General features: G+C 39.7%; 4 protein-coding genes and 1 pseudogene across 4 annotated transcripts; 4 read left to right on the forward strand and 1 right to left on the reverse strand.

Annotated features, from left to right (window-relative positions):
* Positions 1-38607: 38607 nt before the first annotated feature.
* Positions 38608-38994, forward strand: LOC147492847 (uncharacterized). Its single transcript, XM_086567660.1, has one exon. It carries the CDS (start codon positions 38608-38610, stop codon positions 38992-38994), a length of 387 nt encoding a protein of 128 aa, XP_086423786.1.
* Positions 38995-43079: 4085 nt separating this feature from the next.
* On the forward strand, positions 43080-43451 carry LOC147492848 (uncharacterized). The gene has a single exon (XM_086567661.1). It carries the CDS (start codon positions 43080-43082, stop codon positions 43449-43451), a length of 372 nt encoding a protein of 123 aa, XP_086423787.1.
* Positions 43452-54345: 10894 nt separating this feature from the next.
* LOC147492849 (heat shock 70 kDa protein, mitochondrial pseudogene) lies at positions 54346-54693 on the reverse strand (annotated as a pseudogene).
* Positions 54694-56567: 1874 nt separating this feature from the next.
* On the forward strand, positions 56568-57362 carry LOC147492850 (uncharacterized). Its single transcript, XM_086567662.1, has one exon. The coding sequence runs from the start codon at positions 56568-56570 to the stop codon at positions 57360-57362; it is 795 nt and encodes a 264-aa protein (XP_086423788.1).
* Positions 57363-59971: 2609 nt separating this feature from the next.
* LOC147492851 (uncharacterized) lies at positions 59972-60658 on the forward strand. The gene has a single exon (XM_086567663.1). The coding sequence runs from the start codon at positions 59972-59974 to the stop codon at positions 60656-60658; it is 687 nt and encodes a 228-aa protein (XP_086423789.1).
* Positions 60659-66240: the final 5582 nt, after the last annotated feature.

The raw sequence follows: 66240 nt of genomic DNA on the forward strand, positions 1-66240 counted from the left end.
ATAATATGACTTGTACCGATGTAAGTATTTTTGTATGTAAATAGTTTTATTTATTAATTAATATTATTAGTATGTGATTAATGATTAATTTCCTCGATCATATGCTATTTGTGAGTTGAATGGTATCCACATGTTGAAGTCCGAGCTACTACGGCGGTGGATGAAATAGCATTTTTCGAGGGTTTATATGCTTTCTTGATAATGTCGAAAGCGATCTGAATTTGCGAGGGTTGTCGCGTCGGTTAGGTCATATGCGGTTTGTACCCTCGGATCCCCAAAACCAAAGAGCTCGGCGAACTACTTCGGACCTTGGGGTATGATGTAAAATTTAATATTAAGTCTTCCTACTTTGGAGTAATTGGCGGGAATCACTTGATTCAACTTGAACAACGCGGACCCATTCCGTCTTATCCATGGGAGTGTGTTAGTAGATACATGAGTTGAATACGAAAACAATAGTCATATGAGAATGATAAACCACGATCATCTTAGTCACTACTCCCTCTGAGTCTTCCATATCATAATCGGTGAGTTAATATCTTACAACGTTAATTTTTTGTTTTGTTTTGTTTTGTTTTGGTATTTTATAAATGTAAATGTATATACTAATGTAGTTTTGTGTTTTAATTTTGACAACACCCGTCGTCGATGAAATTTCTAAACTTGCTCAATCAAGGCTGCAATTGGGTGGGACTTTGATTCCAGGAGGATGCACAAGCGAGTTCATGGAGGCATACAATTTGACCAGTGCAAGTTCATTGGGGACGATATCGTGAAGGAGCATAGGATTTAGGTATGTTGAGTTTGGTTAGTTTAGGGTTTAGGGTTTAGTGGCCATATATCTTGTTTTTGGTGTGTTGAGCATAGGATTGCGACTTGTGGCCATATATCTTGTTTTTGGTGTGTCCATTGAGGCAATGAGTGGAATGGGAGAGTCTCATTGTCCTATATGTAGGTGTCCATATAGTCCCTTCCCCAGTATCATCCAATTGCTTCATTTTTTGCTCTTGAAAATGTTGAGCATAGGATTGCAGCTTGTGGCCCCAAGAAAGCATATACATAGATAAAACTCATACCTGATACACATATGAAGAGGGAAAATTGGAGAAAAGATAGAGATTATTAACTTCATATGATTTAGTTATCTCTAGCACCACCACTTTTGAGTTTGAAATAGACACCGGTACATTCAATGGCATCAACAATAGTGTTTTATGCTTAAAAGGAGGAACTTAGCACCTTTAAGCACATTAGTTGGATCTTTTCTTAGTAGACATATAACGACAAAGTTTGAGGACTTGCTAGGGTCTTAGAAAACATAGCTAGTTTGGCAAATTGTCATTCTGAATCCTTAAATATGATAGTGTTAAGTCTTGATTAGGTCATGTAACAGTGGTGTTTCTCATGATCGCGGCAATTACTTAATGTATTTAGGGGTCTAGAGTGTAGTTAGTCTACTCGATGTGAAACCGCCACTTCTCATGAGCGATAATTTCCCAAACTATGAGTTTGATATTTTTGGACAATGGCATATATATGAAAATCTTAGAAATCATGATTTTGCATTTGAAATTTGAATTTTATGTTATCTTTGTTTGTAGCTCGAAATGGAGGACGGTGATGAAATTGATCTGCGATCTTTTACCAGACTGGGGTGCTCTCGACGGTATAATAATAATAGCATGATGAAAGCTTGTAAGTGGTAGGAAAAGGTTGTGTGATAGAGGTCTTTGTCGAAAGTTAAATTATTTTCGGTTTTTTGTCAAAGATTATCTTTCGTGTAAATTACCAAAGAAAAGGGTTAAGACATTTGTAACCGATACCTCCATATGGTTTTATGTTCTTGATCAATATGTAAAAATATGATAATCCAGCCTTTTACTTCAGTTTTGTGGACTCATATGTTTTACTTTGAAATAATGGAAGTACAATTCTTCCTTCGTTTTGTAATCTCAATGGATTCGATGGTCTTATAACTGAATTATTTCTCGTGGATGTATGTTTCCATATATGCTTTCGCCCACAATCTACGGGTGATTAAACCGGTTGCCGAGTGACAGGTGATGTATAGGGATTAAGGGGCATTATCAACCTTGTTCATGTGATGAATTCATTAATAAGATTGGCAAGGAATAAGAGTAAGACCTTGATAGCATAACGATCACCATCTTGAAATTATGATCCGAAAAGCTTGGCATTCTCACTCGTGCTTATTTAGTATATTGAAGAGGTAATTTTCAAAGAGAAAATGTGTCCTATACATTTATACGGCTATACCGAAAGTAAATTAGTACAATTATATTAAATGGAACATTTAATATTACAACCATCGATTGGTTGTATACAAGCATTATAACAAAGTAATGCTTGTATACAAATTGGTTGTCTAATTTAGTGATCTTAGCGAAAAGCATGAGCCATACATTGCTTGATCGGGTTGAAATGCTTACAAAGAATGTAGTAATCTAGCAATTGAACTTGCGTCATGGTAATAGGTAATACATTTGGACTTGAACTTGCATTAGAAAACGCATGCGTGTCCGCTTTGGACTTGAACTTAGGTCAAAAATGGCGGTAATCCGCTTGGACTTTGTCCCAACGGCATAGCCCGAATCGTTGGACTTTGTCCAAAGCGCACGGGTTTAGATCTAGATTTAATTGTTTTAATTAAGTTTAGTTCCATTTAAATTATTGTATTAGATTAAACCTTTGAATCTTGTTCTTCATTTGATTAGATCAATAAAGTAGTATTTTTTTATCAATTTCGATTTTGTCATTTCCATTTCTAGATCTAATTTCAATTTTGTTCTTATTTCATTTTAGTCATTAATTTAGATTTCATTATTGTTTAATTAAGTAAATTTCAATGTTTTATATTATGTTTAGATTTAATTTAAATGGAAATGATTATGAATGATTCAAGGCTAAACCTCCATTAGAGGGGTTGAGAAACCTTGATGAAAGCTTGATTCCAATTATCTGAGATTGTCGTAATTTCCTTTCCACTCTAAAACGTTTAGTTCACCATGAGAATGGGTTTAATCGCTCACATGCTAATTATTAATTGGTAGAAATGCCATGTGTAATTAGGGGATTAGGAAGAACGATTGTTCACGTGAGCATTCAATCGGATTACGACCACTCGCCGCTAGTGGATTAAGTTGAGTTAAGGTGGAATCAACCCCCTCTAACTCCTTATCATCTAATCAACGTAGCATTCCCCTTAGTTGTCCGATAATCGACTAGTTGCATTTCGCGGGTAGTTGCATCTTAGTCTAGTTGCCTTTTCGAAAAATCTCTCATAGACTTTAAGAAGATACTCATACTTAGAAAACACAAAGATGGAAGGACTAAGAGTGGAACTAATCACTCTTACTCCACTATATCTCATAGGATTGAGAGTAGAAAAACTTTTGATAAACTTATAGAAACAAAATAGTTGTTAGTTTACTTACGTTGTGAATTCATCGCTCATTTCGTAAAAGGTAAACTACATCATTTCACGTTTTATCAAATGGCCTTATCCGCCATCTTAGTTTCACTTTCGATTGTTTTCGTGTAGTGTTAGTCTCGCTTTTAAAGTCCCATTTCACCCACCCACCTTGTTTGATTCATACCGCGGGTTGTCCATTTGAAAAATTTCGGAGTTGAAAAATTCGGCAAAATTACATTGAAGCAGCGACCACTCCTTTAACTTATCGACTTAACGAGCCGACTTCCCCCGTGGGAGCGACCGCCTCTAAAAAACACCGTAATTTGAAAATTACTCGAAGTAGCGACCACTCGCTTTTAAATTTTTCGATTTCACGGCTTTGATTGAACTTTGCTCTTTCATATTTTTCAGTGTTCTAAACGCTATATACACCGAACAAGCGTGAAACAAGACGCTTATTCATAAGTTTAAGCAAGGACGAATCGTATTCCTTTCTTCCACACCTCGTGATCTCCTCGCTAGAGGTTTATACTAGTATATCGAATTGTTTGGAGTGTTGCATGTTTAGTTAAGCTCGACTTAGTCTTGCATGAGATTAAGGTCCGGGTCGAACAAAAACACCTAACGTAAATACACAACAACAAAGAACAAACAAGTCTATCTAGTATACCACACACTACACCTCTAGCTACTATTTCACACACACCACCTCGATATAATGGGGAAGAAAGAGAGACTCCTCTCTCGGACTTCTACAAAGCCTTGAGCGATATAGCCCCAAATCTTGCATCGCTCTAGCAGACCCGGGGATTTCTTAATCCCTCCAAATATTTTAATTTGTTACCCGCTTTTCATGGTTTAGACCATGAAAACCTTTATCGACATTACGCGTAGGGATTGAACAAGTCTTAACAACATTCCACCATCCTACGGTGGTAATGCGGAACAAATTAAATTAAGGGTATTCCCTTTCACCTTAGCCGATAAGGCGGCTTGGTTAACTGCCCAAGGCACTTAATCTCAGGGACTCGTGGGCTAAACTTGTTCAATTTGTTTATGGAACATTTTACCCACCCCTAAAGACGGATGAGATGCTTTCCAAGATTCATTTCTTCAACAAAATCCTCATGAATCATTTTCAGAGGCTTGGAATCGTTTTCACCGACCGCTTTATAGAGTGTCCACACCATAACCTAGCAAAAGACACGTTAGTTCGTGCCTTTTCAAAGGACTTCAACATCACCATAAAGAAGTCCTTGACATAATGAATGGGGTAGTTTCTTAAGTAAAAGGAGCCTCTGGAGGCTTATAAATTTTAGAGGACCAAACTAAGCTTAAATAATAATTGGGGGGTAGTGATGATATCCCCGGCCCGCTAGTTCTACTAATACAGTTAAAGTGCACGGTATGTTTGAAATTAAACACGATTCGAAGCTTAAAACTCTAATCGAATCACTCACTAAAAAGGTCGAGGCCATTTGTACAACAAAAGCCTATCCCCGGCCATGAATGTAAATTCAAACCCATGTAGTTTTTTGGTTGAGTCCCGAAAGCATCCCGAATTCCCATCGGCCCTATAGCCTATGAAGAAAGTGCTTGTTCCATTAATAGTGAACCTAACGCCTTGGAGACAAAATCCCAACTCCGGTTGGAGAAATAACCAACAAGTCACACCTCAAGGGTACAATAATCAATATGTTAGGCTAACGACGCCTTTAACCAAGCTCCACTACGACAAGGATGTGGTCAGGGGTAATTTTAATAATTATAACAACCAAGTGCAACCCTCGACAAGGTCAAGCACAAGGTCAAGGTAATTATAATAATTATAATGCTAATAGAGGTATCGTTCCGTAAATAATAATTATCAGAATCCACCTATAAATAATTCACGGAAATAGTTCCAAATACACCACCCGTGACTACTACACCCACAATAACCGATCGCCTTTGACACCTTCATACAAGTGAGCCAAAAACTTTTCCAAACCATGGCTCAATCTAACCAACGCCTTCTACAATCCGTTAATAATTTAACCCAACGGCTTGGCTCAAGATAAAGCCCAAACCAAAGGTGTGTTGCCACAGTCACGCAATACCTAATCCTAAAACAACAAACACAAACCTTTTGAGGTAACCGATAATACTAGTAATGAATATGAAAAATGTAGGTGAGATAAATGCCATCACCACTCCGCTCGGGCAGAGTGGTTGATAACAAGGTAACTATGCCTATAGTTACCCCACCAAGAGTCTCCCTACACCTACTATTTTACTAGATACCGCGAATAGAAACCCAAGAGCCTACCACCGTAGAGGTACCAGGTTACAACACAACCTAAGAAACAGAAAGCCACGGTTAAACATCCAGTGATACCATTGCTAAATATAGACAGTAAACCACCGTTTCCACAAAAATTAGCCATGTTAACTAGGGATACAAATTACGAGGAGATTAGTGGACGTTTTCAAGAATCTAACTATAAACCTTCCCTTCCTCGGCTATTAAAAAGCTACCACATCATGCTAAGTTTCTAAGGAATTGTGGTACTACTAGCGCAAGACAAATATACCAAAAGACGCTTTTAACGTAACAATTCCCAACCTTATCCGCAACATAATGGAATTGTTAAGTACAAAGACCCTCGGTCGTCCCTATCGCATAATGCACCTTAGGGAGATTCCTATACGACGCATCGCAAGTTATTAGACACGGGGCTAGTGTTAACTCCATCCCATTTTATTTGTATAGACAAATAGGTCTAGACAAGATGCAACCCACTAAAATGACGCTGCAATTAGCTGATCGGTCTATTAAGTATCCTAAGGGTGTAGTCGAAAAATGTGCCGTAAAAGTTCAGATTTCTACTATCCGGCTGATTTTGTAGTCCTCGATACGTAAGTCGCTAACCACTCATTCCGATCATTTTAGGGCATCCTTTCCCGCAACCGCCACGCGCGCCATTAATTGCCGCGGATGGTTCAATGTCCATGTCTTTTGGCCATCTCTTGTTGAAGTCAATGTTTTAAAACAAGGACACAGCCATCCGATTCGTCTATGGATGGAGAGGTTAGCATGATCGAAAAGCGTTGTTCGAGATTATTTCAACAACACGTTCCTCGATAGTCATATGCCCAAAATTCTTTCCTTTGGAAAGTCGACTCCAACATTTTCATTCCTACACTAGTCGATACACATATTATTGATGAGGAAGGGATAGATGATTTTCTCAAAGATGTAGAGGACTACCATAGTAATGTGGATACGACCAATCTAGATGAGGAATTCGATGAAGTTTTTTCGAGTAGGTGACAATTCACCCTATCAAGAACTAACTTGCACAACATCCACCTCGATTCCCCTCCTTCCACCCTTTCAAAGGAATCTCGAAGTTTGCACTCGATCCTTTGTTTCTCCCGTGCTTCATAATTTTTAAATCCTCCTAAGAAACAGATTTCCGGAAGGACAAACTATTTGACACCTTCATTTTCAGAATTGAGACCTCTACACACACAATGAATGAGTTCGGTGCTAAAACCACATCCTCATTGTGTATGTGCTGTCTTTCTACAACTTATACATATCCACCATATTCTCCACAACCATTCACTTTTCCACACTTATTTACTAGAACACCCACTCATTCAAAAATTAAAAAGAAGGTGCATGATAGGTTACATAATAGGGTAATCCGACTTCGCTTTTTCCATTCCACTAGGTCAGAGAAAATCTTGGTGCTTGATTGTGTTTGGATATGTTTTCCGTGTGATATTTATTTATGGAATGATCCACAACTATTTTGGTTGTTGATATATGATCAACTGCATGTTCATACATATGTTTTAGATAAAATCTCGAGTATCCGACTATAAACGACTAAATTCTGTGTTTGGTGCACTTCCTTTCACTTTAATATATTGGTGAGTGCACCATTAAGGTAACCGGCCCTCCCTATGGAGTGTCCGTGGTCAGAAGTACCGGATCCTAAGTCCACGGTTCACATAGTTCACGTTTTCCACTCTTGCATGTTTTTCTCGGTTTTTTGAGTCATGTTTTCTATGGTGTGAATTATGTCTTTATTGCTTATTGTTTTTCCTTCTAAAAATAAAAAAAATAAAAAAAAAAAAAAAATAAAAATACACATAGTAATCTAGGAAGTCTCGAATCGACTTTAAAAGACCCATCGCTAAAAACAAATTTTCTAAGCTTCTTGTAAAAAATTTGTTTGGGGTGGGGTGTTCGTGGTTTTCGCATTACTAAAATGTTTTATGTCCCATTAGAGTTGCTTTAGGCCGCTTTTATTGTATTAATTTATTCGGATTGACATAATCTATTAATTTAGAGTTCATTCGCTCGCGATAACTTACGCCATGCACGCACTTCGAGGTGTTTTCCACTATCTCGTATGTCATCTGAAGTCGGAATAGAGTGTTTAATGGATCATTGATAGGAAATTCTCTCCTTATCATTTCCATATCTCATTCGCAAAAAAATCGGACCGTAACGGCTGCAATTTTGAATTGAAATTCGCGAAAAAATCGAAAAAATCAAAATTTCGATTTTGGCTTCAGCCCAACCCAACTAACCGCTTCACGCCACTGGCAAGGCTACTTTTACCTTTCACCACCATTCATCGTTTTTCATCTTCCATTCCGCCATTAACAAAGCTCCAAAACCTAAAACAAAATAAAAATTAAAAGAAAATACAATAAACCCACCCCAAAATCAAATCCTAACCCCAAATCTTCTAAAACCAAACCACCACAACCCCCACCGATTTAAATCACTAAAACCACCAAATTTACAATTTTTTGTGCCGCAGGCCACCACTCCACCACCACCACTGCTTCTTTCAGTCGGTCAATTTAAACCACCACCACCACATCATATTTAAACCCCTCACTCCATTCCAAACACTAGATGGCTCAACAACGCCAATTATACCGAGAAAGTTTTCGCCGACCACTTCGCTACCGCTTTACGGTGACGAAATGGCTAGTAGAGAGGGGTAGTTTGTGGTAATTTCGACCGAAGCCTTCTACCATGAAGACTTGGTCCGACGGTTCTACAACACCGTGGAGTTGGAGGGGAGTAGGATTTTTGTGATGGTAAAGGAAGAAGAGGAGAGGAGTTGATCATCGATCGTTGGTCGAGATTCTAGGCATTCCGCCTAGAATCCATCCGATGCCAATTCTACAGAGCCCCAGCTTTGACGGGTAGAGCCTCGATGGGCGTGGATCGCCATCAATGGGAGCTACAATACAAACTCCTATCAGGTTCGCCAGCATCCTCAGGACCAACCACCGGCTATGCCCAGTGGATCGGTCGGAATGTCCTAGGGAAGGACAAGGTCACGACATCGGCCCGACCTGCCTCCACGCCTCTTATGGGTACTCCAGAGCGTAAGTACGATTTCAGTATCTTGGAGTTTTTGCCGAAAGCATGATTAGGGGGTCGGAAAGTCTTTGGCACCTCTTCTGTGTTAATCACCAAGATCATGCCGAAGATGAAAGCACTCCGCCCGATAGGATTTACATTACCCCGCACCGCAACACGCTGCGATCTATAGGAGTGTGTCCAACAAGTTTGGAGGAGGGTGAAGATAGAGAAGAAGAAGAAGAGGATGGTGGAGCTGAGAATGAAGAGGAGGCCGGGGACATGAGGATGATTCGGAGGAGGATGAGGGAGGACGTGACTTGCTTTGATACTGGATGCCTTCCGTGAGGTGTTGGTCGATGCGTAACGCATGGCTATGCTTCATAGGGGCATGCTCACTAAACACTATCTGGACCTCCGATCTCCTCGACAGCTACTATTCATCACAACTTCGAGATCCGCACCCGGAGAGAGGATGAGACGGGAACAGCGAGGGTGAGATGGAGATGCGCCCGGCCTTTAGAGTGGATATGCTTGCACGCTTCCCACCTCATACGACTGGGCTCGAGGACACAAATTTACGAGGCATGAGCGCCGCCGACCGAAGGACGATCACGCCACGGACCTTCGGGAGCCCGGGGAGCCACCACTAGAGAGAGTGTGCCCTCGCCACCCCGATGGCGCAGGTATTTAGAGTGTGAGGATTGATAGTGGTTGTTGTTTTATTTATTTTGTTGTTTTTATTGTAATGTAACTTTTATTTTTCAGAATTTGAATTTTGTAGTGAAAGGTACTCGAATGAAAATTTTAATATAAGGGGTTATTTTCAGTATGTGTGGTTGTTTCATATTGATCCCACCTTCCCAACTTGTTTGGGGGTGGTTTTATCAATTCAAGCTTTATTTTTATATAACCCTACTGTTAGAATTTATTGCGGAGTCAAGGTGAAAATATGGTTGTTTAGGCAGAAATATGATTAAGTATCATTGTAGGATGAAATCTAGATTAAATAGGTACATTCAATCATATAATCAACCTAAAAGATAATCGGGTTTGAATTAGAATCAAGAAAATGAGTTGTTTTCGTTCCGGGTTTGGAAATTTTAGGATTTCCGAAACTGCCGAATTAGTTTTGGCAACTTTCCGACCCATTTTAGCAACTTAAAACCTATATAAACTTGATACAATCTATCCTCACAACTCACACTACACCTAAACTCCATCACGCACCTTTCACACCCGCGATTCCCACGTTTCGTCTCCATTTTTGCAAATCAGAACTTCGAAGCGCCATACCTTTTGCAGGGAGGGCCACTCTACACTTCTGACAGTAAAATTTTACTCGAAGCGCTACGCTTCAAGGTAAAAAGCAACTCGCGCTAAAACACGGAATTCCAAAATACAAAGCGCGACTCGCGCCTCTAGTTGAGCGCTTCATACCGACTTCGTGGACCAGAAATTTTCCAGTTTTCGCGCAGTAGTACCCCGGGTTGTTTTGGTACTGTTCCAGAGCGTAGTTTTGAGATGACATCTCCTATAATAATACCGAACAGTCTTTTCAAGATTTGTTCCAAAGCACTACTTACGGTGCTTGGTTTGGAGGTGATCACATATTGGGCGGGAACCTCTTATGGTAAGACCGGGTGAACTTTATTCTCCAAAGACTTGCATCTTATTTTTATAATAACCGCATTTTCTTTGAGAGACCGGATGGAGAACAAGTGTTCTCCATCAACATTGACGATGAACCAATGGAAATTACCGTGTTCTTGCTAGCATTTGTTCTTGGACTTGCTATGCCCGGCCGAGATACAAGACCCATGGTGCTATTGGGTCGATAATATGCATGTCTACACTTATGAAGTTTTGCACGAGGCTTATGGGGCAGGCATTTTCCGTGATTGAGGACCAAGGGGACTATAACGCGTTGCTTGGTAGCCTCGGCCCATGAACATAGGAACTGTTATGTTTTGGATTATGCTAAACATTTTAGGGGAATGGCGTTTTTCTTCCGGAATGACGCCACTTGCAGCCGCTTTTCCTTGCTTTAGCCACGGGACGGGTTCTATGACCTTCCCGTAACTTTGATGTCTAGTTTAGCACGAGCCCCCATACCATGAGGCATAAGTACCTTCTTATGCCCCTGTTCTAATTTCATTATTATGCTATGTTTCTTTCCCTGTTTTTTGTACACGCTTCACGGATTGGATTTAAGGTAGACACGGTCGCGACCCACCAATAGTCTTATTCGATCTTTCCTTGCAATGACTTGGCAAGGGTGGCGGATACAACCTCACCAGTTGCACCCTACACCCCATCGCACTCAAGTGGCACTTAATAGGTTAGCAACCATAGATGATAAATGGCGTGAAGCCCCCGCAAATTATCATAGCATGGCGAGGACGCTGAAGGAGCCCACTTTTTATAGAAGTAGAGGATGACGAATATGACCTAATAAAATGCGGGAGTGGAGGTAAGTTTTTAGTTTCGTTAGTGTCCGCTTATGTCCCAAGCAATTTCATTCTTTTAACCCCATAATGGGTAGAACTCGTGATAGAGTTCGAAGTCAGTTTGTATTTCCTATATTAGTACGCTCTAAGTTTGTTTTGGTAGATGTTCCCTGAATTTCACGCGCTTCAATGGTATTTTTACTACCCTCTTTTATTTAAATGCTTTTGAGGACAAAGCATGCTTCTTGTTTGGGGGGCATAAACACGCGGTAATTAAGACATCCGCTAGGATATAAATATATATAATATGCATTTGTTTTCTAGTTAAAATTTCAAAAATTTAAAAATATAAATAAATAAGTTATGCTATACACTTAGGAATATTGGTATTGTTTCTTTCTCCATGCTCTTAACAATCTAGAAGTCTCAATGAAATTGCCATACGTAATAATTGTTAGAAACTTAGGTTAATATATAGGTAATAATCTTTACATCTATCTATAAATATATTACATGAGTATCTATGATTGTTAGCTTGAAGAAGTTTCAAATCTAGGCTAGAGTACTTATTCTACAAATCCTCGCGGAGAATATAGCCTAAAGCCTTATATGAGCTAAACATTTGAGAAATGACACAAGGGAGAAGTAAAATCCGGATAGAGAAATCACACGCCCACTTGCTTGATCACTAAACCATATCCTAAGCGAGAGAATTTAGGCCTTTTTGGATCGATATAGCCGTAAATTCAAACCTATGAATTATTTTTCGCTAGTCAGCCTAATCGAGCCTTTCATTAGCCCTTCCATAAACCACAATTCCTTTACCCTATTACAAAAAAACAAAACAAAAAAAAAAAAAAAAAAAATAAATCAACCTACCCAATTTAGAATAAGTCCGAGAATAGAATGAATGAAGAAAGAAGAAGAGAAAAACCTATGTAAACAAAAATTAGTTAGTGGCTTCAAAAAATAAAGAAAAGAAGTTTCCATCCAAAGAAAAAAAAAAATAGAAATAAAATAAAACTCCAAAAATAGAATAAAAAGGAGTCAAAAGCCAAAGAAAAGAAAAAAAAAAATATGGCTAAGGATGGAAACAAAGTGTAGAAGCAAAAGTAAATAACAAGGTTTTCTAGTTACATAATATGAAGACTCTATTATCTCAGACTTGTCCTTTAGAATATCAATTTCCTTCCTTCTTAAACCATCTCCTAATCCCCCAAACACCTAATAAAGACCTTTAGCTCAATTAGGAATAGGTTAGTGTGATAGTAAGTGGCAGATGTGTTTGATCGACTCCGCTTTCCCGTGGTGTCATTGAGATTGTAAGGTAAAGTGTGCCCACTGCATTAATCGGAGTAGCTTAAACTTGAGTGGAAAAATCGAGTGTTGTTTCTTGACTATTATTTGGAGAACCTACTTAAGGACGCTTATTCGAAGTTCTCATAAACAAACCTCGCTAAACATTTTATAGTACTACTCATTCAGGTATATGTTTATTGTAGATGATAGATTATTATGCATATATTAACTTTTAGGTTTCTCGACTTGGTTATTCTTATTCAATTGCTAGAGAGATGTATAGATAGTTGAGCATGAATAAGGAAACAATAGTTTTATTTTCTTAGTCGCCAGAAGATAGATGAAGTTTGTGAGTACCTTCATCGAAAAACTCTCACGAGGTTATAACTCGGCCCACTAGGGAATTCCTAGTGGTTTAAGGCCTTGTTGCATATGGTCAATGCAATCGCGACTCAAATAAAACGAGAGTAGTTAGAACTCCATTTTGGTCACTTATTCTAATTTCTCATCTTTGCTTCGGTGACAAGCAAAATGCTTTGTTTGGGTGGTTTGATAAGAGCCCAAAACTGTAGTTTTAACCCCTTAATAATCATAATGTTAGACCAATTATGTGAATAATAAGTAAGAGTTAATACCGACACGTGTTTTTATGCATTTCAAAGCTTCAAAGTCCATTATGCGTAAATGTGCCACTTTAGCTTAGATAAAGGAGCAAAAGTCGCAGAACTTCCGAATGTCATATCTTTGGACTCAGACCTCGGATTGAGGCCTACCTTATGTCAAAACGACCGCTCGGAAAGAGCTTTGCAATGGTCCAAGTCTTGACCCAATCAGAGGAGCAGAAGTGGACGAAAAGTCTGTGGAAGCCAACTGCAGCTGAAGAGGCCTTTTGGATCGAAGAATTGGTTTTGGGCCCGATTCTTCCGCCCAAAACATGGCTCCAAGCCCATGCACGATTTTTGGATCTGAATGTATAAAAAACAAAAGCTTAGCTCTTTGTTAATGGCAGTTAGGTTAGGTAGCTAGTTAGACCAAAAATAAGATAGATAATTCTAGATCTAGATTTAATTGTTTTAATTAAGTTTAGTTCCATTTAAATTATTGTATTAGATTAAACCTTTGAATCTTGTTCTTCATTTGATTAGATCAATAAAGTAGTATTTTTTATCAATTTCGATTTTGTCATTTCCATTTCTAGATCTAATTTCAATTCTTGTTCTTATTTCATTTTAGTCATTAATTTAGATTTCATTATTGTTTAATTAAGTAAATTTCAATGCTTTATATTATGTTTAGATTTAATTTAAATGGAAATGATCAGGAATGATTCAAGGCTAAACCTCCATTAGAGGGGTTGAGAAACCTTGATGAAAGCTTGATTCCATTATCGGAGATTGTCGTAATTTCCTTTCCACTCTAAAAACGTTTAGTTCACCATGAGAATGGGTTTAATCGCTCACATGCTAATTATTAATTGGTAGAAATGCCATGTGTAATTAGGGATTAGGAAGAACCGATTGTTCTCACAGCGTGGCAGTTCAATTCGGATTACTTAATTTACTTGCCGCTAGTGGATTAAGTTGAGTTAAGGTGGAATCAACCCCTCTAACTCCTTATCATCGAATCAACGTAGCATTCCTTTAGTCATTCCGATAATCGACTAGTTGCATTTCTCGTGGGTAGTTGCATCTTAGTCTAGTTGCCTTTTCGTAAAATCTCTCATAGACTTTAAGAAGATACTCATACTTAGAAAACACAAAGATGCGGAAGGACTAAGAGTGGAACTAATCACTTACTCCACTATATCTCATAGGATTGAGAGTAGAAAACTTTTGATAAACTTATAGAAACAAAATAGTTGTTAGTTTACTTACGTTGTGTATTCATCGTTCATTTCGTAGGTAAACTACATCATTTCACGTTTATCAACTTATATGCTCATGATGCCTATTTTGGTTCTATTCATGCCGACTGTTTAGTACATCATGGTGTATCTGGTGAATTTTTTCTCCATGATGGTTTCATATTTCGGGGTTTACAGCTTTGTATTCCTATTTCTTCCCTCCGTGATCAGATTATGATTGAAATGCATGCTGGGGGGGTTGAGTGGTCACTTTGGGATCATAAAGACCATTGCCTCTATCAGGGAGAAGTACTTTTGGCCTACTATGCGTAGAGATATTAACCGGTTTATTGAGTGATGTTATGTGTGCCAGACAGCGAAAGGTAAGCACACTAATGTTGGTTTGTATACTCCACTTCCTATTCCCGACAAACTTTGGGTTGATGTCTCCATGGATTTTGTGTTGGGTTTACCACGTTCCACACATGGAAGGGATTTTATTTTTGTGGTTGTGGATCGTTTCTCCAAGATGGCTCATTTCATTCCTTGCACTCGTACTACAGATGCTGCACAAGTTGCTCATTTATACTTTCGTGAGATAATTCGTTTGCATAGTTTACCTCGCACTATCACTTCTAACAGAGATGTCAAGTTTACTAGCTATTTTTGGAAAACATTATGGAAGCTTTTTAAGAGTAAGCTCCAATTTTCTACAGCTTTCCACCCACAGACTGATGGGCAGACTGAGGTTGTAAATCGATGCGTATATCTCGCACTCATAATGTAGCGGATCTCACTCCTTTTGTTGGCGATAGTATTCCACCTATTCCCCTACCTGTAGATCATAGTGTTGTTCCTGCTACTGCTACAGATCGGATTGAAACTATGATTGATGTTTCTACTACTACGACTCGCCAGGGTACTTATGATCATTATTTGGTGAAGTGGTGTGACCGTCCATTCTCAGAAAATTCATGGATTTCTGATGTTGCATTTCAACTCATGGATCCTACTTTCTACCATAAGTACAAGGACTTAATCTCAAGGACGAGCTCTTCTCAAGCTGGGGGGATTGATGCGAGGACGCAATAGATTATCATGTGCACAGCACATGCATAACGCTACAACTAGAGTTTATCTTTTATTCTATTTCTATTTTAAATCCTTAGTTAATTAAAATTAGACTAGCTTCTATTTTAGTTTCCCAAGTTCTATTATGATTAGGATTTGTTAACTAGTTCTCTATATAAGCAGATGTAAACCTTAAGATTTTCAGACTTGATTATTATTATTGAATTAAGAGAATTCGTTTTTATTTATTAAACCCTAGTTTTGGGTATTTTTATATATTGTGTATCTATTGTTCTTGCTTCCGCGACAAAGATACATCACTATTTCTGGTTGTTAAATTTTTATGTCCAAAAAAGGAAAGAGGGTAGAAAAAAAAAACAGTAAATTGATACAAGAAGTCAAGAATTGTGTTATGATTAATTTGATCCCATAAATCTGTATCTTTATGATGTTCCAACCTGCAGCCACTCTTATATGCTACAGTTTGCAGCACTATTTATCATTGGCTGGGTCGCTTATCTTCATTACCCTGATCATTTTCCGGCTATGGGTGGAACTGATGTGCGCATCATATCTCTTAGCTTATTGTACTCCTAGAAAAACTAATAAATGACAATGGTTTACTCTTCGTGTTTGTGGTGGCAGAAGGATACTGCAACTGTAATTTCCACCATGTTATTGGTGTCTGACATTTCAACAATAATGCACTCTTACTTTGGTACACGGATTCCTTTAGTTCAGGGTAGCTCATTTTTATACTTGGCCCCAGCCCTAGTTGTACTGAACTCTCAAGAACACAGAAACCACACAGAAAATGTAAGTTCGTTTCATCAAGTAGAGATATATAACTTCCACGTACATATCTAATTTACAAATAAGACTTTTCAGGTATTTAAATATGTTGTAGTATTTTTACTTTATTGGTAATCCTGTATTCCTGCTGATGTTTGTACATTACATTCTGCTGAAAAACTTGCTGCATTCTCCAGTATAAAAAACCAAAAATTTGGCTAATAAATAATAGAAAAACTTGAAAAAGAGAACTCATGTTTCCAATCCCATCAATATTAGGAAAAAAGCAATGACGATGATGACGATGACGATGACGATGTTTTATAATGTACTGATGACTAAGATAGACATTCCTTTAGTCAACTATTCACGGAATCCCATTACTGATACTTGAAAATGATAATTGCCATTTTAAAATATTAGTTAATTTAACTAATATTGTCTTAGTTAAGGATTGTTTGTTCTCTCCATACCCAAGGATTTTTGCTCAGACATTTTCATAGAGAAGGAAAGTTAAAATATCTCTAAATTATGCTCTAGGTACAAATGGACAATGACGGGATACTTTTCTAATTAAGTTTATCTTCCCGGCTTGCTTCCTTCTTTTTAATCTTCTTTCCTTTTGTTTTTATGCTTGTCTGAATTGCTGAACCTTTTTGTTATTTGCTCCTCTTTATTCTTTTATAGAAACATCCAATTGCTTACCGGTTAGTGCATATTTTACATGAATGCCACTACTAAAAAAAAGACTTGTAATGACGGCTAAAAACTGTCATGAAACAAGTTTCATGACGTTTGTTTGTTAAAAACACAACTGTCATTATAGAGCCGATCATAAAAGTTTACAAAACCGTCATTAAACCTATGGACGGTTTTGCCAAAACCGTTATGTATTTTAATATATTTTATGTTAAAAAATAGAGCTAAAACCGTCATAATAGGAGAAAAAAATCTTGATGCTACATGGAAACCGTCATTAAGTTTGGTACAACCGTCATAATTTTTGTAAAACTGTCAAGAAACATGTTTAGTTTGTGTTGGTTTTGGCTAAGCCGTCATAAAAGATACATTTTTCGAAAAAAAAAAAAATATTTTATAATATTTATTTTATACCATGAAAATTGCATAAATAATTTACCATTTATACAATCCAACTCCACTACGAAAGCAACTTAACATTATCAATGTAACAAACTAGCCAATTCATGATCCATTCACAAAACATAATCCATTACATTCAATCATCTCCAAAATTTACATACATTTAATAAAAAATATCCACATAATATGTATTAACAAGATCGTTTGCATGGTTGGACTTTCATTCATGTCAAACTTATTAACCCGCAAAAAATCAAAGTCGAAAAAAGAAAAACAATAATAAGAATAGTATCATGAAATATTAACATGAAAAAATGAAGGGATAAGATTATCTATGGATGGGGATAAAAGACAAAAACAAGGGTGGGGATAAAAGCAAAGGAGGTTCAGGGATTAGTAGAGTTTGTATAAGTTTCCGTGACTTGGTTTCAAACTTTCAATCATATGGAGGATGCTCTAGTTTACACAAGCCTCCAACGGTCCAAATCTGAAATTCAAGCTACAAGAAGCAAATTAAGAAAGTTTGTTTGCATTTTTTATGTTTGAATGTTTCTCTACTCAAGTTTATATCGAGGATGGTATAATTTAATGAATCTTGCACACAAGCCTCCAACTTTTCAGTGGTGCGGCTACTAGTAAGTGAAAAGATTCTCTCTAAAAGTTTTGGTCCTGCATGCATAACTAACGAGGCATTTATCGTAATGTAACAGATGCCTCTTTCTTAATCCCCAAATCCAAAGGTTTAGCAGATTTATTATAATGACAAAGAAATCTCTTGAACATAACAAACTTTAAACCGCTAGGCATGAAGCAAAAGGTCTAGTAGACATACCGATTTCCAACCATGGGGATCCAAGCAAGTGAGTAATCTTTGTGTTGATGCGGGGCAAGGGGACGAGGTTCCGCGATGATCTTCCCACCATAAAGCTTAATAAATATGCGATCTTATAAACATCGTCCGTGCCTATTGCAATCGGGTAAAAGAAGCAAAGAAAATCACCTTAGAGATACCCATTGACCAATTAAATAAGTTTAGACAACACCCAGCCCGGGGAGATATAGAAGCGTGGAAAACTTATTAGGTAGAACGAAATCGGGAGGCAACTAACACTGTGTATTGAGGCTGATAGATTTAAGTTCACATCGCTTTCAATATTTCAATTTTCTTTACACTTCTTTTTGTAGGAGAGGAAAGAAGTATGCACCTCAAGCATAAGCATTTCCTTTGTCGTACTCTGACACCATAGTTGTATGTCAATTCCAAAACCACATTTTTATCTTGAGGACCATACCCCATCATAGCGATTGTATCTTGAAAGAAATGAGCCAAAGCGTCATCTGAGAAAAAGTGCGAATATAATATACTAAACAAAGTTAACACTATAAAAATAATGACAGAAAAGTGAGAAAACCAACACCATTAAACAAACACCTAAACAAATGGAGCGTAATCGTTTTTTTTACCAAACTTCGAATCAAGTAGTTAGCTAATGAAGGACTCTCTCGCTACCCAATGATTCAGTCAGATTGTTCTTACCGAAGAAGCAATTTAACTTATCAAGCGACAAAATAATATTCCCACAGGCCACTACTCCGCGACCTATCACCACCCAAACACAAAACCCACTTTCAAAAGCAATTACGTGGATAGCTTGTTCATAATTTAACTGTCGGTTAAATGCATAGGAAACCAAAGAGCTATCGCCCTCTACCAAGTGCATGGATATGACATACACAAGGAGGAAGAACTTCCAAGATGAAAGAAAGCCGGATGATCAAGATAATACCACCACGACCAAAAGCAAAGCATCCATTCATTAGGTTGATATGCCATGTTCAAGGATCCCATTCGTCGGTCTTTCTATCGCCAATGAAAGTAACGGCAATTCCAATTGAGTCATTTTTTCCTCTAGTTCTTTGTGGTGTGGATGATCCAAAGTCTAGTCTAATTATTTTCATCCAGGGTGTCCGTAGGAACTGTATTTAATATTAAGTAAACTTGAGAAATCGAGGCTGTGGGTTAAGAAGCGAGAGAAAATACATCATGTGTTTAGATTACGCCCAAGTCTCGGCCTCTTTCATTTGGAACGTAATCTGAGATCCTCTCAATAGTCTCCCCGACGATCAGTCCGGCATCAATGTTTTTCATTAGACAAGGGAAGAAAGGAGTTAATTGGCAAACTATCCCCTTATCTTTGTGGCCGACCGATGTTACTAGTGTAGCTAGTAAGGCTCTTTCGGAGCGGGTTCATACTAATGTTTTCGGTTGGAATTATGTGTTGCTTTGCTCGAGTCCTCATGAATGTACTATTATGTGTGCCGACTAATGTATGCTATTGCATGAATGTTTACAAATAGAAAGCAGAACTAGGTGGAGTCTGTTTATAGGCAAGAGTCTAATTACCTTGTACTTTCGGGTTATCACGTTTATGGAGAAGTTCCATGCCAAAAGCACATTATTTCAAACAACGAAAAACAAAATTTCAGACATTGGGTATACATAATGCGGCAGCAAAGATTTGCAAATACATATGCAAATTACATCGAAAGGAATGACTTTATGTACGTGCGCACGCACTTTACCTTCTCATAGAACTTATTGTAACGATCGAGATCCCCACACGAAGCATCAATCGGCACAAAGGCTCGGGTGTTGGCCCTCTTTCCAAAAGCTCAAACTTATAACCATCGGGATCTTCCACAAAAGCAATAAGCTGTATTTCCACCTTTGATGGACCGGGCTCTCGGTTACCTTCCCCCTTTGGCCTTTACGAGATCCACCGCCTTGGCAACCTATTCCAACAAACAAGTAAATATAGATCACTACAAAGTCTTTGGAACATTATTTGAACCTTCAATATCTATATGATCATTATCGGAACCTTCCAGATGTATCCATCACTCTAATCGGGTCTCTCTTAGCATAACAAGATGAGTCTCGATCGAGATGTATTGAAACATGGGGAAAGAAAATAATCATCAATATTATGAGGATACAAACTCAACTATTCAAGTTCACCTTATATTTTTACTCAACTGGTTCTATTTATACCCTTTTCTTCTCAAGCTTTGCAGCCAAACATAATAACAATATCATCAAATTTAAGGCCAATTAATGCTAATATAAATGGGGAAATTAGAAAATCTAAATTGTTTAATGAAGAAGACATCAAAAATATATAGAACTGTTGAAGTCAAAAGCAAGAATTTAAGAAAACAGAAATCAATATAACAACCTCAAGGTAGATAATAAGAGTATTAAAAAATCCGAACCTTTGTCTTATATAGCGCCCAACAAACTCAATTGAACCCCCATTTTAAGAAAGTGAATACAAAATACCTTGTTATTTCTTTCGAGAGATTAGAACAAATTTTGTAGTTTTTCTCAACCGTTAATGGAAACGAAACTGCACAAAAGCATCCACTTTTCAAACTTTTCGATCAATTTCAGAATTCGACATTTCTCCACCAAACGCTTTTTCGTCCGCCCATTCTCGAATTAAAAAGCTTGATTCACTTAATTGAAGAAAAATGGTTATGGTTTAGTCGTTCATAGAAAATTAATTAAGGAATCGTTCCTTGACAAACTTTGCTAGGTCTTGAGTAATCAATGGGAGTTTGAGTGAGGAATATGGTCGGGTGTAAGAAGATGAAGATGGACTGAAAAGGAGATGATTGAAACAATTAAGCCGATAAGTCGAGAGAGGTGTTTTTGAAATTTCACCTCAAGATTTATTTGATATTTAGAATAAGATCGATAAAAAGCGATCTACTCTTTTGCCCTTTATCCAAGTGCTAGGTCCGATTAATGTTGATCGGTTCACTTTTGTACTCACGATAGTTTTCTTTTCGTTCTTGACGGTTGAATATGGTCGAAAACTTGCACCAAAAAAAAAAATTGGAACGGTTTAATATAATCGCTAATTTGACCATAAAATCATAATATTTTCTTGACACATGTCACACACGACATAATGTTACAACAGCCGTCATAAAATCATAATATTTTCTTGGCCTTTTGTGTCATCTACGACATAAGGTTGCAACAACCGTCATAAAATTATTATATTTTCGACGCTTGTCTCATACCGACATAATGTTGCAACGGCCGTCATAAAATTATTATATTTTCTTGACGCTTGTCTCATACTACGCGACATAATGTTGCAGCGGCCCGTCATAAATTTATTATATTTTCTTGGCAATTTGTGTCATACCGCGACATAATGTTGCAAACAGCCGTCATAAATTTATTATATTTTTCTTGGCGCTTGTGTCGCCTGCGACATAATGTTACAATAGCCGTCATAAAAATGTTACTAAAACACCTATCTTGACAGTTTGTAACAAAGCCGTCAAGATAGATAAAAAACAAGCGTCATAATATGTCATTTTTTTAGTAGTGTGCAGAAATTTAAGAACATAATGAAGGAGTTGCTAGGGGCTATCATTGTTGGGTCAGTTTTGCAGTGCATTTTAGGATACAGAGGTTTAACATCTCTTCTTCTAAGGTACATTCAGGGGCTGCTGCCTATGTTTTTTCATATGAATGATGTTGCGTTCTTAATTTGTCACTCAGTTTCCTTTAATTGAGGAGAGTAGCTCTAGAGAACCATTTTGCTAAAATATTTCGTCATTGCAGGTTCCTCGTTCTGTTACAATTGTTTGGGTGTATGCTTTCTTTTTGACCGTTGCTGGAGCATACAACTACAAAGTCTGCAGCCCCCCATACCCAGTTCAGACGTCTTATCTGATGCAGCAGAGGACATGCATATACCATGAAGCATTTCCGAACTTATGCTTCTAGTGCATGGAAAACTGCTGATTGGGTTAGAGTTCCCTATCTCTGTCTGTGGGGCATCCCTACTTTCCATATCAAGGCTTCACTTATCATGATTATTGTGTCACTGGTTGCATTGGTTGATTCGGTGAGTAGCTTAGAAGATGAATGTAAAATGAATTACGTTTACGAAAAAAACAATTGTTTATGATCAACTATCAAGGAAAACAACTGAAGTTAGAAAGTGACATTCTAAAGCTAATCCCAATGCAGTTTCTGTAACTCATACAGGTTGGAATGTATCACTATTCATCTTTACTAGTGAATGGGAAGCCACCAACTCCCGGTATAGGTGTGTGATTTGTTGAAGCTCATATGTTAGGTCATAACTGTTGTTTATACGGTCACAATTTGTTTCAGTTCACCGTATTGTTTGGAATTCTTTAAGTTAACTGAGAAACTGAATTTCAACTTGTACAACTTGTAGGCCATTGGCAAAGTGCTTCCTGCATTGAATGGGAAATTGACTAGAATGTCTTTCCGTCCCTGCGGTGGATGTCTCAGTAGTGGATCTTACCGTGAGGCTTGAGAAAGCTGCGAGTTACGAACAAATCAAAGCTGCTGTCAAGTAAGGATTGCAGCGTGTTACTTTTTTGGTTATAAAGATAAGATCTTATTTGGAACAACTTTCTGATAAGAATAAGATTTATTTTCTTTTTTAACTAAATACTATGTCTGGATGATCGGGAGGAGTCTGAGGGTAAGTTGAAGGGAATTATAAGGCCAAAGATGATCTGGTCTCTACCGACTTTATTGGCGACAACAGGTAAGGACATTTTTAATTTAATTTCTTTTGTCAATTCAGTGATCGACATGTTTTATGCATGTGTCTAGTGAGTACACTATCTAAGATTGAAGGCGTAGGGGCATTAAAATATGCGAGGTATAAGGGATGAGCCTAGAGTCTAGATGATGGGAATATGGTAGCCTTTGACCGTTTAGTGTGCATGCCCATTGACACTGTACAGTTTGCCCTTTCTATATTCCACATTGATCAACTTTTTACTGTAAAAGAATCTAATTCGCCAAAAAGTGAGCTTATATACACACCCCTGTTTTGTGGAAGGGTGGCTAAATATTGAAAGATGTTGGAAGTTTTGACGTTACAGCTCGGCTCACAATATTAGTTAGTAATCACAACTTACCTGTGCAACTTTTTTGCATTTGTTTGGTTGTCTTTATATATATATATATATATATATATATATATAGGTATCTATATATATAGGTATTTGTTATTGACAGACTCTATATTGTGTTGGGCAGACTCTAACAAAAAAAACAATTATTACAAGTGTGTCATTGGTCCTAAAAAAATCTAAAAAAAAAACAAATATTGTAAGTGTGTTATTGGTCCAAAAAAATTGAATTCGAAAACCCTACGCTTAAACGACCCGGCTAAGCCGTTCATTGTGCAAACCCAACGATGTGGCCACACCGTTTGGACTGAGTCCCCAACGATATGGCCACACTGTTTGGATGTTGCCACATTGTTTGGACTAAGTCCCAAACGACTTGGCCACATCGTTTGAGACTTATTCCAAACGGTGTGACCACACCGTTTGAGATTTGAACTTTGAAAAAAATATAAAGTTCTGTTTTTTGGCGTTTAAGACTAAGTCCAAACGGTGTGGCCACACCGGTCAAGAGGCTAAAAAACAGAACTTTATATTTTTTCAAAGTTCAAATCCCAAACGGTGTGGCCACATCGTTTGGACTAAGTCTCCAATGATATGGCCACACCGTTTGGACTAAGTCCCCAACGATGTGGCCACACTGTTTGAGACTCAGTCAAAACGGTGTAGCCACATCGTTGGAGACTCAGTCCAAACGGTGTGGCCACATCGTTGGGTTTGCAGAATGAACGACTTAGCCAGGTCGTTTAAGCTTGGGGTTTTCGAATTCAATTTTTTGAGACCAATGGCACACTTGTAATATTTATTTTTTTTTGACATTTTAGGACCAATGGCACACTTGTAATAATTGTTTTTTTTGGAGTGTGCCCAACACAATATGGGGTCCGTCAGTAATAGGACTCATATATATATATATATATTATAGCTATACCCTCTTCAATTGAAGAAGCGTTTCTAGGGTGTCCACGTGTCATGACTAATTAAGAAAAAGTAGGAGATAAAATAGGAAACAAATATTTATCTTTATCCTTAGATATATATTATAGTTATATCTTCACCAATCTATTTTTTGGCAAAGACTCCAATTTTTTCTAAACTATATTATTAATTATAAAAAAGTATGATATAAATAAGAAAATAATCCCAAGAGTTTTACAGAGTCTCTAACTTTTCCTAAACACTATAGCTAATTACGAAAAAAACAGCCCTATATAGAGTTTCACAGAGTCTCTAACTTTTTCTAAACAATATAGCTAATTAAGGGGGAAAAAATGAGACAAAAAACTAAATTGCCAAAAACAATAGTTTCCACCGAATACGATTTTCCTAAAACCCTTTCGATTTGATGCGCCATCCACTGTGGGATTTAGATATTTATTCATAGTTAAGGATTCCAAAAATCACAATTCTGACCACAATAATTACAACATATTCCAATTCCTTAGATATATATTATAGTTATACCCTCACCAATCTATTTTTTGGAGCACTCGGAGAGACTCCAATTTTTTCTTAACTTTATTACTAATTATAAAAAAGGTATGATATAAATAAGGAAACAATCCCATTTAGAGTTTCACAAAGTCTCTAACTTTTCCTAAATACTATAGCTAAATACGAAAAAAAAAATCTCATCTAGAGTTTCATAGAGTCTCCAATTTTTCCTAAACAATATAGCTAATTACGAAAAAAAAAAATATGAGACAAATAATTAAATTGCTAAAAACAATAGTTTCTATTGAAAACGATTTTCCTAAAAGCCTTTTGATTTGATGCACCATCCACTGTGGAATTTAGACATTTATTCATAGTTAAGGATTCCAAAAATCACAATTCTGACCACAATAATTATGACATATTCCAATTAAATTTCTGAATTTATAATTTTTCAACACTATAATATAATTTTTCAACTCTATAATGTTATATATTCGGCGGAATAACGAGATTAAGTTAAAGTGGACATTGGATTTAAATAAATTATATACCAAATCAAAACAAATTACATGTGAAAAATTAAATTATACAAAAAATAACATCACAAAATATATAATAGAAAATGAAAAAAAAAATAATGGCAAAACAATAATGACAAATATTTTAAAATATATATAATACTGAATGAAAATAACGTAAAAAAACAATTAATGGGGAACCGAAAACTGGATACAAATATATCGAACTAAACCTCAAATAATATTTAACGTGAAATCGGAAACTGGATGCAAATACAAGTATTAAACTAATCTTAAAAAGTACGTAATTAATAGAAAATTGGAATATGGATACAACTGCATTAAACTAACCTCAAAGAATAATTATCGGAAAATCAAAACTTGGATGCAAATACATCAAACTAACATAAAAAAATAATTGTTCGAAAATCGGAAATTGGATGCAAATACATTGAATTACCCTCAAAGATTTAATTAATGGGAAATCGGAAATTAGATGCAACTCCATTGAACTAACCTCAAAGAAAAATTAATTGTAAATTGGAAACATGATGCAAATGCATAGAACTAATCTTAAAGAATAATTAAGATTAATCGAAAAATCGGAAACCGGATGCAACTGCACTGAACTAATCTCAAAAAATAAACTGGATGCAAATACATTGAACTAATCTCAAGAATCATTAACGAAAAATCGGAAACTGGATGCAAATTCATTGAACTAACTTCAAACAATAGTTAACAGGAAATCGGAAACTAGATGTAAATGCAACCTTATCAAATAATAAACGAGAAATCGGAAATTGGAAACTGGATGCAAATGCATTAAACTAATCTCACATAATAATTAACGGAAAATCAGAAACTGGATGCATATGCATTGAACTGACTTCAAAGAAATAATAAACAGGAAATTGGAAACTGGATGCAGCTGTATTGAATTAACCTCAAAAACTAAATAACGAGAATCAGAAATCGGATGCACTTGCATTGAACTAGCCTCAAAATATAAATAACGGAAAATCAGAAACTGGATGCAAATGCATTGAACTAACCTCAAAACATAGTTGGGTTATATGTTGTGGGAATGTCTTGATAAGTACAGTTTTGCATTTAAAATGATGTTTATCTTATCTCTTTCCATATGATTGAGAACTCCTTGCTATTCAAGTAGCTTCAATATATATGAACTTCGCCTTATTAGACAATCTCACAAAACTTCAATCAAACTTCTATTATTAAACAACAAAATGAAGTTGAATTGAAGGGTTTTATCAAAAGTGAGTTTTTTTTTTAATGGAGAGTGAGGTTTTCGCATTATAAGAAATTTGGATGAGTGATCAATATAATATTAATATATAATAGTTCTGTATATTTGCAAATATTTTTCAGAATAATTAATATAACAACACCGATTCGTAGATAATCTTTGAAGATTCTACATAGTGAGTCATGCATATAATTTAAAGAATAATTGACGGGAAATCTGGAACTGGATAATCTTCAATGATCCCACAAAGTAAATCAAGTATAATTTAATTTTTATGTCATGTTTGCAATGACACTACAGATGGATCAGTAGAAGTTGGTATTACAGACTACATTGGATAATTAAAAGAAAATCGGAAACTGGATTCAAATACATAACTGAGCTCAAAGAGTAATTAACGGGAAATTGGAAACTTTATGCAAATGCAATAAACTAAACTCAAAAAGTAATTAACTAGAAATCGAAAACTGGATACAATTGCATTAAACTAATGTCAGAGAATAACTAATGTGAAATTAGAAATTGGATGCAAATTCTTGAAAAATATTTAACGGAAATTGGAAATAGTATGCAAATACATCAAACAAACCTCAAATAATAGCTAATAGGAAACTGGATGCAAATGCATTGAACTAAACTAAAAAAATAATTAACAAAAAAATAAAAATCAAATGTAACTGCATTGAACTAACCCCATAGAATAATTGGTGGAAAATTAGAAACTAAATACAAATGCATTGAAATAACTTCAAAGAATCGGATGTAATTGCAGCGAACTAACCTCAAAACATAAATAATCATAAACTAGATGCAGATGTATTGAACTAACCTTAAAGAGTTATTAACGGAAAATTAAAAATTGGATGCAAATGCAATGAACTAATCTCAAAGACTAAGTAACAAAACATTGAAAAATGGATGAAACTGCACTGAACTAACCTAAATGAATAATTAACGGGAAATTATAAATTTGATGTAACTGCATTGAACTAACCTCAAAAAATAATTAACAGAAAATCGAAAACTTAATGCAAAAACATTGAACTAACCTCAAATAACAATTAACATAAAAACGGAAATTGGATGCAACTGTATTGAACTAACCTCAAAGAATAATTAACTGAAAATCAGAAACTGGATGCAACTGCATTAAACTAAAATCAGAGATTAACTAACGGGAAATCAGAAATTGGATGCAAATGCATTAAAATAATCTTAAAGAATAGTTAAGTGGAAATCGGAAGCCGGATGTAACTGTATCACACTGACCTCAAAGTATAAAAATAACTAGAAATTGTAAACTATCGAACTAACCTAGAAAAATAATTAATAGGAAATCAGAAATTAGTTGTAGATGTATTGAACTAACCTCAAAGAGTAATTAATAGGAGATTAGAACCTGGATGCAAATGCAATGAACTAATCTAAAAGACTAATTAACGAAGCATCGAAAACTGGATGCAACTATACTGAATTAACTTTAATGAATAACAAATGGGAAATCATAAAGTGGATGCAATTGCACTGAACTAACCTTAAATAATAATTAACGGGAAATCGGAAACTTGATGCAATTATTATATTGAACTAACCTCTAAAAAATAATTAATGAGACATTGGAAACTGGATGGAACGTGCTACATTGAACTAACCGTAAAGAATAATTAATGGAAAATCAGAAACTTGATGCATATGTATTGAACTAATAACCCTAAAACATGTTTGTATTACATGTAGGGGGAATGTCTCGACAAATATAGTTTTGTATTATAAGTAGTGTTTATCATAATTCTTTTATTATGATTGGAAATGTCTTGCTCTTCAAGTAGCTTCAATATTATTTTCGCTACATTTGGCATTCTCACAAAACTTTAATGAAATTTCTATTATTAAACCTAACAACAAAAAGAAGTCGATAAGTTTTACCAAGGTATGGTGCTTTCTTTTTATAGAGAGTGGTGCAAGAAATTTGAATGAGTGATTAATATAATTTTCATATCTCATAGCTATACATAGCTAACTAACTATGCATATATGCATAGTTGCTAATATTTTTTTAGAATAATTTAATATAAGGGCACCCGTTCATAGGACGGGTTTGAAAGCTAGTATATATAATAGCAGTCCCCTTAGAGCACTCTGAGGGTGTCCACGCGTCGACAGGGGGATTACGAAAAATCAGTAGAGAAAAACTGTGAGTCTGTGATACATGTCTCCAACAAAAACTCCCGAAACTTAGGGATACAGTTGAAGAACGCAAGACTAAGAGTCCTCTTTGCGGACGGAATGAAACAGAGAAACCCCACATACTAAAAACCCATCTTTCTTCACTCTCTCCCTCTCATCTCCATGGTGATGGTGTTTTTCTCTGATTACCTAACTAAAATGATCGCAAGTGCTTCCTTGTTTCCATCAACAGAGCAATCTAATCATCAAAATATAAAGGTATGATTTTTTTTTCAAATTTTCTATGGTCTCTATACAATTAGAGTTACAACATGTGAGCACAAAGAGTTCGATCCATGAAACACGCTTGCTTATTCAATTACCACTGATCAAATCTGCTAAACTCGCACTATCTTTTCCGTGCAATATTTACTTTGCTTCCATGAGAACTTGATGCCTCTTTACTGATATTTCCTTCAGTGCTTGCTGACTTGTTGTTGTTGCAATTCAATTTGCTCCACTTCATTTCTATGCTCTTCATCATCACTTTGGTCATATATAAGTATACAACAAAAGAAGCATCGCTAGTCTGGATTGTCAAATAATCTGCTAGACCTTCTATTTTATCCGTGGCAATCTCTTCTTATTTGCTTCCAAGATAGCTAGCTTGATGCGTCTTCACTGATATTTTGTTTAATGCTTGCTGATATTGGAATTTAATTTGCTCCACTTCCTTTCTATACTCTTCATCATCACTTTGGTCATCCATAACAGAAGAAGTGTCGCTGGTCATGTTAATATATTTGTGCCGATTTTAACTCCAGCAAGGACATCTCCACTATATTCCATAGGTCCTGTAACATTAGAGACATGATGTCTTGTGAACACTTATTGTTTTCGCTTTTGTCGACATATCGTAACCTTTAGCTTCGTAAATAGTAGCGGTTGAATTTTGAGACTCAATATCAGCATGATAGATCTCAGTATCTCACTAAGCTTCAAACGCTCAAGAACTTTGCATGTTGGTGAACTCGAATAAGTAGAAACATAGGCTGCTTTATTCTGAACATTAGAAAATCCTTCAACTTGCAGGAAAGGGTCCTTTAATTTAGAAGCTCCTTTGCTGGCAATCTCTGATTTGCAGGGAGTAAATACTTCTCTATAAACGATTTTACTTCCTGATCATTCACTTTAATTACCGATATGATATATTATTCTAGTCATAGTACAAAATATCAGGATATAGGTATTTATCGATATTCAATTTCTGGATATGTATCGTGGATATATCCTCCTCTTTGAGGATATTTGATATTGTTTCACATGCAAATATCGTAGATATATCCAAAATATCGACAAATATCATGGATATTGTAGATATTTATTGATATATCATGATACATTATTTATATTTATTTGAAATATAATGATAAATATTAAATAAAATTGTTATATACACAAAATATCGCCAAATATCCCTAAAATATCGCAAAATATCGTAAATATCGTCAAAATATCACTGATATTTATAGTCGTATATATCTCTAAACATATCGTGATATTTATATATCTTTCTCTGAAATCTGGATAGATATCCCCAAATATCACGATATATCGGGATATTTTGTACTATGATTCCAGTTGCATTTAAGTTTGAGTCTTACTAGATAGTTAATCTCAATTCTTTTTGTAAGAGTATAGGTTGATGTTTACCTTATGTTTATTCAATTAAGAGTTGAATTTTTACCATATTTCGTACATTGTTATGAAGTGAAACTTTAATTAAGGTTGACTCAGATGTTCTGTTTACAAATTTCATTGATGCGTTTTAGATGGAAGATGTTTTGTAATTTGAGGTAATTCTATTTTAGGTTGGGAGAATGGTTGGGCAATTTGCGATGCCGAGATCAGATAATTTTGAGGACAGGGATAGAGTTAAGCTACCAAGTTATAGGGGGGATAATATAAATGGGGATGCTTTTACTGAGAAGGATAGGACCCCAGATCCTCATAGGTTGGTGGCATACTGCCAATCTGTTGCGACTTTGAATCTCCTTAGAGCCTTTGCAATTGGAGGATACGCCGCAATGTAGAGAGTAACTCAATGGAATCTCGATTTTATGGAGCATGCACAGGGAGACAGGTACAATTTACTCGATGTTAAGTAGTTTTCAAACACATGTCGTAGTCTATAATGCTGTGTTATAAAATATTATGATAAATATTATGTTAATTTGTTGATAAATGGATTCTTTGTCCAAGTTCATTGTCTCCATTTTGGACGACTATGAAATAAAATAAAATAAACAAAAAAAATAGAATTGGATGATTTGTACGTGTCAAACATAAATGATATGATTCAATTGGGCATGACATGGTCCAATTTGTAGTTTTATTATCAACTGATTGCATATTGTGTTTGAATGGATTAAGTCACTCTTTGAAGTGTCTAGCACCCTCAAATATACATGTTAAGGTCATAGTTCTGCTGCACAAAAAGTTTATTTCAACCAAAGGATTTTGGGTTTTCACGAGAAGGTCAGGAAAGTTGTTCAGGGGAGAAAATTTACGAATTCACCGGATAATTGGCGGTTCTTTTCAGAAAAAATAAGTGATTGACTGTTCAAAGTACTCCATGACTTTTAGTTCATGTCGTAACACCTTAGGTTAGTTTTTATGCTTTGGATAGGAGATGCTTTGTTGCAGGCTTATACCTGATGTACTTTTTGACAAGTTTGTAACAACATGGGTATGTCGAGTTTGATGAACTATATATTTTTAGGAAATAGATAATGTCCAATAAGTCTAATTCTAATTGCAAGAGGGAGTATCAAAGTAATTGGTTAGATTTGGTTATGTTGTAATAATTTGTTTGTTACACAGTAGTTTGATTATCTACTCTATCAAATTTGTTCACCTAAAGGACATGACGTTGGTTATCCACTATACAATCCCATTGAGTTGCGTGTTGGAATTCCTAAATACTTACACAGTTACACTTCCATACAACTTTCATTTTCTTTCAGTAGATAAAAGCTTGCTAGCAACTCATATTTATTTGGAAAAACTCGCAAATTACATTTTTCTGGTTGTTGGAAAGATTGGTTCAAGTACTAATTTGATTGTTTAAAGAGTTGAGTACATTCAGGAGTAAGATAAGAGAAGCCACCTCATGGACCTTTTTCATGCTCAAAGGGAGAATGGATCTCATGGAAAGGTAGTACGCTTGATATGGGTTGTTTCCTATAGCGTTCCCTACTATGTCACTGGATAATTTGTCAATGGCTTCATATATTCTTCTATTCTTCCTATCTTACTTTCCCCTTTTTAACTTGGTTTTTTTAGTATTTTATTGTGTGAACTGTTGTTTAGTGATTCCTGTTATTGCTTTCATAGCAAGCCCTGACTTTAATTTTTGTGGAGACAAAGAAAGGAGCCAACTCATTGGAATATTGGTTGTGCTCGAATGGTTTTCTAGCAACTACAATTTATGGTGATAGATCACAGCAGATAATTGGAACTGTAAAAGGTTTGGTTAGCGAATATATCCTATTTATTGTATTCCTTGCTCACTTCTTCAATGTTCAATTGTAGAATTATGTTTTCCTAGCTAAATGATCGATATGCATTTGTTTCTTATTAATGCCTAAAACACGTTAGTCATCTTGCTTAGAACGTCATTTTGAGAAGTGTCTACATTACTCTTTGTTCCTGTGTGTGTCTACAGTCTACACTTTGGTTAGTTGGTTTATATCACATCCTATTTATTAATATAGATGGGTCAAAGAGTAATTTTAGATATATCAAGAATTAGTTTTTGATGGATTGTGCAAGTACCTTAGGAAGTTATAGAGTGAAAATGAATAGTTGTATGGACAGACAGTCTTAACCATCTAATAAGAAATCTAGAGTTAAATAATTATTAGATAAGCTTCTAAGTTATTTTAAGTTAAAGAACAATACAAAAATGATGACATTTTTTATAGACTTATTCTAATGTGTTCCAAGTCATATGATTGTATTTGCAGGAAAGGGAGCATGCATTGAGCTTATTTAAGAATGGTCATCAGACTCCAATTTTGGTGGCAACCGATGTAGCGGCATAAGGATACACGTAAACGAAAGTGGCATACAAAATGTACTTTCCCCTTACTTTCATGTGAACCATTTGTGTTTTGTCAATGACTTAAATAAGTTCTAATTTGAACTCAAAGTTTTGGTTTACAACACAGGCACACCACATATATACCTGACATGAAGAAGGGAGAAAGTTGTACGATTCAGTAGTATTAAAAAAAAAAAAAATTATTGATAGTCATTTACTCTATTTAATATTGATTACTATCTTTCTTTCTTTTTTCCTTTGTGGTTAAATTGTAGGAACTGTTAAGAATATGAGCGACGTTTATTCTAAATCCTTGCATTACTGAAGGCGTCCTTGAAAGACACCTTTGCTACCGCTTGATGTTCTAGGCGGTAGAGCGCAATGGATCATTTAGGAGCTGATCGACAATACTATTTTTTGCATCTTATCTTTCTCGTTGTCGTATACATTGCACAACAGGAGTGGAAGGATCTGTGTCCATGAGCCGTTTTTTTCTTGCTATTATATAAAGATATTTTTGGTAATTCTGAGGAAAGGAGGAGCTCACTGGTGAAGTGGATGACGGTGAACTGCGACGCACCAAGTTGCTGCAAATCATTTTTACTATTTTTTTTATAGAGATGGTGATGGTACGGTTGTTTTGTTAAAGCATTGAAGGTCACAAGGGTATTGGAATGCTTGAGTTTAGCTAAAAAATATTCTTATGCATGAATATTTTTTGCTACGGCTAACTCACCTTGGAATAGTTTATTCCTATGATTCTTTAATTAACCATGCGGTTGGTGGTTGATCATGTGAGAGCCACACTGCTAATCATATTATGAATATATATATATATAATATGGTGTGTTGTAGGTATATCATTTGCTCTATATTTATATTATTTTTAATTGGTACTTTGCGCTTTTCTTTTTACCATGTGTTCGCCCATTGATTTTGGGGTCTAATCATCTAATGACACTTAGGCAAGTTTATGAACATCACAAAAATACTATGTGCATTGCCATCTTTACATTCCTGTTAGGGTCGTATAACTTTTGCACTGGGTTGAGATTAATCAAAGGTTGTGTACCCTAGGACATGGATTATTTTGGTAATCATTGCTTGCAAAGTTCATGCCCAAAGGACGTTAAGATATTTCCGTAGGCAACACATAAGATGTAGACATTTGTTAGTTCGTTTATAGGCTATGTGCATAAACAAGTCCCTTTTATAGGCGAGGATTGAATTGGTTTCCATACTAAATCAAACTCTTTAATAAGTATGGACGAAAGAAAGACGAAACAATTAAGTGTAGCAACTATATAAGAACAATATAGAGCATAAATTATAAGGAGAAGTCACGTAAAGTTAATACAAAGTTGATTTACATAATGGTGCCAACCACTTGAGCCTTCTATGTATATAAAAGGGTTTTTTCCTTAATGACGTATCTCTTCTATTTGGTCTATTGCTACAATGTACGAAACTGATGTCAGTTAAGTAATCTACAATTTTTTTAATTACTAACAATTGCTAAAAAGAAGAAGAAAAGGAATGCAAGAGATATTTTTCTGGCTTTTCGCATTTTCGGGTTATTTGAAAAAGGACAAGTATTTCTCGATTGCGTACTGCTTATGATTAATTGCTACTGATTATTCTATATGCCCATTCTTGATGCATAAAATGATGTTAGCAGCAAGATCACTGTCACTTTCTTCTTTGTCGTTCCATGATAAATACTTAAATGTGGATTTTTGTGGTTGCGGAACGACAATATTGGTACTCATGTGGAAATTGATGAGTGATATCACATTATTATATGTTTTCTCATTCATTTACTCATACTTTTGGTTGCAGACTAATCTTGGGTTCTTAAGATCTCGCTCCTAATTAGGAGACTGCCAGAAGAGCAAAAAATGGAGGTAAAATATCATACCCCGTTGTATGTGTACCAGTTGTTTCAACTATATAATTTTATTTCTTATCCCACCTATGTGTGAACCAAGAAAGAGGTCAATTCAGTGTAACTTCATAAACACATGAAAGATTCTTACCCAGTGATTATAATTCCCACTATTAGGAACTTCTCCACAATTTCTACCAAGATTCCAAACAATTCCCCTTAACTATTTCTTGCTTATCAAATTCAGCTTTGTAATTGTTTCAAGAAATCAACATTCCTAAAATGACTAGGCTTATTGTGGCTTTTTAATCTTCACCCTTAGTCCCTCACAATTCTGAAAGTAATGCAACATGCTCTAATCTCCTATCTTTCCTCATCCCATCCAAGTTTGCCATTGAATTGTAGAGAACTTATTGAGAAGGTATGTAAAACTTCCTATCCCAACTATAGATTCGAGAGATCATAGAATGCATCGAGCGATATTGGCAGGGATACCATATGGGTAAAAAACCTATACAGGGAGGCTTTGTGGGGTTTGACTGCCTCTATTGGCTTTCTTAGACTATTTGTTTTCTATATTGACATAGGGAGCAATGCAATGACAACAACATCATCTGCACAGTACTTTTTTTCCCTCCCCTTTTCTTTTGTACAAAGGGAGTGGAGCTTTAGAGGAAGCTATGTTGTTTGAAGTTTGAACTATGTATTGGTTTATAGATATGATCAAAGTATGCATAACATTTCTTTTTGATGCAGGAGGTTTTTAAAGGAATACATAAGAGACAACACAATCGTGTATGCTTGAGAGAATACCAAGTATGCCGAGATGATTGGGAATATATATTGACGGTGATTGTAGAGATAATAAAGCAACTGATGGTATACAGTACATATACATACGAACTGAGAGATGTGCTATTAGGGGAGCGCTAATTAGAAATATAACTGTAACTGTGAACTTAAATATTTTAGGAGCATAATGTGTATACAATCCATTAAGTTGTACCGAATACAGTGTATTGATCTTAATTTTGTGGGAATAGTTTAGCTAGATGGATATATTTGACATCATGAACAATAAGTTTTCTTTATCTCAAATTTTTGAAATTTTATATGACTACTCATTTTAATAGTTGTAGTTCTGACAAAACATGCAAGTTGCATATTTTAAATTAGCACAGATAAATTGTTTGTGAATTTCATTTAAAATTGGTAAAAGAGACTTTTTTAACACCAATTGACTATATTGTATCTAATTATGACTTTGTAAAATATAGTACTGCTTATGATCAAGGTTTAAATGATGGCACCATTTCTGATTAAGAACAATCTTTCTCATAATTTGTTATGAAGAAGTTGTGAGGCATTCTAGCTACTCAACGTTTTTGAATTGTATAGGTTATTAAAACATTGGTAATCCATGTGTTGCAAGAATATTGAGATGCAAGAATATTGAGAGATCGTACATGGCAACTTGGAAAACATAGAAGCTAATCCAGGTTTAGTTAGTTTAGGTAGGCACTTTGAGGCATGATTAACTATGATGTGATGACAATGAATGTTGGTGTTTGGGTTGCAAACTTGCAATTGGAGATCTTCTACAGGTATGATTGTACAAAACTTTTCTAAATCATTTACCTTCCAAAACTTACAATTTGTGGATTCACAAATGATAAGGGTTATTGCTGATTTCAAATGCAGAATATCTTAACTATCTATTATTTTATATTTAATAATAGTGTTTGACGAATTAAGTTTCAAGAAAAGCTCTTTGAAGTCAGAAATCGTAGCCTATAGTGGCAAGGATGTGAATTTGATTTTTTTTTTATGACAATTTTTGTAGAAACACTGCGGAATGATCAACAGAAGTGGATATTAGAGTAACTTTAATAATTAACGGAAAATCGGAAAATGGAAGCAAAAAAATTTAATTAAACCTTAAAGCACACAAGAGGGTGAGAATAATAGATATAGAATAAGTAATAATAATGTCTTGACAAATATAGTTCTGCATTTAAATTGACGTTAGTCTCTTTACGTTTGATCAGAATGTATATGTAGTTTTTGGACATGTAATTTGGTAGGGGTTGCAATGATTCATCATTATGCTTGATTACAAGTTGGTACTTCTTTCCAAATGTTATAGGTTAACACTTGGGCAATTTTGAAGTTTCAAAATTATACAAAAAAAAACTGATACTTACAAGCGTTTGAGCTTATTCTATCTAATTAATAACCTGCTTAGCAAACAATTTAAATTACAACAACAACTATAGTGTTTGTCTTTTGCTAATTACAAAATTATTGATAGCACGAGCTCATCTTACAGAGCAATGCACTTTCTCATCAAAAGGGAAATAATGACCATATTAAGGATTACTACAAATATTTTTTCCGAGTCATTAGAAAAACAAATAAAACAATTTTATTCAATATGACACCCGTTCGTAGGACGGGTTTAAAAACTAGTATTTACTGAAGTGTACTTCTACTTGCTCGAGTTTCAAGTCTATAGGTTTACTTATGCTTTTTATGTTTTAACTTGCAGGTCAAAGATGCTAAGGCTAGAATTGCTCTGAACAACAACTTTGTGAAGCTTGTGTCTTGTTATGACAATGAATGGGGCTAGAGGTGAAAACACTTCCTATGCTGAGACATGTTTCCCACTTCTTAACTGCATTATGGTTTATGTCTTGACTGTCATATCGGTTCCAAGAGTTGGCTGTTCACAAGATTTATTTTATTTAAATGACTACCACTGTTATCCACTCTGACTTGAGTTGTTTTTTCACGTAGGTCACATATGGTTGATCTGATTGTTCACATGGCTTCCGTTCAGTAAACTCATGTTCTGAAGCTGCACTTTGTTTAGCTGCAGCATGGTGCTACTAGTTGTCTAATGTCTAGGGAGAGGATTATTGGTAATAAAAATAATTGAGAGTGGATGATTTAATGTTCTCAAGTTCTCAAGATAACACTGTAATAGCATGATGTGTACCTCTTGGACCGAGTCCGCGGTGCAGCTTGATAGGGAGAAACATACGCAAGGACGAGGAGGAGCAGCGGATCAAGGCCGCAGAACCCTAGTCCACGGTGGCAAGTGTACGGTCGACATCGGGGTCGTAGGATGATAGGATAGGTGGACAGTCCCGAGAAAGAAAAAGGGAATATAAAAAGGAGAAGAGGTGGAGAAAAATAGGGGGCCACTGGAGAAAAAGAGAGAAGGAAGAAGAGGAAAAAGAAGAGAAGAAAAGAGAGAAAAGGAGGGTCCATACATTTTGGAGAAGAGTGAACTAGAGAGCTAGAGATTTGTGTAGTAGTGAATTAGGGGTCTATACATTTGGCACCGTCTTGTGGGGAAAGAGAATAGCAACTCAGAAATGGCACCGAAGAGAGCAGCGGGAAGGCCAAAGAAAGTTAGGGATCAGGAGCCGACACCGGAAGCTATGATAGAAGAGGGGGAAGAACTGGAAGAAGGACGAAGTGGGCGGAAGAGGCGTGTTTGATGCATGAAGAGATCAAAAGGCTGAGAGAGGAAACCGATGAGCTGCGGAGAGAGAGAAGATGGAGGAGGAGGCGGGGAAGAGCGGAGTGAGGAATCTGGAGACGAGGAGGAGACCATACCAAACCTAGTGGAAAACCCGGTGGCGGGGTTAACAATGGAGCAAGTCTAAGAAATGATAGACAATGATAGGGAAGCCAATCGGCGGCAGACGAAGGAGCGTGGGGGAGCGGCCAGCTAGGTGGTGGCTGGGTTGAATCATAACCCGTTAGTAGATGACATATGGGCATCAGAGGTTCCCAAACGATTCGCCCAGCCGAGGTTTGAGAGGTACGACGGCAAAGGAGACCCAGCGGACCACATCCATCATTTTAGACAACAGATGCCGCTATGGCAGGATGCTCGGTTTGATGGTCTGCGGTGCATGATGTTCCCGGCTAGTCTGAAAGGGGGAGCATCGAATTGGTACTACAGATTGCCGTCTGGGAGCATCAAGAACTTTCAAGAGTTGGAGCAGGCGTTCGTGGATCATTTCATACACCAGAAGAAGAGGGTGGTGGACATCGCGGCTCTATTCAATGTGCAACAACGGTCCGCGGAGTCAGTTAGAGTGTTCCTATGTCGATTCAAGGTGGAGACACTGAAAGTAGAGAATCTGGATAAGAGGACAGTGGTGATAGCATTTGAAAGGGGATTGCGTTCGGGAACCGGAGTTCACCAGTCCGTAGCAAAGAATGAGATAGCGACGTTACATGAGCTATATCCATGAGTGGAAAAATATATAAGATATGAAGACTCTATGCAAAAGGATTCTAAGAGGGCAGGGAAGGCTGTGTTATCTTTGGAGAAGGAATAGGAACGGCGAAAATCGGGGGCGTCGGAAAAAGAAAGTGGTAGATACCGCGGATACGGAGCACGAACGGAGGGAAGCCAGGAAGGGATCCGAAGGGAGTACAGGGAGAGGAAGCCATACCGCGAGGTCGAGCAAACTCCGTTGAACAAACCGCTCAGTGAGATTTTGCCCTTAATAAAGGGTTTACCAGGATATGAAGGACCGCGAAGTATGCTAGTAGAGATACCTGAGAAGCCACTCTGTGCATACCATCAGATAAGAAATCATGAGACAAATGACTGTTACGCTCTCAAGTGGTTGGTGTAGAGGATGGTGGAGAAAGGGAGGATGGGATAATTTGTGAGAGACGGCCGGAACGAAGAGCGAGTGCCGCAGCAGGGAAGAATACTGGGAACCATCAATGTAATTTACAGTGGGGAAGTTATGAGTCATAATGCCCATAGAGACAAGATACGGCGGACAGCGAGCATCTAACAAATTAATGAGAGGACGAATAGGCCACGGCAAAGAGAGGTCACAACGGCCAAGAAGGATAAAATCGTCTTTAGCAACGCAGACCTACGGGCAGTGGATTCGCCACATGAGGACGTGTTGGTCATCATAGTGGCAATGGGAAACTACATGGTGAAAAGGGTGTTGATCGATTGTGGAAGTGCGGTAGATCTGTTGTTCAGAGGAGCCTTGGAGGAAATGGGAGTTGATCCTAAGCAGCTGCGCCCTTCGCGCACTAATTTGTATGGATTTAACGGGAGTATGACAGAGCCCATGGGGGAACTCTTATTGCCCATGACGGCGGGGTTGGTGACCGTCTTCACCCGCTTCATGGTAGTGGATGCGGCTTCATAATACAATGCAATCTTGGGAAGGTGGTGGATTCATGAGATGAAGGCGGTCCCATCTACGTATTACTAGGTGATACGGTTCCCCACACCTACCAGCATGTATGAGGTCTACGGGGATCAGGTAACAGCCAAGAATAGTCACAAAGGAACCGTGAAACGTTTGATCGGCGGGTCAGAAGGAGAAACTTCCAACCTTAAGAAGAGGCTGGCATAGCAGTTACAGTGCACCTCTGGGGAGAGGGGTGATGAGGCGTCGGCGGATCCCAAGACGCTTGACGAGATAGAGGTAGTGAATATTGGGATAGGAGAAGAGGAGAAGATCACGTCGATATGGTCAAGTTTGCCTAAGGAGTGGAGGACTAAGTTGATACAGTTATTGTTAGATAATAGAGATGTCTTTGCATGGATGATAGAGGACGTTACAGGGTTGGACCCAGAGTTCGCATGTCACCACCTATATATGAGAGAGGATGCCAAACCAGTGAGACAAAAATTGCGAAGTCTCAGACTGAAATACGCGGAGGGGATTCGGGAAGAGATTGGCAGATTGAAGGGGGCAGGGATAATCCGAGAGGTGGAGTTCACGGACTGGTTATCAAACATAGTCGCGGTACCGAAAAAGAATGGGAAAGTACGTATGTGCGTGGACTTTACCGATGTCAACCTGGAGTGCCCGAAGGACAGCTATCCCATGCCGCGAGTAGACGAGTTGGTGGACAGGACGACCGGGTTTGAAATATTTTCTTTCATGGACGCCTCGATGGGGTATAATCAGGTTACGATGTATAAGCCAGACCAAGAGAAGACATCATTTGTGGTGGAGGGCGGTACATACTGCTACACAAGGATGCCATTTGGTTTGAAAAATGCAGGGGCAACCTTCCAGCGGTTGGGAGAAAAAATGTTCGCAAGCAAGATCCGGAGGGGAATCGAGATTTATATAGATGACATGGTGGAGAAAAGCATGACAGAGGAGGAACATATAGAGGGGTTATGGGAAACGTTCGGGATACTACGTAAGTACAATTTGAAACTGAATCCTGAGAAGTGTACTTTCGGGGTGACTATAGGGAAGTTCTTGGGCTATATTGTTACTCATAGGGGAATCGAGGCTAATCCCGAGCAGATAAGGTCCCTGGTAGAGATGCCATCGCCGCAGAATGTGAAGGAAGTACAGCGGTTAGCAAGAAGGGTAGTGGCACTGAATAGATTCATTTCCAAGTCATCCGATAAATGCAGACCGCTGTATCAATTATTAAGGAGCACACGGACTTCGTATGGACCGCGGAGTGTGAGGAGGCATTCCAGAACTTGAAAAAATATTGGGGCAAAGCGCCTTTGCTATCACGGCCCTAGATCGGGGAAAAGTTGTATTTGTACTTAGGGGGCCACGGAGTATGCGGTTAGTTCAGTTCTAGTGCGTGTGGTGGACAAAATAGAGAAGCCAGTGTATTTTCAGAGTAAGACTCTGTTAGATGCAGAGACGTGGTACAATAGGATTGAGGTATGCCTTGGCGCTAGTTTTCTCCACCCTCAAGCTGAAACCCTAGTTTGAAGCACATGTGGTAGTGGTAGTAACGAATCTGCCTCTGAGACAAGCACTGAAGATAGAAAATTCGGGTAGGATGTTGAAGTGGGCAGTGATACTGAGTTCCTATGAGATACAATATCAGATAAGGACCGCGGAAAAGGCGTAGGCAATGGCTGAGTTTTTGGCGGAGTTTCCTGCAGAGGATCCCACCTGGGGAGAGGAAAAAATTATGGAACCAGAACGAGAAGGTGAGCCGGATATCCTAGACCCTTGGGATAAGAGAAATGGGTGGAGGGTGTTCGCCGACGGATCAGCAACAGATACCTGCAGCGGCATAGGGGTGGTTTTGGTTACGCCCGACAATAGCATAATAGAGCAAACCATGAAACTAGGGTTCGCGACATCTAGTAATGAGGTAGAGTACGAAGCAGTGATTGCAGGATTAAGAATGGCCGAAGATCTGGGAGTGGAGGAGTTGATAGTATATTCTGATTCAAACTTAGTGGTGTGCCAAGCGAATGGAGAGTTCACAGCTAGATGCCCCAGGATGGCCAGATATTTGGAGGTGGTGCGTAAAAGGTCTGCGAAGTTCACAAAGCTCTGTTTCCTTCATTTAGGACGGGGAGAGAATAGACATGTTGATGCCCTGGCATATGTAGCGGCTGCCATACCTGGGTCGGAGGAAAGAACGATACGTGTGGGAAGACTGGAAAAATCGAGCACCGAGGAGATGATAGAGATTTGTCAGGTCACAGAGGAGAAAGAGAGTTGGACGGATCCAATTAAGGACTTTTTGGCTGGGAAGGAAGTGACAGATAAAAAAGAAAGAAGGAGATGGGAGCAAACTTCTCAGAGATACGTTCTACTAGAAGGAGAGCTATATCGAAAAAACTTCAATGGGCTGCTATTAAAATGTTTGGGTCCGCGGCTATCGCATGAAGTGTTGGCAGAGTTACATGAGGGGGATTGCGGGAGCCACTCAGCGGGGAGAACGACGACCCATCGCCTACTGACACAAGGGTATTTTTGGCCCCACATGAAAAGGGATGCTGTGGAATTTGCAAAGAAATGTGACAAATGCCAGAGATTTGCCCAGCTGATATTCGCCCCCGCAGAACCCCTTCATAACGTCTCAAGTTCGTGGCCTTTTGCTATGTGGGCAATGGATATAGTGGGGTCGCTGCCCATGGCCAGCGGCAAAAAGATTCATGCTCGCGGCAACGGATTATTTCACAAAATGGATTGAAGTCGTGCCCTTACAACAGGTGAAGGAAGCACAAATCATAAAGTTTCTATGGGAGAATATCATCTGCAGGTTTGGGTTGCCATACGTAATCATCGCGGACAATGGTACTCAGTTTGCGGGAGCGAAGGTGGCCAAGTTCTTGCAAGCCTATAAAGTGAAATAGGGGTTCTCGGCCCCTTACAATCCCGAGGGCATCGGGTAGGTAGAGGCATCTAACAAGATCATCATGAACAATCTTAAGAGGAAATTGGAGGACAAGAAAGGGGCATGGGCCGATGAGCTGAATCACGTTCTATGGGCCTGCCGGACCACACCTCGGTACTCCACCCGAGAGACTCCATTTTCCTTGGCCTACGGGGTGGAGGCCGTGATCCCCTCGGAAATGGTGGCAGCTACAACGCGAACGAGGTCCGTGGAAGAAGGATCAAACTGGAGAATATTGGCAGCGGACCTGAATTTAGCAGAGGAGAGAAGAGACACTGCATGCATAAAATTGGAGGAGTATCACCAGAGATTGCAAAGACAGTACAACCGTAGGGTCAAGCCAAGGCAGTTCCGGCTAGGCGACCTGGTGCTCCGCCGAGTGACACCTAGTACCAGGGAAGAGAAAGATGGAAAGTTGGGCCCGAACTGGGAAGGACCGTATACGGTGGTGGACATTGGAGGGGTGGGCACATACAGATTGCGGACACAAGAAGGCAATCTGATAGAGAAACCATGGAACGTGAAGATGTTAAAAAAATTCCACACTTGAATGTAAGGGAAATGTAATACATGAATTTGTGGATGTATGTAAATATATAATACACCAACACTTTTGAGAGGAAATCGCCATTTGTGAAAGTAGGAGACTTAAATAAAACATGAAACTGAGAATGCCAGTGAGACATCGGCGGTGCTGGCACAAAACCAAATTTGAACCCAGCGCCTCCCGAAAGCTATGAATCTCGCGGAGCAGGGAGAGAGGCATGAAACACACATGGGGCATAGAGCCTGAAGATGGAGAGAGACAACGAAGGGGATGAGCCCATCGCTGATGTGAGGCGCCGAGAGGAGCTGGGGCAAGAGGAGTGCCCCCAAGAGATGTGCCGAGAATACCGAAACCGCGGAGTGGGATGAGCCCTCCGCGGGGGAGCAAATCGCACATGGGGCATTAGAACCCCGTGTGGAGAGAGACAAATGAGAGGGGAAGAGCCCCGCCCGACACATGAGGGAGCTAGGAGGAGGAGTCGTGGTTATAGAATCAAAAGGAGGGGAGAGGCCTCATTCAACTCCCCGTGGTTATAGAATCAAGAGACAGCAGAGGGGAAGAGCCTTCCGCTGACCTGTAGCTAGAGGGAGTCGAGGGCAGGAGGAGCTGCCTCATGCGACTCCCCATGGTTATATAATCCGCGGAGTGGGAGGAGCCCTTCGCGGATTATAGAGACTAACGACCTGTGTGGGAGGAGGCCAAACATAAAGAGAAATATTAGGAAGGTGGAGTACTCCGCAGAGATATTCATCCACCTCGAGTCTGTTACTAATACAAGGAACCAATTGTGGAGCACAGAGGCTGGATCACAACTAAGGGGATAGCCAGACTCAGAGGAAAGGGCTAAGCGCGGGTTACAGGAGAGAGACGAGAAAGAGAAGTGCTCATCCAATTGAACTAGGATCTCTGGTAACACTAGCCGTTGTTAATAAAGGGTCAAGAGACACAGGATTGATTATGCAAATAGACAAATCAGAAGAGATAGAGATGACAAACATGCTTAGCAAAATCGAACTTCATGGGAAAGAGAGTAGTGTGCAAGCATAAGCGTAAACATAAACGGATGGGAAACCCCGTGAATATCCAAACACAAACAGAAATGATCAAACAAATGTAAGGCCATAATTGGCTCAGAGGGAACAAAGTGACTTATTACAAAAGACAGAGTATTTCTATTGCTTCTCGGATGGGGAGTCAGCAGCAGTAAGGACAGCGGACACTTCTTCAGAGGGTTCAGTAGTGAGGGCTGCAGTAGCATGCTCCGAGCTCCCAGTGTGGGTCTCTTCGGTGGTCGCGGCTATCAGAGAGTTTTCTTCATGCACTGGGGAGCGGGGAATGGTCTCGATGGCGCTCACCTTTTCGCGGACTTCGTCGGAGGGGTCGGCGGCTAGGGTGGAAGGCTTGTCAGGTAGAAGCCGCCCTTCCTGGGTGAGTCGGACAAGCTCTGCTTGGATCTTCTTGGCAACCCGTTTCTCAGCCAGGGTCTTGAAGCATTCACGGAGAATAGCCATATCGTCTTGATGTTGCTGGAGCAGAGTGGCGGTAGTAGCCTCATGTTCTTGGCGGAGTGAGGTGACGGCGGCTTGGTGTTGTTGTGACAGTTTAGATAGGTGTAGTTGATGGTGTTCAAGGAGCTGTTCCCGCTGATTGCTGAGACGGTCATTCACCGAATCCATGTAGGATTGATAAGACGATTCTGTGGAGTGCAGTTCGTCCTGGGCCTTGAGTTGTTAGCAGCGCCAACTCAGCTTGGAGATCGGCATGGGCGGCCTTCAGACCACAAGGGCCATTGACCTCTTGCTCCAAGGCAGCCAGTTTGTTCTTGGTGCTGAGAAGACAGCGGATCATGAAAGAAATGTCCAAACTCACCTAGAGACAGAAACATAGAGATAAAAATAAAAAATAAAAAATAAAAAAAAACATACCCGTTCCCAATTGGTATAAAAGGAAGTGCGGTGGGTGTCAAATGAATCCCCATCGGCGTATGCGATGTCCCTGGGCAGATGGGAGTTGTAGAACAAGGAAGAAGCTACGGCCACATTATCCAGAGCGGAGTCAGCAGTGGATACTCGGCGGTTACACACATTGAAGACGGGCGTAAGTCTTGGCGGGAGCTAGGTCGAAAGCTTGATGGAAATTTGGTGGAATCGGTTCTTTACCAGGCCGGCGAATGCTAGGGGAAGAGACCGCGGATGGAAGCGAAGAGTTAAGGGTGGATGGTGTGTCGCCCACAGAGGTCCGCGGAGTGACAGGGACGGACCCTTCGGAGGTTGAGGTCCGCTGCCTCTTGGACGGGGGCATTTCAGTAGGTGCCCTCACCTCAGACGGGGAGACTTCAGTCACCTCATCCTCCTCGGAGTCACTGTCAAAAAGTTTCTGCTTGTGAACGTCCATGTCATCGGTAGGAGAGGTGGGAGAGGTATACTGGTCGTCCCAGTGGGAAATGGATCGGTAAGAGGGGATGTCTTCGGGCGCAGAGTTGGCAGGAGAGTCACAAGATCTGGGGGGTTGAGAGGAGGTGCGAGGACAACGGCGGTGGGAGGAGGAGATGCGAGACCTTTTCCGGATAGGGGGAGATGCTCTGGGTTTCCGTTCTTTGGGAGGAGGAGGGCGGTAGAAGGGAGCAGAGAATCCATGGAAAGTGTGCAGACTGGGGATTTGTAACATAGGGGTAGCGGTGGTAGGATGGATGCCCAAGTGACTGGCTTGATCAGGTCCGAGATCGCGGAGTCTGTGGAAAATGGGACAAGACACGCCGGAGTAAGTTTGGGATTTGGAATCTGGCCGCCAACCTACAAAACAGAGAAGATCAGAGCGTTAGAGTATAACGGTAATAATGCAATAAGAGAGAAGGGAAGTACAAAGATACATACTCACCACGGGGGATGAAGGCTAGGTGGTTAAGAGTTAAATCTGAAGGAAGGTCCGCGGATAGAAATTGTCTCAATACGTATAAAGGGTAATGGTGCCATACTTTGTCAAAAGAGGTAATGCGGAGCAAGAGGGGTAATTTCTGAGGACGCACCCAAAATGATTGGTAGCCCACACCGACATCTTTAGTGCTTTTCTTAAGAAAATAGTGGGAGAAGATATCGCGGCTGGTTATTTTGGGCTCGCCGATTCTATTATGAGCATTCGTGGCATACATAGTTCTCCAGAAGTTTCCTATACCTTGACAGGGGGGAATGTTGAAATGATTACACACCTCGACATCCAAGAGAGTGAGGGGCAGCCGCAGCCCGACAATAATTTGCCCCACCGTGATCACAAGGTGCCCAGGTCGGCGGGGAACCAAATGAGGGTAATGGGTGATGGATGGCACATGTTCTAGGGTTATGTTGGCCGGAATGCCGTAAGTAGCCCTAATCGCGCCTAGATCAGGGCGGCGGCATCGTGAGGGTGGAGGTAACAAAGAGGCTGGGTGCCCGGAGGTGGAAGGGGCGGCAGTGGGGGTAGGAGGAGGCGGGGATGCTATCCGAGGCGAACGGGAAGGGGAAGAGTTGCCAAAGGTAGAATCCGACATCGGAAAAATGAAGGGACAGGTGCAGATTATGGAAAGAACGCACTATCTAGTTGAACAAAAGTAATACAAGCCTAGAAAACGTACCAAGGGGAGCAAGGAGAGTAGATACACCGGAGTTAAAGTCCGAAAGGAGAAGAGAATCGCTAAGAAACCAGTAGTGTGCGCGCAAACCGGAGGGTGATTGGAAGGGAGTGAAGAGCAGTGGAAAATCAAAGGAGAGAGAAAGTGAAGTGAGGAAGGGGGAGAGGGAAGGGTATTTAAATGGAGAAGGGCAAAAAAGTAATTTTAGGGGTCGTGGAGCTCGAGGGGTGATGGAGTAGCCTCCAAACAAAGCGGTGACACACGGACCGATGGCACACAAAAGATCGAGGGACGGCTGAAATTGCGCGTGATGAGTGCAATAAAGTACACACGCAAACCAAGAAAAAGGAAGGGGCATTGGAGAGAGAATAGCGGTGAGTGTTCTCGACCCCGGATCCATTAATAGGATCGCGGAGTCGAGAAGGGGCATTTGTAATAGCATGATGTGTACCTCTTGGACCGAGTCCGCGGTGCAGCTGATAGGGAGCAACATACACAAGGACGACGAGGAGCAGCAGATCAAGGCCGCGAAACCCTAGTCCACAGTGGCAAGTGTACGGTCGACATCGGGGTCGTAGGATGACAGGACATCAGAGTCCCGAGGAAGAAAAGGGGAATATAAAAAGGAGAAGAGGTGGAGAAAAAGAGGGGCCGCTGGAGAAAAAGAGAGAAGGAAGAAGAGGAAAAAGAAGAGAAGAAAAGAGAGAAAAGGAGGGTTCATACATTTTGGAGAAGAGTGAACTAGAGAGCTAGAGATTTGTGTAGTAGTGAATTAGGGGTCTATACAGGCACTGAATCTTTAGTTATCCTCCCTTTTGCTATCTCTACCATATGTAGTACAGTCATATTTTTACGTTATCTTCCTTGTTGTTTATCATCATCTTTGTTGGCAAACTGGAGCCATATAGGTTGATTATGGAGTACTTGTTTTCTTTGGCTAATCAACCTTCCTCAGCCTTAAAAACATGTTTTTTCGTTGCAAGTAAGAAAAGAAACTTAGCAGAAAAAGCTTGAGCAGGATTGCTATTTCACATTTAGACATCACCCGAAAATTAAAAATATACTTGCTTCAGTTTAGATTTTGGTGGAATAATTCTTCCTATAGTACGGCCAGTGCAAGGAAATAATGGTTTATTTAGGGATCAATATCAGCGTCTTTCTGGTCCATAGGAGGGAAATCGTCTTTCTGCTCTAGGATAATAGAGCAGAGGAATGTTTTTGCTGTGCGATCATTGCAGGTAAACTATTGAAAATCTGAAAGTATGTGTTTTGTTTGCTTCGGACCGTGGCTATATAGCTGATGGGAGCCAGCAAAATCTCCTTCCTAGTTTCTAACGTATTGGTTGGAGTACTCTCTCTTAGACCATGTATTGCCATCGTTCGAATGTTACGATCGGAGAACCGTGACAAAAGTTAAAGGATACTTGGAAGTTGGAACTGTCTTAGTTATGGATGTATTACTCTATTTTATAGGCTTATTAGAGGTTTAAATTCAACCCTTTAGAAAGCTTGGAAATTAGGAAGCTGCAATTTCCAAAGAAACTCAGCTAAAACCATCAGGCACATACCAATATGGTTCAAAACTGAATAAAAAGTAAAGCACAAGAGACGGGACTTATTTGCCACTCTGCTCCCCTGGACTGTTCCTTACGCATCATTGCACCGAAAAGAACAAGACAAGCACAAGAACACTTCAAAAGATGGACTCTAAAGCATATAGAATATGGCAGCGAGAAATCGCACGGCGTGTTATAGTTGAAGTAAGCTTCTAGCATGGCTGTTGAACAGAGATTTCAGAATGCCCACAAAAGAATTTACTTATGAGATTTCTAATAGACACCTATGGGATAATTTTGATTATACACCACTACACCTCTACAATTTTGCTAATTTTGTGAAAACAAAAAATTGAAAAATGAATTCACTGTGCTTTATTTGTCATATACAGTAGTCCCCAACTGTTTACAAAAAGTGTTGACCTACAACCACAGTAACTGCAGGTTGATCTGCAATACAATCAACCTTCAACTCCCCATTCCCATTCTGAATTTCTGATTTCAGTTTGGAATGATCCCTTGATAGTAAATAGGTCTGTAAACCATCAGCATACTTCTTATCTCCTGAATATAGCACAAGAATAGCATCCGAGATAAATTTTTACTCTTAATCCCCAATTTCAAATCAATCTTGTGTTCGACTAGCAAACCATGACAATCCCAACCAAACCTACGGGTGACATGATGACTAATCATTGTCTGGTAACGTGTAACTATGTCTTTAATTGTACCAGCTAGAAGATGACCGTAGTGTGGTAAACCAGTTGCGAAGGGTGGGCCATCGTAGAATACGAATTCGGGTTGGTTTCGGACTTTTTTAATTGGGATTGGAAGGCGGAGATTTGATCCCACAGTTCTAAGATTATTTCTTCTTCTTTTGGAAATGAATAATTTTTGAGTAATACTTGTCACACTCCGATTGCATCTCTCCACACCCTGTGCAAGAAACTGTCTCCACACCCCTGCAAGTTGGTCACACACCCCATCACCACAGAGTGTGTTAACTGTTCACACACAAATTTTCGAGTTTTTCACTGAATGATACATACTATGTAGCAGACCATTTTATAGATGATACATACTATATAGCATCCTATTGTACCCCATTATCACTTGGTTCTCACTATTTTTATTGGAAGTTTTGGTCTGCCAAAGTAAGGATGATACATACTATGTAGCATACCATTTTCTGGATGATACATACTATATAACATCCTGTTGAGCCCTATTATCACTTGGTTATCACCATTCTTACTGGAAGTTTTGGTCTACCAAAGTAAAAATTATACATACTATGTAGCATACCATTTTCTGGATGATACATACTATATAACATCTTGTTGAGCCTCATTATCACTTGTTTCTCACCATTCTTACTAGAAGTTTTGATCTGCCAAAGTAAGAATGATACATACTTTGGCAAGGCAAGCTGCCAAAGTATGTATCATCCTTACTTTGGCATGTGGTTAAACACATGAGGCCCGTTAGACAAATTTGACGGATTGGGATGGAAAATAGACGGAGGTACTAAACTGAACCAAATTAAGAGTTTGTGGTACTAATAGGCAATAAACAAAGTACATGTACCATTTAGAAAAAAAAAATGAAAGTATGTGGTACTAAATAGTCAAAAACTCAAATTGATCGAAGTCCACACGAAGCAATCTCCTAACAGTTTTCTGACAGATTATAATTTCTGACATATTAGTAGATTATTACACATTTTGAAATATTCTACCATTTACAGAGCACTTAACATTCTAACATATTAATACAATTTACAGAGCACTTAACATATTTTGACATATTAATACTATTTACAAAGCACTTAACAAAAACTAGTTAACACAATTTCAGACATATTCTAATACATTCTGCAATTTCTAACTAGTATATATACATACACAAAATAAATATTAAAGCAAAAAATTTGTTAGTACAAGGATAGTTACGAATGGTCTAAATCTATAACATTTTTTGGAACCCTTTTATACTACTTCACGATCCTTGGTCCCATTATAGTTGCTCAATCCCAAGTTTCTGTCCATGCAAATGACTCCCATCCTGGAACAAGTGGCAGAATAGGACTATCATCTTCAAGCATGAGTTTCACAAAATGTGTGCCTCCTCCAATGTGGCCTATTGCCGCTTATCCGACATGAGTTGGATGGGAGCGATCCACAAAGGAAAGTATGACATACATTCTTTCTCTCCAATGACGACAAGGACACACTGAAAAGTATTAGCAGCTAAAAATCTCATTGAAGGAAGTTCAAACCATTCATTAGGGTTCATCGTATATGGAACTGTACATCGTAGATTTGTCTTGATCGCTTCTTTTCGTTCTTCTCCACCCATCATTAAAGTATAATCTGCCTCATGGGAAATCAACTTTGTCAACATAAGAGCCCTCACAGTAATCCATGCATCATCTCCATTAGACCCTAAGCATCGTGCAATCGCGCTAAATCCACAATGTCCATTCGGTTCAACATCTTGCCAATCCACAATGATGAAGTCTCGTATCAATGGATTTAAGTCACGTAACCTATCATCCCAATTAGGCCCAATTTCAGGTAAATCTACAAACACTTAAATATGAGTTCCTCTTGGTTTTCTTTTGCATGGTACCAACTTCTTGCCTTTACTATTCTTGCTTTCTTGACTTGCAATTTGTTTCTCAACTGTTTGTGCATACTCGAAAGCTGAAGGCTCTCTCTTTGTTTCACTTTTACTTTTACAAGTCTTCATACCAATTTTTATTCCAGGTGGCCTACCCTCACATTGGTGTTAACCCGAGGCTCTCGCATGAAAGTTGCCTTTGGATCACCTAGTTCTACACACTTTTTCAACATCAAAACCTTTTGTTCATCTGAGAGCGATTGAAACTTCTTTTGAATCTGTGCAAGCTCGGGCTGAATATCAACGGACCCATTAGGAAGATCAATCGGAGTGCTACTAAGTTGTCTCCACCTAGGGTGTATTAAAGATAAGGGGATGCTTCTCCTACTAATTAGAACAATTTCACATAACTCATGCACACAAGGAAGCCCATACATACTCTTGTAAACACAACGACAACGAATTTCATCTGTCCCAATTCTAACAGACCTTATTAGCTCTTTTGCTATCAAATCCAATGCATCTCTAGAAATATACCCTCTAAGTTGTACATATGTGTTTTGTTTGTAACGATGATCCCAGAGATTCAAGCTCCTATTAAAAGAACTTTCAATTTCTGTCACTTGTTTTGTCAAGAGATTATTAATCAAATTAAAGTTTCGGCAGAAGTTACCATTGCTAGAACTCGGTTACTGCCCGAAGTAACCGAGGAATGCATACTTTCAACTCGGTTACTGCTTGAAGTACCAAAATGCATATGGAGATCTATCCAAGTTGAGACAAACCTTTCTTTGTACTTCGAAAGCCACTGGTCTTCTATGTATTCCACCACATCATAATGATCTCCGTACTCAAGTTTAAAACAACGTAGGTGTTCCAAGTACTCAACTTCAGTTCGAGCTGTTCGAGCTGTTATCACTGTTTCGAACATAAACATAAATTGTTCATACTCAACAAATTTCTCAAATGTTTTTTTGGCCTTTGTCTTAATGTTCCTCTTGATGTGAACTCGACACAAGAAGTGTGTAGCTTCATGAAACACTATAGCTATCGCATTCATAAATGCCAACTCACAATCAGTCATAATTATCTTTACAGAAGTAGCTTTGTAGTCCAAAATATCATGCAACCTCTTCAGAACCCAAAGGTAAGAATCTTCTTTCTCACTCTCCAAATACCCAAAAGCAATACAGAATGTCTTCATCGTGGATGTGAACCCAACAACTTCAAACAATGGCATCTTGAACACATTCGTCTTGTATGTGCAATCCATGACAATGACCTCGGGAAAACACTTTGCCAAATGAACTGATTGGGGATGTGCAAACAACACATCTCTACATTCACCTGTCACTGGATTATCCCTATGAAACTCTGTGTAACCAAATTCATCTAAATTTCTTAGAAATTCTTGTATTTGGTTTCTTCCACTCAATCGAACCAACTGATTCTTGTGATAATAATTGTATAAAGTACTTTTGTTTGACAAATTGTTATCATCTCTCTATTTCAAGAGGAGTAAAATATAGACAAATCTTGAACAATCAATTTTTCTTCAGCTTTTAACCTTCCAACGTATTCACGACCTATAAGATGCTCTCCCATAGTATAATTATGAGTTTCATACATAACACTCACTATCCGCCCACCTTCGTTTCGTAATTCCCCTTTCAACACAAATGGACAGCTATATTTCTTCGAACTGGATTGCCTATATTCTTTCATTTTTTTGTTCAATATTTTTGGCTTTATGGATGGTCTAAATTTCCCATTCCTTTTCGCAACTCAAGAAAACTCTAGGTCTTCGCCCCAAGTCCTAAATTATCAGACCTTGATATCACAACCACAACTCCAACAGTCATACTAACTGTCAAACACCATCGGATCAACGAGTGATGATCTTCGAAGACCTGCGTAAACCCTTGATCTTAGATACTATTAACGAAAATTTATTTTTTTACTAAGTTATTGATAAAATAAATAAAAAATACAAGCTTTCAAATTATTACCTCAATTGTTGTAAATGATTCAGTTATATCAGGATATCTAATTTTAACATTGTTGTAAAGTTCATCATCGGAACAATAATTTGATTACAGTAGTCTTAAAGCTGATTCTATGTCACTTAGAGAACCTTGAAAGTTATCATTTTGATTTTGGATGGAGAATTTATCTTGAATGTTGCTTCCACCACTTGAGTCCATTCTCAAAGTGAAAATCTGGTGGGAATAACAACAATTTTGTGGGAGACTCAAGACTAACCTAAGAGAACAAGAGAGGGAGGGGGAGAAATTTCAGAGAGCATGAGTGGTAGGAGTGTTGGTGGAGTTGTAAGTATGGTGAAGAGCAAAGAGTGAATATGCTGGATGTCTGAATTACAATGGGGTGTGGAGAGAGCTATTTAAGGGTATAATGGTCATATTAACAAAGAATGGGGTGTGGAGAGAGCACTAGTTGTTTTTGGAAAAAACTTGTCGTGTGTAGAGAAACAATCAGAGTGTGACAAGTATTAATCTAATTTTTTCCTTCACACACTTCTTCCATAGTTACTGTTAGGTTAATCAAACTTCATCACTATGGGCCACTGTATTTATAGAGAGAAGAGGACAGTTTCCAATTTTAACGTGGACTCTAATTATTTAATTAAACTAGCAATTTGGCCCGACTTATGGCTGGACTGGCTACATAGATAGATAATGACTCAAAAGCCTAAAATCCACTTGAATAAATAATATATGTATATTGATAGCTAATGATTCATTGCATACTTTGTTTGAAGGGTTTATATTTTTCTAATATTTTTTGAAGGGGATTGCAAGCTTTCAAACCTTGATCTAGTAAGTGTAATGTGTACACATATCTTTTCTGGCTGATGCATCAACAGTAGCAAAAGATAAATCGATATCAATTTCAAATCTAGATGAGAGTCCTAGCTTAGCTTTCTCAACTGCTTGACGAAGCATTTGGACAGCTAACTTGGAGATTATATTGTAGCATCAATCCCATGAATGCATTTGGTCTCACTCACCAAATACTCCACTATGACATTGTCAAAGTCCTCCCCACCCAAGAAAGGATCATGTTTTCCTACAATGTTGAGATCACCATCGGAAATTCATAGTATGGAGACATCAAACTTCCTACCACCAAGATCACAGATTCCTATTAGACCTTCCTTGTTAATCAACCCATAAGATATTGCAGCAGCAATAGGCTCATTAATAAGTATCAGTGGATGTAGCCCTGCCATTAACCCAACATTCATTATTTCCTTATAATGAACATCAGTAGTCTCTCTTGGAAAAGCAATGATGGCATTAGATACTGACTTTCCGTAGTACTTCTCTGCAGTCTGTTTTATGCCTTTCAGAATCATGGCAGCAATATTTGTTGGAGAATACTTCTTTCCATAGGCAACACACACATCTCCATTAGGAGCTCTGACTATCTTATAGGAAACCATTTTAATTTCTTTCAATTTGGACCAGTAGGGTCATCATATTTTCTGCCTAAAAGACGCCAAATCCTAGTAATCGTGTTTGTTGGATCGGTCCCCGCCAAACTCTTTGGCTGCGGTCCAATAATAAAATTCCCCTCACGGTTAGCTTTCTCCTTCCATAATGACTACACGTGACTCGCTAGTTCCAAAATTGATATCGAAATCAAGAACAACAATTTTTGTAGCATCTTTCTTCAAAATCCCCAAAGGTCTCTTGGGTTGTCTATGTTAATCTCTTTGTCTTATAAAATTACATTTGAATATTTATTTCAAATACATTTTCAAAGAACAAAATCAATGTTTTGTTTGATGTTGAACAGAAAAATAATACAGGGTTGGTTTGAAGAAGTTACCGACCGATAGCCAAAAGAGTCGATTTCTTGAGAGCTCAATCTTTAGGAACACATTTTATAGTATGTTTGATATGCAAATAAATTGGATTTCCAATCCCAATTGATGCATGGATAAGTTGTTTGCCAAGTTTTGTGAGTGTAAATCCGGATATCAATCTTAGAACTATATCGAACCACTACTTGTATCTAAAATTGACTTATTCCAAGGTCCACTCAACATAAGATCATTTGGAGGACCAACGGAGTAGGGTATAACATATAAAGAACTATTCAAGGGAAACTGAGCAAGTGGGCATATAAGTGATATGCCACAGATTGCTCTTAAAAAACAATCAAATGGCTAACGACACTTCAATTATGTAATGCGGATACTCCTGCATACTAATACATCATAATAGTTATAAATAAGAATCGAGATCCTATTTTAATCATTAAATAGACTAAACAGAAGTTAATACACAATTGTTTGTGTTGTGACGACAATCAATGATTTAGTGACATTTATTTACATTCGGAGTTGTATACATAGAAATAATGAAAATCAGTAAACTCGTAATGACTCTTTAGTTACCTAGATGGGTATATACAATTTTACAATTTATAAAAGATATATTTGAGAGCAGAATCCCAAGTCTCCACATTTTACAATGAAACATTCAATACAAAAGTGGTGTAATCTCCTACATTATGACCACCATGTCTTTGTAACTATCCTATACCTGTAGCACAATTTCTATGAATTAGTTGGATTACTGTAGTGGTAAGATTAGTGGTATTGAAGATGAAGGGTGAAGCGACCTGATGCAGGATATGAGAGGTCGAACTGAGGAGTAGGGGATAGGCATGGGGATGGGCCCAATGCAAGATATGTTGATAGCTGGGGAGTACAGTATCAGTCAGCGGTCATGAGGGTACCTGAAAGTAACCCTACATGGGGAAGAAGGGGGAGCAAGGGATGGGAGGACAGGTGGACGGCTGCGATGGGAGGCTAGGGAGTATAAAAAGAACAGTAGGAGAGAGAAAAAGGGAGAGGTTGGCAAAGCTAGAGAGACTAGAGGGTAAAAAGGAGAGAAAAGTGAGGGTGTGTTTTAAGAGCTCAACATTTGGCACCGTCTGTGGGGATCGAGATCTAACCAACTTGAGAAATGGCTGCAAGAGTGAAGAGAGGGGTAGGAAGGCCAAGGAAGGTGGCGGTGGCAGAGGAGGAGGTGGAATCAGTGAGGAATGAGGGGGGAGAGAAAGGAGGAGAGAAAACCGCCGCTTCCGGGTCAGAGGAAACACGATTGTTACATGAGGAAATAGTGAGGTTGAGAGAAGAAAACGAAGGGCTACGGAGGGAGAAAGAAACCATAGAAGAGTCAGAAGGAGAGGCGTCTGAGTCAGGAAAAAGAGGAGGAGGGGAGACCCAACTTGGCGGACAATGTGTTATCGGGAATCACCAGGGAACAAGTGAGGGAAATGATAGCCAATGACCTAAGAGCGAATATGGGCCAAGCTAAAGGTATAAGTGGAGCGGTGAACCAGGTGGTGGCGGGGCTGAACCGCAACCCGTTGGCTAACGCAATTTGGAAGTCTGAGGTCCCAAAGCGGTTTAACCAGCCCAAATTTGAAAGGTATGACGGGAAGGGAGATCCCGCAGATCATATTCATCACTTTTGGCAACAGATGTCGCTGTGGCAGGAACCTAGGTATGATGGACTATGGTGTATGATGTTCCCCGCAAGCTTAAAGGGGGGAGATTCCGACTGGTATTACCGGTTGCCATCGAAAAGCATAAACAATTTCCAAGAGTTAGAGCAAGCATTCGTGGACCACTTCATACACCAGAAGAAGCGGGTAGTTGATATCGCGGCTCTATTCAACGTGAGACAGAGATCCGCGAAATCGGTGAGAGACTTCTTATGTAGGTTCAAGGCAGAGACACTGAAGGTGGAAAACTTGGACGAGAGAACTGCGGTGATTGCGTTCGAAAGAGGGTTGTGCCCAGGGACTAGAGTACACGAGTCCGTGGCGAAAAATGAGATCGCGACGTTACAAGATTTGTACCCCAGGGTGGAGAAATATATAAGATATGAGGATACAATGCAGAAAGAAGTAAAGAGGCCGGGTAAGGCCGTGTTGTCAATAGAGAAAGGGGAGGATCGTGGAAGATATGAAGCAGCGGATAGAGGAGGCAGTGAATATCGAGGATACCCTTCGCATCCTGAGAGGGGAGAAGCGAAGTCAGGAAAGAGTATAGGGAGAGGAAACCTTATCGGGAGACGGAACAGACACCACTGAACCGTCCGTTAAGTGAAATACTGTTGTTGATTCAGAGGATGCAGGGCTTTGAGGGGCCGCGGAACAAACTAGAGGAGATACCAGGTAAACCTTATTGTGTTTACCATCAGATACAGAACCATGAGATGAATGAATGCTACGTGCTTAAGTGGTTAGTGCAGAAGATGATAGGGAAGGGGTTGCTGAAGGAGTTTATCACAGAGAAAGGGAAAGAGGAGCAGGTACCTGATCAGGGGAGGGGGAGGATCAACGTCATTTTCAGTGGGGAGATATTGAGTCACAATGCCCATCGCGATAGGATCAGACGGACGGCGAGCATCCAGCAAGTTCATGAAACATCCGGACTGTCGCGGCTATCCCCATGGTCTGCGGCAGAATGGGGGAGCATAATTTTCACTGAAGCGGACCTGAAAGCGGTGGACTCCCTGCATGAGGACGCGTTGGTGATCACAGTGGCAATGGGTAACTACATGGTGAAAAGGGTGCTAGTGGATTGTGGCAGCGCTGTGGATTTGCTGTTCAGAGGGACAATGGAGGAGATAAAGATTGACAGAAAGTAGTTGAGACCATCACAAACCAATTTGTACGGATTCAATGGGAGCATGACTGAGCCTTTGGGGGAACTCTTACTCCCGGTGACAATGGGACTAGTGACGGTGTTCTCTCGATTCAAAGTGGTGGATGCCAATTCATAGTACAATGCCATCTTAGGAAGGCGGTGGGTCCATGAGATGAAAGCGGTACCATCCACTTACTACGAGGTGATTCGATTTCCCACACCGATGGGAATGTACGAGGTTCGCGGTGATCAAGTGGTGGCAAGGAATAGTCATCGAGGGACAGTGAAAAGATTGATCTGAAGGGATGAGGGAGAGACATCAAACCCTAGGAAAAGGCAGGCATAACAATTACAGTGTGCCTTTGCAGAGGTGGAGGCGGAGGCGACGACAGCGCCGAAAACTCTTGATGAGATTGAAATAGTGAGTTTGGGGGTCGGGGAAGAAGAGAAGTTTACTTCAGTAGGGACCAATTTACCTGAGGAGTGGAAAAACAAATTGGTACAGTTCCTTTTTGACAACAAGGAAGTCTTTGCTTGGACCATAGAGGATGTCACAGGATTGGATCCATATTTTGCATGTCATCGTTTGCACATGAGGGAAGATGCGAAGCCAGTAAGACAAAGATTACGGGGTGTGAGACCGAAGTATGTAGAGGGGATCCGTGAAGAGGTAGCAAGATTGAAAAAAGCAAGAATAATATGGGAAGTGGAGTTCACGGATTGGTTGTCTAACAAAGTCGCTGGTACCAAAAAAGAATGGCAAGGTGCGCATGTGTGTCGATTTCACAGATGTCAACTCAGAGTGCCCTAAAGACTGCTATCCTATGCCGCGAGTGGATGAGCTAGTGGATCAAACGGTGGGGTGTAAAATATTCTCATTCATGGATGCGTCGATGGGGTATAACCAGGTCGCGATGTATGGGCCGGATCAGGAGAAGACAACATTCATAGGGGAAGGGGGTACGTATTGTTTTACCAGAATGTCGTTTGGATTGAAGAATGCTGGGGCCACTTTTCAGAGATTGGGAGAGAAAATGTTCGAGAGCAAGATCCGAAAAGGAATCGAAATATATATCGATGACATGGTGGAGAAGAGTATGTCGGAGGAAGAGCACCTGGAAGGCCTTAGAGAGACATTTAACATACTGCGAAAGCACAACTTAAAGCTCAATCCATAGAAGTGCACATTCAGAGTAATCATAGGGAAGTTTCTGGGATACATAGTGAACAATCGAGGAATAGAAGCTAATCCTGAACAGATACGAGCGCTGGGAGAGATGCCATCGCCACAGAATGTCAAAGAAGTGCAACGGCTAGCTGGGCAAGTCACGGCATTGAACCGGTTCATTTCTAAGTCGTCCGATAAGTGTAGACCGATGTACCAACTATTAAGGAGTACGCCGGACTTCGTCTGGACCGCAGAATGTGAGGAAGCGTTTCAAGAGCTGAAGGGCTATTTGGGCAAGACGCCTTTGCTGTCGCGTTCGGAGCTGGGAGAGAAGTTGTACTTATACTTGGGGGTTACAGAGTACACGATAAGCTCAATCCTGGTTCGAGTGGTAGATAAAGTTGAAAAACCGGTATATTTTTAGCGTAAAACCTTGTTGGATGTAGAGACCCGATATAGTAGAGTGGAAAAGTACGCGTTGGCATTGGTATTCTCAGCATTGAAGTTGAAACCCTACTTTGACGCGCATGCGGTAATGGTGGTGACAAATCTGCCCTTCAAACAGAGAAGTCCGAAAGAATGCTAAAATGGGCGGTGATGCTGAGCTCTTATGAAGTTCAGTATCAAATATGGACTGCGGAGAAAGCACAAGCAGTGGCCGAAGTTTTGCCAGAGTTCCCAGTGGAGGATCCTACGTGGGGAGAGGAGATGGTTATGGAACCTGAGTGTGAGGGGGAGCCAGACATGCTAGATCCATGGGACAGGTAGAATGGATGGAGAGTATTCGCGGACGGTTCGGCCACGGACACGTGTAGTGGAATAGGCGTAGTGGTGGTCACTCCCGATAACGACAGGATTGAGTTGTCAATGAAATTGGAATTCATGGCAACCAACAATGAAACAGAATATGAGGCGGTGATAGCAGGGTTAGAGACGACATCGGATTTGGGGGTGCACAAACTGACAGTATATTCGGATTCAAATTTGGTGGTATGCCAGGTAAATGGAGGGTTTGTTGCTAGATGTGCGCGAATGTCAAGGTATTTGGAAGTTGTACATAACCAAGCTGTGAAGTTCGAAAAAATCAGATTCATTCATTTGGGTCACGGGGAGAACAAACACGCCGACGCCCTGGCTTATGTGGTGGCCGCAATACCGGGGTCAGAAGAGAGAACCATAAGGGTAAGGAGGCTGGAGAAATCGAGTATAGAGAAAGGGGAGGATGTCTGCCAGACCGCGGAAGGGGCGGAGGGATGGATGAATCCAATCAAGCATTTCCTATCCGGAGGAGAAGTGGTTGACAAGAAAGAAAGAAGGAGATTGGAGAAGACGTTGCGGAGGTACGCGGTGATAGAGGGGGAGATGTATCGAAAGAATTTTGATGGACCACTGCTGAGATGCTTGGGACCGGACATGGCACAGGAGGTACTTATGGAATTGCATGCGGGAGACTGTGGGAGTCACTCCGTGGGAAGGACTATGGCACATTGGCTGCTGACACAAGGATATTTCTGGCCTCACATGAAGAGGGATGCGGTGGAATTTGCGAAGAAGTGTGGAAAGTGTTAGAGGTTTTCTCAGTTAATATTTGCTCCAGCGGAGCCGCTGCACAATGTGTCAATTCCGTGGCCCTTTGCCATGTAGGCCATGGACATTGTGGGACCATTGCCTATGGCCAGTGGAAAAAGAAGGTTCATGCTAGCCGCTACGAATTATTTTACCAAATGGATAGAGGCAGTGGCCTTGCAGTAGGTCAAGGAAGAGCAAGTGATCAAATTTCTGTGGGAAAACATTATATGCAGGTTTTGGATTGCCGCACTCCATCATAGCGGACAATGGGACACAGTTTACGGGGTCAAAAGTATAAGGGTTCTTACAGGCTTATAATGTGAAGCAGAGATTCTCAGCCCCTTACAATCCTGAGGGAAATGGACAGGCCGAGTCATCTAACAAGACCATAATGAACAATCTCAAACGGAAGTTGGAAGATAGAAAAAGAGCCTAGGCCAACGAACTGAGTCATGTGCTCTGGGCTTATCGAACCACACCGCGAACCTCAACGAGAGAGACTCCCTTCTTGTTGGCTTACGACATGGAGGCGGTGATCCCATCGGAGATGGTGGCATCCACGACCTACACTAAGGCTGTGGAGGGGGGGATTGAACTGGGGCATACTATCCAGGGATTTGAACTTGGCTGAGGAAAGGAGGGATGCAGCATAGGTCAGGTTAGAGGAGTACCACCGGCGCTTACAAAGGCAGTACAACAAAAGGTTGAAGTCACGGTAGTTCCAAGTAGGAGACCTTGTATTCCATAGAGTGACTCCAAGCACTAAGAAAGTAAGTGAAGGAAAGCTGGGATCAAATTGGGAAGGACCTTATACGGTGGTGGATGTTGGAGGGGTAGGCACATACAAGCTGTGAAACATGGAAGGGAAGCTGATAGAGAGGACTTGGAATGTAAGAATGTTAAAAAAGTTTTATGTCTAAATGTAACATTGGTCCGGGGAAAATGACTAGGGCTGTTTGCATATATATAATACAATGACATTTTTGGGAAGCTAACGAGACGAATTAAACTTAGAGGCAAAGTATTGCCCCAGCAGGCTCAGTGACCTCAGAGATAGCGGGAGGGGGGGGAGCCCTTCGTGGACAGAGGGTCTGAATCAAACTTAGGGGCAAAATGTTGCCCCAGCAGGCTCAGCGATCTCAGAGATAGCATGGGGGAAGAGCCCTTCGCGGACAGAGGGTCCGAATCAAACTTAGGGGCAAAGCGTTGCCCCAGCAGGCTCAGCAGCCTCGGAGATAGTGGGGGGGGAAGAGCCCTTCGCGGACAGAGGGTCCGAATCAAACTTAGGGGCGAAGTGTTGCCCCACAGTGGGCTCATTAGCCTGCAATAGATAGTGAGGGGGAGAGAGCCCTCCGCGGACAGAGGGTCCGAATTAAACGCGAGCCAAAAAAATTTCCTTAGTACGCTGCCTTAGAAGGAAGAGACAACGGGGAAGCAAAAACAAACTACAAAGGAAATTACCCTAAACTAGTGTGCAGAGAGAAAGAGCACTCAGATTCTATGAAAGATTAATATTTGGTGACATGAGAACAGAAGCAGCGAAAGATGCGACAAAAGCACAAGAAAAGAAAGAAAATACCCATAGTATCAAATGCAAAACAAACAAACGTAGAGAATGTCATATCAAGGGAAGTAATCATGGTGCCAGGGATGGCAGCTTCGGTAGCAGCTTCAGGGTGCTCCTCAGTTCCAGGGGTGACCTCGGTGTTGGCAACATCTTCAGGGTTCTTTTCTCCAACCACCTCAGAAGGGGTGGGCGGCTTTTTGGGCAAGAGGCGGCCTTCCTTGATAAGCCGCTCCTGTTCTTCCTGAAGCTTCCTGGCCACATGTTTGTCGGCCAGAACTTTGAAGCGGCTTTGGAGAGAGACCATGTCCGCTGTGTGTTGTTCTAAAAGGGCCGCAGTATTGGTTTGATGTTGTGAGCCTGAGCATCCAAGGCAGTCTGGTGTTGCTGGAGTAGAGTGTTGTGTTGGTGACTTAGGCGTTCATTGACCTTGTCCATATATGACTGATGGTTGACTTCCGCAGTCTGCAGTTCATCCTTGGCATGGGTTTTGGCTAGATCCGAAGCTTCTAACTCTTGTTGAAGTCTAGCATAGGTGGCTCTCAGACCATCAGGGCCGCCGGACTCCTTCTCCAGAGAATCCACCTTGGATCGAGCACTGAAGAGACCGCGGATCATGTAAGAGATATTGAGGCTCATCTGAGACAAAGAAGGACAACCGATAAAAAATGAGAGAAAGGGGAACAAGGGCAAAGGTAAGCAAGAATACATTTTCCCAGTTAGTGTATAACGAAGTACGGTGTAGATCAAAGGTTCCATCTTCCGCATAAGCCATATTCTTCGGCAAGTGGGAGTCGTAAAAGAGAGAGGAGGCCACAGCGGGGTTGTTGAGAGCCGAGTTAGTAACATTTACTAGACAGTTGCGCACCTTGAAAGTGGGGGCAAACACGGCAGGAGCAACACTTTTGTCAGCAGGGAGGGTCGCTTCCTTGCCTGGTCTACGGGTAGGTTCAGTTAGGGCCTCAGAGGCAGCAGCCTGGATGGTGGGAGCAGGTTCCTTGGACACATTAGTCCTCGGTCGCTTACTGGGTAGCCCATCGGTCGGATTGCCCACCGCGGTGGGAGAGATCTCCATTACATCACCATCGTCCTCATCGCTGTCAAACTGCTTCATCTTGGAAACATTCATATCCACAGAGGGAGAGATGGGAAGGGTATACTGGTCTTCCCAGTGGAAATAGACTTGTAGGAGGGAGGATTTTCTAGAGCACTGGGGAAAGGGGCTTCACTGGATGAGAGTGTAGTGTGTGAATGAGAGGAGCCGCAGCATGAACGATGGTGGGAGGTATGGTGTCTAGAGCGTTTCCGGGTAGAAGGCGAGGCTCGGGGTTTTCTTTCCTTGGGGGGAAGAGGATAATAAAAAGGGGCGGAGAAGCCTGCGAAGTTGTGGAGGGATGGGGCCTCTAACAGAGGTGTGTCTGTGTTAGGATGGATGTTCAGATGGTTAGCTTGAGCTGAACTAAAAGCGCGGAGTCTGTCGAAAACAGGACAAATAGTCTCTGAGTATAGGTGAGATTTTGAATCGGACTGCCAACCTGCAAGGAAATACATCCAAGAAAATGTTAATACCACGCGTTAAATGCAAGAGGAAAGGAGGTTTTAGTGAGACTCATCGCTAGATTTAAAGGCAAGGTGGTTCAATGTCAACCCGGATGGGAGGTTCGCGGGCAGAAAATCCCCAGATACATATAACGGATAATGGTGCCACTGTTTATCAGAAGAGGTGATGCAGAGTACAAAGGATTTCTTTTTAGGATGGATGCAGAAGGATTGATACCCCACACTGACGTCCTTGGTGCTAGTCTTTATGAAGTAGTGGGAGATAATATTGCGGTATGTCAATTTGGGGTTGCCGGACCTATTATAGTAGTTCGTGGCATACATCAGCCTCCAGAAATTCCTAATGCCTTGGCATGGAGGGATATTGAAGTCAATATCCAGTATGGTGAGTGGAAGTCGTAGTCCGGCTACAATCTGCCCTACAGAAACTACCAGATACCCCGATCGAAGGGGAACTAGGTGCGGGTAGTGGGTGACCGATGGCACGTGCTCTATAATAATGTTAGAAGGGATCCTATACACATCCCTAATCGCATCCAAATTAGGTCTACGATAGTGGGATGGGGGTGGCAAGGGAGAAATGAATCGTCCAGAGGTGGATGGGGCCGCAGCAGCAGCCACAGGAGGTGGAGAGGCCACCTCAGTAGATCAGGAAGAGGAGGAGTTCTCGGACGCCATTGTCGACATCGAGATGGGAAGATGAACAGATTTGAGAAAAGAAGAAGACACCCACAGTTGTTATGCAAAGGGAAGATATAGACAAAGCGAATCACAAACTTAAAAGAAAAAGAGACCAAGAGAACACACCTGATGGAGCAAGTAGGGCAAAGGGAAGGAGAAGAGGAGGAGGAGTTGCTGGTAAGAGAGGTGTGGGTGTTTGGAGAAAAATGAAATGAAGTAAGGAAAAGAAGAGGAACGAGCGGGATTTTAAGAGAGGGAGGGTAGAAAGGTAAATTCCTGGGGGTAAGGAAACCGAAGAGTCGGTAGACAAACCAGCGGATGGATGGCACGTGGAGGCAGAGAGTATGAGGGGTCAATGAAAAAATGTGCGTGATGATTACTTACTACAATGCACGCGTATCAATAGAGGGTCAGAAAAAGGGTGGCTGGGTGCTGCGACCATGATGGAACGGCTATTCTTGACCCCGGGCCCATATAGATTTGCAGAATCGAGAAGGGGCATTTGTAGTGGTAGGATTATCAGTATTGAAGATGAAGGGTGAAGCGACCTGATGCAGGATATGAGAGGCCGAACTAAGGAGTAGGGGATAGGTATGGGGATGGGCCTGATGCAAGATATGCTGATAGTTGGGGAGTACAGTATCAATCCACGGTTGTGAGGGTACCCAAGTAACCCTACACGTAGAAGAAGGGGGAGCGAGGGATGGGAGGACATGGATGGACGGCTGCGATGGGAGGCTAGGGAGTATAAAAAGAACAGTGGGAGAGAGAAAAAGGGAGAGGTTAGTGATATTCACCTTTTGATATGTTAGAGATTTGAATCTCTTCCTTGGCCAAAATGCGAAAACAAAGTATTTCCTTACTCACGATCTTCGTATTCATATAATTTGGAGTAGGGATTCGAACCAACCTAAATTCTAGGACCACTTACAACTTGGTTTTACTCTTTTAGGAAACTAGTGAGTAAGTTTAGCTATGATTGTGTAAATACTAAATACTTGGTTTCTTTACTACATAAAAATTGAAAACATTAAGTTACGTAAACATGCAACTAAGACACGATAAAATTTTACTTCAAACAAAAGTGGAGAGTTAATTCTCCTCATGTGAAAATAACTTTTGTTATTTGATTTTAGTAAGTGCATCTTAATCTTCCTAGAACTCTTAGACAAGTCCTAATAAAAGAAAACTTGATCCCTAACATATATGACTCATCTCTAAGCTTCATACATGCTAGCATGTAGAACCAAAACAATGACTTATCTCTAAGCTCATCACTTTGATCCCTAACTAGACTCTACACCAACTATCATTTTGGGATAGGATCAAGGTCTAGTTGTTCTTCCTAAACAACTTACTAAACCAAATAACAAAGATTTTCCCTCACATGAGTATTATTAACTCCCCACAAAGGGAAGGTTAGCTCATGATCCTTGGGATAAAGGATGACAAGTGTAGAATGTAAAAAGAGAGAGAGAGAACAAAAAGAAGAATCTATCTATATAAACTCACTTGCATTTAGATTTGTTTTTAACTAGAAGAACACAAGGTTTCCTCCATTAAAACTATTACAAGCTTTCTACCAAAAACTAAAACTAAAAAATAAAATCTAAGGCTAAGGAACTAAAATAATACATGGTAAAGGAAAACAAGTCAAGGGAGTAAATGGAGTGTCCCCCCCTTGTTTTGTTTTCTTCTCCATTTGAGAGAAATCTCATTTCCTTCCACGTGAAACACCAAACTACATTTACTTTCTTCTTAACCACACAATTTACAA

Source organism: Coptis chinensis, chromosome 6, assembly GCF_015680905.1.
Source record: "Coptis chinensis isolate HL-2020 chromosome 6, ASM1568090v1, whole genome shotgun sequence".
Taxonomy (NCBI): domain Eukaryota; kingdom Viridiplantae; phylum Streptophyta; class Magnoliopsida; order Ranunculales; family Ranunculaceae; genus Coptis; species Coptis chinensis.

Bases quoted from the DNA above. Each gene is read 5' to 3' on its own strand.
- LOC147492850 (XM_086567662.1), top strand. From the start codon at position 56,568: ATGGGCCAAGCTAAAGGTATAAGTGGAGCGGTGAACCAGGTGGTGGCG.
- LOC147492848 (XM_086567661.1), top strand. From the start codon at position 43,080: ATGGTGGCAGCTACAACGCGAACGAGGTCCGTGGAAGAAGGATCAAAC.
- LOC147492851 (XM_086567663.1), top strand. From the start codon at position 59,972: ATGGCAACCAACAATGAAACAGAATATGAGGCGGTGATAGCAGGGTTA.
- LOC147492847 (XM_086567660.1), top strand. From the start codon at position 38,608: ATGCCGCTATGGCAGGATGCTCGGTTTGATGGTCTGCGGTGCATGATG.